General features: G+C 37.9%; 4 protein-coding genes and 1 pseudogene across 4 annotated transcripts; 2 read left to right on the forward strand and 3 right to left on the reverse strand.

Annotated features, from left to right (window-relative positions):
* The first annotated feature begins 1,402 nt into the window (after positions 1 to 1,402).
* Positions 1,403 to 3,681, forward strand: LOC117635136 (heat stress transcription factor B-3). Its single transcript, XM_034369478.1, has 2 exons — positions 1,403 to 1,972; positions 3,058 to 3,681. The coding sequence occupies exons 1-2, from the start codon at positions 1,733 to 1,735 to the stop codon at positions 3,550 to 3,552; spliced, it is 735 nt and encodes a 244-aa protein (XP_034225369.1). The 5' UTR covers positions 1,403 to 1,732; the 3' UTR covers positions 3,553 to 3,681.
* Positions 3,682 to 12,240: 8,559 nt separating this feature from the next.
* On the reverse strand, positions 12,241 to 14,934 carry LOC117635137. Its single transcript, XM_034369479.1, has 2 exons — positions 13,816 to 14,934; positions 12,241 to 12,601 (listed from the first exon to the last, which is right to left on the reverse strand). The coding sequence occupies exon 1, from the start codon at positions 14,906 to 14,908 to the stop codon at positions 13,844 to 13,846; it is 1,065 nt and encodes a 354-aa protein (XP_034225370.1). The 5' UTR covers positions 14,909 to 14,934; the 3' UTR covers positions 12,241 to 12,601; positions 13,816 to 13,843.
* Positions 14,935 to 39,135: 24,201 nt separating this feature from the next.
* Positions 39,136 to 42,921, forward strand: LOC117634896 (tryptophan--tRNA ligase, cytoplasmic-like). Its single transcript, XM_034369171.1, has 12 exons — positions 39,136 to 39,404; positions 39,514 to 39,633; positions 40,010 to 40,195; positions 40,638 to 40,689; positions 40,778 to 40,843; positions 41,042 to 41,128; positions 41,266 to 41,358; positions 41,514 to 41,594; positions 41,883 to 41,954; positions 42,188 to 42,256; positions 42,375 to 42,485; positions 42,673 to 42,921. The coding sequence occupies exons 1-12, from the start codon at positions 39,190 to 39,192 to the stop codon at positions 42,721 to 42,723; spliced, it is 1,203 nt and encodes a 400-aa protein (XP_034225062.1). The 5' UTR covers positions 39,136 to 39,189; the 3' UTR covers positions 42,724 to 42,921.
* Positions 42,922 to 47,909: 4,988 nt separating this feature from the next.
* Positions 47,910 to 72,089, reverse strand: part of LOC117635306 — a 57,839-nt pseudogene continuing 33,659 nt past the window's right edge.
* LOC117635591 lies at positions 55,201 to 55,875 on the reverse strand. Its single transcript, XM_034369915.1, has 2 exons — positions 55,556 to 55,875; positions 55,201 to 55,445 (listed from the first exon to the last, which is right to left on the reverse strand). Exons 1-2 carry the CDS (start codon positions 55,869 to 55,871, stop codon positions 55,426 to 55,428), a joined length of 336 nt encoding a protein of 111 aa, XP_034225806.1. The 5' UTR covers positions 55,872 to 55,875; the 3' UTR covers positions 55,201 to 55,425.

A 72,089-nucleotide genomic window follows, 5' to 3' on the forward strand; every position in this document is an offset into this window, starting at 1 on the left:
CTTTTATCTTTTTTCTTAAAAAAATAAATGAAAATAAAAACAAATTTGATTAAGGTCAAGTCAAGAAAGCCCAGCGCTCAACTAGAATCAGAACCTTCCTAATTGTCCAAATGCCCTGAATTTCTGCTCTTCATCTCAACCTCCCACCTTCCGTCTAACAGAGTGCGTGGATCATACTCTCACATCACCAATTCAACATCTTTGTTAATTTCTTGTAAACATACCTAATTAATTACATGGTTTTCTTCTTGAAAAACCATGATGATTTGATCATGCATGTAGTACATATACACAACGTCAATCTTAAATTTCAATCGAAAGATTTTTCTAAATACGACGCTCGATTTACATCAATGAATTCTAAAATTCAGTATCTTCCGAATTATTAATCATGTAAAGCAAGTTGAAATAAATAAAATCTGAATTATCTTAGAAAGTTATAATAGTGTATATTTGCTTTAATTAACGGGGTGCCTTCTTATTAGAGCAAAATGAGCCTACAAATTAGTGGGTACTTGATCAATTTTATAATGGCTACAGCGTGTACTACACGAGCTTAATTAGTGGGTAGGTTTGCATTTTTTTAATACTTAGAGAAATTGAGACATGGAAAAGCAGAAAGTCAAAAAAGTCACTCCCTTCGTAGAAAAACCCCCGAAAGCATTAGATGATTGCGGAAAAGAAAAAACTAATCAATCAAAACTAATGAGAGAAAAATTTAGGATAGAAGAATTGGCACGTTAGACAGAGACAGACAAAGCTTAAATAAAGAATGTAAGAAAGAAACTATGACCACACCAAAAAAAGACCTTAAACTTTCCTTGTTTGAAGAGTGAAGTGTTACAAAGACAAAACACTCCTCACGTGTATTCATCTTGACCGTCCATTAAAAGCAACTAAAGTCCTCACAAAAATGAAATATATATATCACGTTTCTTGATTATATTGTTGATCACATATTTCACAGTGATAAAATTTATTTTTATGGATTGGTTTGTATTTCTACCAAAGACATGGCACATAAAAATAGTAAAGAATTATTTTTATTTTTGTTCCTACGGATTTTTTTAATATGGAATATGTCAATTTGATGGTGCCACATGTGTGTGCAAGAAAGTGGTTTGCCTTTAATCGAATGGTCATATCAATACACCATTCTTTCCTCCCCATCTCCCAAAAAATATTGAAAAAAAAAAAGAAAAAAAAACCCAAATTATCCTAGCCATCCAAAATTGGCGATAAAAGTATAATCATAATTGAGATCGGGTGGTTGACATATTAAGATCCCAATTAATTAATAAATATGTCAAGTGCATATATTTTAGGCATAAATACTCTACATATACACAAGTCAAATATTTTAGCCATATGATAAAGGAATGTGATGTGCATGCCATGAATTTTTCAAAAAATATATAAGAAGAGGGGGTAGGCTTGGCAGATACGTTTTAACCATTTCTTTGTAGCTTGGTGGAGAGAAGAAGAGGGAAGGAAAAAAGCCCTTGCATTTCTCATGAACTGTGGAGTCGTGTTGGGTTTCTATTGTTGGGGTTGGGAGTTCTTAACCGCCCTTCTTCTCTTCTCCTCCCCTTCTCGTCCTTAATCTTCTTCCTAATTCTTCTTCTTAATCCTTCTTCTATCTTCTTCTAGTTCTTCCTCTTGTTCTAGCTCTCTCTCTCTCTCTCTCTCTCTCTTAGAAGTAGATTTGAGTACCAAGATTAGGTATTAATTAATGGAGGGTGTGTGTGACCAGAAGGGTTTGCTGGAATATGTGAGGAAGTCAAGCCCTCCACCTTTCTTGTTGAAGACCTACATGCTGGTGGAGGATCCCACCACCGACGACGTGATCTCGTGGAACGATGACGGGTCGGCGTTCGTGGTGTGGCAGCCCGCGGAGTTTGCCAGAGATCTCCTCCCAACACTCTTCAAGCATAGTAACTTCTCTAGCTTTGTCAGGCAGCTAAATACTTATGTATGTACAAATTTATTAACCATATATCCATATATTTTGCATGCTTTTGTAATCAATATCAAATTCTTGCACTTTGCCATATCAAATGCATTTTTTCTTGCCATATGTGTTCCATCATCATCATCATCATCATGTCCAAAAAAAAAAAAAGGAAATCAAGGACAATAAATAAAAATAAAAAAAAGTCTTCATTCCAAGTTGACCGAGTTTCTAAGATTTGATTTCGAGTTAATATGAAAAGGTCCACTGGTCTTGTCTAACCTAACTTAAAATATAATAGTTTTTCGGTGTTTTGATGGACCAACCAAAGTAAATTAAATATATATTTATATATATTTGTGTTGGGTTTGAACTTTAATTGGAGTAGGCTGAGCCACAAAGATTATAAATGAACTGTAGACTCATGAGTATGACAGCGGCCAATGTCCCATAAGAAAACCATAATGTCACACAACCTACTTACTGGCATAGAAGAATTTTTCTTTCATCATTTATTTGGTTGAAAAGTAGTTACGCTGCTGATAATTTCTTCATATATCTTATTCTATGTTCAAGATTTTTTTTATTTTTTATTTTATCAACTGTAGATGGAAGACTCGAATTTAAAGCCTCTTTATAGATTATGAAGAGAAACACCATTAGACCAATAACTAATTGAAATATGTCCAAGAATTTAGATTAGTGATTTCAGGCATAGGCTCGTTTAGTGCCTACCTAAGATTGGATTAGATTGGATAACTTAACGCAAGTCAAATAAAGAAATAAAATTGTCCTAGTTGGAGGTCGAAGCAGAGGCTTAATCATGAATAAAACTTATTATTTCATTCATTCCCCACAAAATGGTAGAATATCAATACCTTATAACGTATCCCTTCTAATCTTCTAAATGAAAAATCATATACCTCTACCATCATTTCCTCGTTCAACATATACTTTGAATCTAATGAGTCATCCAATCCTAGGCATCAAACGAGAAAATATAATTTTACCCTCCTTCACATATCTCTCTTCTAATATAACTTTTCTCTTGTATTTCATTTCTCTAATCTTTACTTGAATTTTAATAATTTTGCATATATGTCTAGGGATTTCGCAAAGTTTCAACAAGCAGGTGGGAGTTCTGCAACGACAAGTTCCGAAAGGGTGAAAAGGATCAGCTATGTGACATACGCAGAAGAAAAGCATGGGCCAGCAAGCAACAGCCAATCAACAACATTGCCCTAAACCAAGCTGCACAAGCAATGCCAAATCAAGACGAGTTTGATGAAGACCAGAGATCAAACTCCTCAACCTCCTCCTCATCCGATTACAGCTCTCTCGTGGACGAAAACAAACGGCTGAAGCAGGAGAATGGGGTTTTAAGCTCAGAGCTCACCAGCATGAAGAGGAAATGCAAGGAGCTTCTTGACTTGGTGGCCAAGTATGGAGACTCAGCTGAGAAAGAAGAGGAGGAGAATAGTGAGAGGGTGCCCAAGTTGTTTGGGGTGAGATTGGAAGTGGAGGGAGAGACGGAGAGGAAGAGGAAGAGAGCTGAAATTAGTGAGAGCGCAAGCATTTTACTATCTCAAGCATGCAAATAAATAATCTCTACAAATATACATACTTCAACAAGTGGTATTTATATGAGCTACTTAAAATCAAGTGGCTTAGCTAGAGGAATATTAAGATGTACTTTATTTTTATATATATATATATATATATGTTTATTATGCATGTAAATTATTATATATAATGCGCATTTGTCAGAAACAAAGTTGATGATATAACAAGTTTCTCCAATGGGACTGATATAACAAGTTTCGCCGAGCCGTCCAAATATGGCTCAATTAAATATATATCTTGTATTTTACTAAGGAGTTCATAAGATTTTATTGGTGTATTTTTCTGATTTATTAGTAATTTATTATGATTTTTGGAAGTTAAATTATTGAAAAATAGTAATAAATCAAAGGCATTGTGAAGACATTATAAAGGCACAATAGAGGCATTATAGAGACATTCTAGACACACTATAGAGATACTAGAAGCCATTACAGAGTCAGCCTAGCGTCACTATAAAGACAGTCTAGAGGCACTATAGAGACGCTATAGTTTCACTATAGATGCATTATAGAGGCACTAAGGAGACACGTGGCAATTAAAGAATACTAATAAAAATAAAATTTTAATGTCACGTGGCGATCAGTGGCAGACCCATAGAGGCGCAAGGAGGTGCAGGTGCATCTCCCCTCGCCATAAAATGCATTGGAGATGCAGGAATTTGCCACTTTATTTGTGCCCACCAAGTGTTAGATTAAAAGCCTCAAAGAGGCTATTTTGTTACTGCTATGTGAGACCCTAAACATTTACTTTAGATTTTTGAGCTCAATCTCATGATCATGTAGGAGAAAACAGTTCATCAATTGGACCTCCACAACCAAAGTTATAGATTTTAGAAGATTTTGAAAAAAATACACTTAAGTTGCAAACACAACCAGTGAAAGAAGAAGATGACTCGTGCTTGTAGTTAGAATCCTGTGCTTCTCAACTTGCATTGCTTTTTTAATATGGTCCACTATTAAGGTGTCATGTGTCAAATTTTAACTAGACCAACTTTAGAAATTCATTAAAAATTCATATGTGTTTCCAAAAATTCACCGAAAAATACCCCGAACTCATAATGTAATAACCCAAAACAAAATATCCTAAAATTAGTATTAATTTATTCTAGAAGAAAGACGATTTTGCCTTCACATTTCTTAATTGGAAAAAAGTTGACTTTTTGACCGAGAAGGAATTTGGCAATTCTGATTACGCCGTTGCATAGAGCACGACGAAACGAGTCCGTAGACACGGAGTGGACTCGAATCGGAGTTGTAACGAAGAAAATACGGTCAAAATACAGTGAAGAGCAAAACGGTAATTTGGGCAAAAGTCAGATTTTTATCCCTTTCCTCTCTCTCTCTCTCTCTCCTCAGTTTCTCTCTCTTCTCTCTCTCCTCCCTCCGGCGCGACCCGCGCCTCCCCCTTCCCCTTCCCGTCGCCACAGCCCACCCCGACCTACGGCGTTGATACCATCGGAACCGCCTCGGCCCCGCCGTCCCATCCCGACCGGTCTCCACCCTTGGGCTGCCCGGAGCTCGCCGGAAACAGGAGAAAACCGACCGGTTTTTACCCGATTGTCAGACCCCTCGTTCTCCCTCAATTCTCAACCAAATTGTTCGAGTAAGATATGGATTCTCACCTATTTTTCATGCTCTAGCTGATGGTTGGATAGGTTTTCATCGATTTTAGCCGTAGATCACTCGATTTTCGAATTGAAAATCGACCGAACTTCGGCCTCCGTGATCGGCCGTTTCCGGCCACTTTTTGGGGTATGTCCAAGAACAAAAGTGGCTCCAAATGGGGTGTTTTACCTAGGACAGGAGTTTGGAGCCTTGGTTTTGAGATTTTCCGGCGAGTCGTTATCACTTTGGACACCCAAGCTGCCGGCGCGTGTGGCGGCGCGTGGGTGAGGGTAGTGTAGTGACTATGTGTATTTTTGCGATCATCGTGTCATCACGAGCGCGTAGGATTTCGCGGATCTCGATTTGGATTCCGTTTGAGCCCCGAACGGATTTGCCATATTGTGCGATTCCCGGGTGCTGTATCGTGTAGGATTCGACGGATCGCGAATCGGAGTTCCGGATACTCCGAAATCGCGAACCCTAGGGCTAGGGTTTGGAATTTAAGCGATACCGCGATTGTGGCTAATCCGACCGTCCATTTCGGACCAAACTCGCAGGATATGGGTATTTCTCTGTGAGGAACCTCTAGAGAATCCCAGATCGGCCATCGGAGATCGTGGACCCCACGGGGTTCCGGATCGACCGGTCTGGCAGTTTATCGCTTAGTAAAGCTTCAGGTCTTTTAAGACTGTTCTAATTGTCTGAAATGCTACAGTGGGCATAAGATTGACTTTAAAATGAGTGCACGCATTTCTAAGAGCCGGGGGTCAGGGTTTTTAATTTAATACTTTTATTGAGCAGTTTTATTAATGTAATATTCATGGTTAATCAGGCACCAGGGGCCAGACTGAACCACAGGAGGGACGTTCAAGAGGGCCAACTAGCTCGGACCAGAAGTGAGTGGACTTTTTTTTCTAAATGATTTTTTATAAATAAATTGCATTATTTGATCTTGAATAAGTATTATTCCTTATGATTTTCTAGCATGTCTGTGAAGCTAAACATCGTACTTATACATTGCTTAGCTGAGTATGCCAAAGCGATATAAAAAGCAAAGTTCAAGAATGTTACCAGAGGAAATAGCAGTTTAATTTCAGATTTACTGAAATGCAGTTATTTAGCAGACTTTTCTAAGATATTGTATTTTAAACCACCATATACCCACTTGTGGTGATTGCCCTCAGATATACCGACGTCTACGGACGTCCAGTTTATTTACAGTTCTGTCAGTGCACTTGACATTGCCTCACGAGTTTCGGGGACGCTCGGACCGTGAGTGCCAGGATTTGCGGCTCGGCTGACTTGGTGTCCCGAGACCTGCCAGGATTTGCGGCTCGGATTGACTCTGTGTCACCGAGACCTACCAGGATTGCGGATCAGGCTGACTACGGTCCCCTGAATCCTGCCAGAGCGGCTCGAGTTGACTTTGTGTCGCCGAGACCTGCCAGCGGATCAGGCTGAATATAGTCCCATGAATCCTGCCAGTTTGCGGCTCGGATAGACTGGGTGTCGCCGAGACCTGTCAAGGGAATTGACGGATTTACAGGGGTACACTTAGGTGGTAGTTTTAAAGGAGTTTCAGTGCTATTATGCAATTATTGCTTTCAGTCATTTTATACCAGTTTTCTCGACATTCGTGCATGTTTTACATCTGCATAGATACATATAAAGATATATATGTTTATGTGAATGCTTTGTATTTGAATACAGTCGAACATTCGGATTTACATATCTATTCATTTTTACAACGGGGGTTATTATGTTTATAAACTGTTTTGAGAACGCTATTTTTGTCCACTCACACCTTCATATGTTTTGCGCCCCCAGGCAGTAGAAGTGCACAGGAATCCACCATCGGGCCTCTCCTAGCTCCCGCGCCACCCACGAAACGTAGGATTTTGTTGTAAAGTACTAAAATTCTTGTAAATTATTAGTAACTACTCTGATATCTGGTTGGAGTTGAGAATCGGAATTGTGGAACGTTTGGTTGACTTATTCTGGCAGTTGGTGTGAATATTATTGATTGTTTAACAGGTGAAAATTTTTGGGTTTGGACAAATTACAGAGGAGACTCTGCCGAATTTTCGGTAGGAGTCTAGGGAAGTTTGAAAACATAGTCGGTAACCGGAAGGGTAAAAAGGTCTTTTGTGCCCGACATCTGCCAGGTGTCGGACACGCACAGGGTCCGGCCCGAATTCCAAAGTGGAATTAGGATCGGGTCCTGTCACATAATCACATGTACTTTTATCTCGTGACCTCCAAATCACATGTACTTTGGGTTAGATTAATTGGTATTAATTTTGGTTAGATTAATGGATGATTTCATATGAATTTTGATAGACTAATTGTGTAATTGACATGCATTTTGTTCATATGTGATATGAATTTTGGTAAATAATTGTGTAACATGAATTTTGTGTATATTAATTGATATACAAAGTAGACTATAGTCGATTATTCTTAGATGTAAAACTCTTATTTATTTTTATTTATTTTAATTATGGATAACATTAGTATTGTTTAAATTGTAAGGCTATTTGGTTATTATATTATTTTTTATATCTTTTAGCCTTTTAACATTGCCATTTTTCTGAAAAATTCCTAGATCTACCACACGGGGCGATACCAAAGAATGACACCCATCTTACTGACAGTTCACCCTTCAATAGCTGCCACGTGTCATTCTCAATGCTTTAACTTTCACGTGTCTCTGTAGTTACTATATATTGCCTCTCGAGTGTCTCTATACTGCCTTTGCAATTAACACACATAAAAATAAACTTTAATGACACGTGGAATCACGGGAGAGTGAAACCCTTTTGAAGCACTAACGACACACTGTTCAGCTGCTTCCACGTGTCATTCTCTTCAATTTATTACAATTTTTCAATGCTTTAACTTCCTAAAATCATAATAAATTCATAACCTCTTGGTTATAGGGCATTAACTAGTGTTTTGGTTTGTTTAGAAAAAAATTCGAGTTTTTGTTGTAACTCTGAACTTTTATTAGTCTTTAAAAAAAAACTTTTATTAGTCAAAATAAGATTTTCGTAGCTTTAAAGCAAATATAATGCCACAAGGAGTTCATAGGAATTTTTGGTGTATTTGTTTGATTTTTAATGTATTTATTATGAATTTTAGAAGGTAAATTGTAGAAAAATAATATTATTGACACGTGGGGACACATGGGGCACTATAGGGGCACAATAGATGCACTATAGTGACACTCTAGATGCACTGTAGAGACATTATAGATTAAAGGGTTTTTAACTATAGATGTCCCTACCAACAAGGGAAATCCTAGCTGCACTCTGATCCCTTTTCTCCTTGGTGACAACCAACCGCGAGGAAGCTAAGGGGAAGGTGGCCACTGCCCTTCCTCCCATCGTCCCATTCCTCTCCTCATCTCCCTTCTTTTTCTCGTATATTTTCCTTTCCTCTTATCCCCTCTTCTCCTCCCCTTCCCCTCCCCAGATAGTCTAGATTTGTTTGGATCTAGGTATGTTTGTCTGTTTGTTTTGTTTGGTTGTTTTTGCAGTGTTTTAGGTGGATGGTGTTGTCTTTGTCTCGGCTGCGGCGACAGGAGTGACGCTGGATTGTGTCTCTCCTTGGGAGAGTTGTGATACCTGGTGGCTGATGTTTTGTCTATGTTTTAACGGTGGTGGCAGTAGCGACGCTGGTGGTAGTTGTTGGGATGTTGTGCTCTTCTTTACTCTACGCCGACCGAAGAACTATGCTTGGTCATAGGAGGTTTTCTTTGTCAGGTTCTGAGTTGAAGTGGAGTGCTTCTCATGGGTCTTTTTATTATTGTTTCTGTGTTCGTCCTCCGTGTTCTCTTCTGGTTTCTGCTATAGTATGACTTACAGTTTGTATGGGTGTTAAAAGACTATGATTTTACTCATAGAAGGCTTCTTTTGACAATTGGGTTGTTCTGCCGTCCTCTCCTGTGGGTTTATTAGTTGGGATTTCTACGGTTCTCTCATGTGGGTTTACTGTGTTGGTCTCTAGTTGCGGTTCTTGTCGGAGATCTTTGTGTTAGGTTTTTTTTTTGACTTGTTCTTTTATTGTAATGGTCCAAAGTGACCTGAATTGGACTCTCATGTTAGTCCATGACATGTGTGGTACTCTTTCCTCTCCTGGGATTTGTCCCATGAGGTTGTCCTAGGAAGGTTTTAACGGGGCCACTATATCATGTCGCTCTTTGTACGTCTGTGATTTTATGAATGAATTCTCCTTCTAAAAAAAAAAAGAAAAAAAAAACTATAGATGTCCCTGAATTTTGCCTTGAGTTGCAATTAGGTCCCCAAACTTTTTTTTTTTGAGGCAATTACATCCATTAAGTCGACAAATAGTTCCAATTGGGTCCTACCGTCCAACTCTGTCAATTTGCTCGTCAAAATGAGGGGGTAAAAGCGTCCTTTTGGGTTCTTCATCCATCATCGACCCCATATAACCCCACCTCCATCTTCAAAGCCTTCTTCACCTCCATCGACCCCAACAACTCTACCTCCATCTTCAGAGCCTTCTTCATCCATCATCGACCCCAACTCAAGTTCATCATCCTCTTCAAATACAACCAAGCCTTCTTCAGAAACTCCTAAGAGCAAGAGCAGTGTAGCACACTAACCCTGGTAATAGTCCCCCTAAGGCCAAAGTTGGACCTCCAGTGTGCAAAAGGAAGCCCAGGCAAACTCTGGGACCCACCAGCCTGGGCAAGCCCAAGGGCAATTCTGGACTGGGCTCTTGCCCGAAGTCATTGACGAAATCAAATTTTTTTACAGCCCCCAACGGGAAGACGCCATGTGGTGCTTTCCGGATGCTTTTACTACTTTCCATTTGTATCAAAAAACAAATGGCCTATTCAATTTAATGTAACTTTTTTTTCTTCTTGCATATTCAATTTTTTTCTTCTTGCATTTCCAATTTAATGTAACTTTATAATAAATAGTGACATGTGGCAACCGAAAATATTATCTTAAAAGCTTATCAAAATTAATGGTTTAAGTATAAAAAATATATAAAATAAAGTAAAGTGAATAGTGTTTGCCCTTGCCCTTGCCCTTTGGGGTGGAACCCAAAAATGTAAGGTTGCCACTATTCTTGTGAATAGTGTCAAACCTTGCCTTGCCCTTGCCTTTTGGGGTGGAGGTGCTCTAATCCCAACGCCACCATACAACCACCCTCGTGCCCACCCTCGATCCACCCCCAACCTCACCTGAGAGCCATCTAGATCATCTCTCTCTCTCTCTCTCTCTCTCTCTGTGCAAATTCTAAAATTGAAAAAGAAATTTTTTTTTGAACACTTTGCATCTTGGGAGGGTGGGATTGTGGGTAGGTTCTGGGTTCTGCGCGTTGGGAGATGGAGGGTGGGTTGTAGGTTGGGTTGGGATATGGGTTTTGAGAGGGTGGGATAAGGAGGAGGGGGAATGGGTTGCGGGAAAGAAGGGGAGATAGAGGGAGAGAGGAGAGAGAGAGAGAGAGAGAGAGAGAGAGAGAGAGAGAGAGAGATTTGGATTTGTATTTTTTGTTTTTAAGTTTATTTATTTATTTAATTTAATTATTATTTTTCACTCTTTTCAGTTTTTTCTTTTCAATTTTTAAAATTTAAAATATTTTAATTGAGATAGATGGTTTTAGCCCTCAAATTAATAGCCAAATTGACAGAATGACTCAATTGGAACGGATGAGAGAGTTGGATGACCCAATTGCCTCAAAAAAAAGTTCGGGGACCTAATTGCAACTCGAGTTAAAGTTCAGAGACCTTTATAATTAAAAACTAGGGGTGGGCCTGGTTCGGTTTGAACAGATTTTTGCCTCAAATTGGAACTGAATTCGGTACTATTTATTCAATTCGGTTTGGTTCGATTTTAACAAAAAAATTTACAAATCCATCTAGTTCGAGTTGAACCAATTTCGGTCCGATTCAATTTTGAAATGGATTATTATTATTATTTTTTCAAATTATTTTTTACACAAATTTTAACTGAAAATTAACAAATTATTCAATTTTTTACAAAAAGAAATATTAAGACTAGAAAAAAGAGATGTTTTGAAATTGAACTTGGGTAAATATTAGTTATGAGATTAAAAATATAGCATTGGATATAAATAAATATTAAAATGATATATTTTTTAATTTGGCTGGTTCAATTCGGCCTGATTCAGTTTGTTGGGGTATAGAACCGGAACAAGAACCAGTTAAAACCGGTTTGATTCAGTTTTTTGAATTGGGTTTGACTTTTTGGTCAACACAATTTTTTTCGATTTTTTCTGGTCTGGTTTGGTTCGATTGATCGGTTCTTCAATTCTGATGCCCAACGCTATTAAAAACCCTAGATTAAAAACATTAAAATTCGTAATTAATACATTAAAAATCCAAAAAATACACCGAAATATCTTACAAACTCGTTTGATGTTATCTTCATATGGAAGCAGTAAAATATGATCTCTAGTTGCCAAAAAAATAAAAGCAAAGTAATTTATCGAACCCAATTTCGTTGTACACGAACTTGAAGATCATTAACCTTCCTCACTCCCCCAATTAGTACCGTCCAATTTCTCACTAACTTGAGGCACTATAGAGAGTACAACGGCACAGGAGCAGAGCAAAGACAGAGACCCCTAGATCACTAGCAAGGAAAATCCTCGAAGGCTATAAGACCTGGAGGTGTAACGAATGGCTGCAATCCAATCTAGCCAAATAAGCCTAAAAGAAAGATCTCTGAAAACTGTAGAAGTCGATGCCCAAAAGTGATGAACATAAAGCCTTCAAAACATAATAAAATAAGCGTTCATAACATTTGTTTCATTATTTCATTTACCTATTCACTATTTCATTTTCTTCATTAATAAAAAATGCAGCAGCCAAACTGAAAATTAAACAAAATCATCAGCTAGTGCAGCCTTCTCTGCAAATGGTTTGTCTAAGTAGAAACCAGAAAACTGAAAACCAGCATAAATCACAGGCAGAGATTATAACCTAAAACTCAATATAAAAATAAAATAAAAATAAAAATCAAAGCCTAAATAACAAAAACTAATTATGCCGTGGATACAAAGCAAAAAGAAAACCGAGTACAGAAACTTACCTTAGGTACTCCCTTTCTCCTTAGATGATTCGTTTCCAAGCTACAATTAAATTGGTTTTCCCTAACTTACATTAACAATCCCGGGTTTCAGTACTCCCTTTCTTCAGAAACCACACATTTTTACATGAATCAAATGCTGAACTTTTACTGAATGTGGACTTTTTATTTAAACCAATACCATTACAGTCCTTATCAAGAAGGTGTACAGAACTGCCAATACAATAAAGCTCTAACTATCATACAACAAAAAACTAAACAGCTCTCTTAGAGTCGCCGGTCATGAGAGTTACTATCCAAACAAGTGTGATAGTGTACAAAACTGCACCAGTGATGACCTTGCAAGGAAAATGAGAAAAAGAACAGTAAGAAACTTGACAGCATTAGAGAACTTTATATTGCTCAAAGAAAGACTCTCCATGATTAATCTGTTGAAAGTCATTTAATACCTCTAGGTCTTTGTAATAGAAATTACTTGCTGCAGTTGTTTTTTTTTTTCTTTTTTATTTCTCCCAAGCTCATATGAGTGCAAAAGATTTCATTTTTATATGTCACTTTGTAAACCATTGACTGGATTTGGTAGAAACTGAGAAATTTAGGGCCCGTTTGATAACCATTTCAATTTTGGTTTTTAGTTTTCATTTTTTGTGCTAGAGTATAGAGGAGAATGAGAGTGAGAATGGGTGTAAGGATGAGAGAGAGAGAGAGGATGAGAAGGGAGGATTGGGAGGAGTAACAAAAGTGAAAACAAAAACTTGAAAGTGAAAACAATTTCAAATAGATTTCAGTTTTTAGCTTTTGTTTTCACTTTTGTTACTCCTCTCTCCCATCCTCCCCTCTCATCTTCCTTCTCAATCCCATCTTCACTCTCATTCTCACTTCCATTCTCCCTCTTTTTCCTCTATACTCTAGCACAAAAAATGAAAACTAAAAACTTAAATTGAAATGGTTATCAAACCGGCCCTTTGTAATCCAAGGCATTCACAATTTTCACTGAATAGCTAAGCACAGGAAAGAAGAAACAAAATTCCATCATAGTTTCTACAATAAAATGTTCAACATTATGATTGCACATTTAGAAACTATATCGAGTGGCAAGAAAATCTCTGATCTATTATAGTTAGGCCATTCATTATTTGGAACACAATTGGTATAAACATAGAATCAGCTTTAAGTTAACTGAAACTGAGATACAGCGAGATTATTTTGTTCTGTTTTTCTTATTTGTTTTTGTTTGTGTTTGTTCTTTGAGTCATGCCTTAAGTATCTAACTTACTAAAGAACAACTTAACTAACTCAGAAAACCCTTCAATCAAACTCTACTCAGAAAACTATGACGGTCACCGCTTAAGGCAAGCTATCAATCCATTTCACCATTATCAGTTCCATACTAGAACACCACATTTAGACGCTAAGGTTTTCAAGCATCACTTCACCCCTTTAATGTTTTCTCTAAGGATCATCCAACCCAATACACATATCATGCCTGCATATGAAACTCAAAACTCAAACAGCACGAATGAAATACAGTCAAGAAGCCTAGGGAGAATACCTGTAGCTATCAAGATTCAGTACAGGTCTCATGATGAACCAGTTGAACGAGCATACAGAATTCTGGGTCTCCTCCTCTTATATGTAAACGTATAACAAGCATAGAGGCATTTAGGTTTCCTTCTCTTATATGTTACCATAGAAGAAGCGTTGAGGTTTTTAGGAATTCTCCTCTTGTACGTTAATACATAGCGATCAAGAGTGCTCCTTTTCCTATACTTGAAATAAAAAGGATCAAGCTTTGCATTGCACCTTTGCTTCGTTGGCGTGGTAATACAAACACTTTCCCCTTGCTCTTGTTTACAGAAAGCTGGAGACTCCAAGTCATCACCATTAGAGCAGCTCCAATCTCCTTCCTTCAACGGCTCATCATCATCATCATCATCATCCCCACTCTCTTCTTCAATATCAAGCGCTCTTGGTTCCAGCTTCAAACACCCAATGTCCGTTGATGAATCACAAAAGCACACACTCATATTCGGCGAACACAACTTCTCAGCAGAGCCGTCCATGGCATCCAACTGCCCATCATCAACATCAACAGCAGCATCCTCATCCCTCCTGTTTGAGCCCTCTTCGCTACCAAAGGCATCATCAATTTCCCTGTCATCCACCATGGCCAAAACCCTAGATTTCCCTAATCCCAAACCAACTCTTCTCTTTCCAGTCCTTCGAGACTTGCTACTGCTCACAACCCTTTTCCACTTGACCAGCGACTCCGGAATCCAGCAATCGGCGCAGACGGAAAACTCCATGGCCGAACAAGAATCGGACAAGAGCGCAACGCTCCGGTACTCGGAATCGCAATGCCTGTGGACTTTCCGGTGACACTGGCGGCAAAAGAAAGATTCTTGGGACGACGAAGTGGAGTAGCAATAGGAGCAGAGCTCCGAGGACTCGACGCGAGAGAAGCATTTCTTGCAGAGAAGGACAATGCGCCACTCGCTGTACAGGACGTGAAGCTTGCTCTTGGCATTGGCGTTGGCAATGTCGACTCTCAGGTGGCACGAATGGCATTCCGAGAGATTGGGCAACTCTCTCGTTTTCTTCGCTGCTTGTGCTTGGGCTTCTTCATTGCTCTTCATTTGAATCATTGGCAGCGACGAAGTATTTGGGGGTTTTATTTATTTATTATTGTTAGGGCTCAATTCTGGAAAATAGGGCCCTATTTACTGTAGTTGCCGCGAAACGATGCCGTCAAAGTTGAATGAAATGAATAATAAAATGTGGAAGTCACTCCATGAAAAACAGTCTTTAAAAATTGGATAAACTATATAAAACCCCCAAAACTATAGGGTCATTTTTAAGTTCATACTCAATTTTAGAAATATTTGCGTGTACATACTCAAACTTTCGGAAACTCTACAATTTACTCCCTCCGTTAGCCAAGCCGTTAGTTAATTTGTTAAATGTTGATGTCGTATTTGTATGACCTATTTTTTAATGACATGGACTTCCATGTAGACAAAAAATAATTAAAAATTCTTTATTTTTTAAAAATTAAAAATCAAAGGGAAAAAAAAAAAATCTCTCCATCACTCTCCTCCCAACCCTCCCTTAACACGACTTAGCTAGCCAACCCAAGACCCCAAGCCACCCAAATCAGAACCCCAGCAGCCCAAACAACCACCCCAGCCAGCCAAACCACCAGCCACCACCTCATTCTCCTTCAGTCCTCTCCTTAGCCCCAACCAATACCAGAGCCCTAGCCAATAGATCTAAGGAGGGGATCTGTTCGTCGTCAGAGACGTATGGCAAATTCAGCATATGGGTTCTCGACAGGGCCGACACTGGGTGATTTAAGGCCCAGGGCCGAAGTTTAAGAATGTGCCCTTTATAAACAAATAAATAAATGTAATTACAAATTTTTTTTCAAATAATATATTTTATTAAAATTATAAGAGTTTACAACCGATAATATAGAACACTTTGGGCCTCATTAAAACCTAATGAGAACAAAACCTCAAACGAAGGAGAAAGAGTACTCAATTGAAAACATTACAATCAACAACACATTAACTTGCATGTCCCTATGCTTCACCTTCATATACACCTACAAAAATCAAAACAACAATGAAATTCTAATCACAAAAGATCATTTAAAATGTCTAGAAGCAAAATCATCAATTATGCTACCATATTTAATGTTTTCCAACATATCTCTTTCAATGCATAATATAGCTAGTCCATTATCTTGAGCCATGATGGTCCGCAAATAAGATTTTAATAATTTTCATTTAGAAAAACTTCTTTCAGCAGATGCCACAGTCACAGGTATAGTCAGTAATTTCCTATGAGCAACCATTACATTTGGAAACATATCCATACTATTTACAAATTCTAGAATTTTAATGGATGTCCATGGTTTATCTGTTTCAATTGCTTCACTTGGTAACATCACTTGCAACACCTGTAATTCTGACTCTAAATCTCTTGCATCAATATCAGTACCATTGTCATTTTTTAAAGCATTTTCAAGATTCACACAAGAGCTTCTCAATTCATTTTCATCCAAAGAAGTCAATTTTGCAGCATCAAATAAGAACCCAAAAATAGATTCAAAGATATGCAATTGTTCAAACCTACTTTTCAATTCACCAAGAGCAATATCCACTATGACAAGAAAGTAATCAGTTCTAAAGGATTCCTCAGATGATTGTTGTTCCCTCTCATTATTGAAAATCTCATCAAAATGTCTCTTTCTACAGGTTTGACGTTTTTTAAGAAATACAGGCTCAAATTCCATATCTAATGCATTTACTTTAGCATCAATCATGGCAAAAGTAAACCCATTTATCCTATAGTTTTCAAAAAATGAAACAAGTCCTTCTAATTGTCTTACAGCAACATCAAGACGCATGTCTTCAGATTGTAATTTTTTACTAAGTTAATCTTGTGCAAAATGTCAGACCAAATAACCAAGCTTAATATAAACTCGAAACTTGAAAGCTCTCCTGATGCTAAACTTTCAGCATCCCTACTCAATTTAGCATCTTCACTAATTTAAGCTAATTTAAATAAAACTTCTCTGATTTTAGAAGCTTGAGATTTTATTGCTTTAACACTTTCTATGTGACTTTCCCAGTGTGTAGTTGACAATGATTTCAAAGTTAAACCATCAATATAATCAAGTAACACATTCCACCTTTTTGTTGAATTAGAGAATACCGTATATATGCATTGACATGCTCCAAAAAAGGATTTTGCTTTGACACATGACTTGGCCATATCACAAAGTATTAAATTAAGACAATGAGAACCGCATGGCATGTAAAACGCTCTAGGATTTATATCAAGTAATCTTTTTTGTACACCCATATTTTTCCCTTTCATATTTGATCCATTATCATAGCCCTGCCCCCTTACATCATCAATATTTAGTTCAAGCTTTTTTATTACATCTTGCAATTCATTAAAAATTCCTAATCCAGTTGTATCTTGCACAATTAGAAACTCTAAAAAGTACTCTTCTATATTTATCGGAGTACATGAAACATCTACACACCTTAATATTAAAGTCATTTGTTCTTTGTGACTTGCATCAGGAGTACAATCAAGAATCACTGAAAAATACTTTGCCTCTTTGACTTTTTTAATAATTATTTGTTTAACATTTGATGCTAAAATATCTATCAACTCATTTTGAATTTTATGGCTAAGATAATGATAATGAATTTTCTTATCTTGAATGAGACGAAAATGATGTTGCATTACTGGATCAAACTCTGAGATCATTTCAAGTAGGCCTAAAAAGTTACCATTGCCATCTTCAAAAACTTTTTCATTTGTTCCACGGAATGCCAAATTATGTGTAGCAAGACATTTCACAACATCAATGATTCTTACCATAACATTTTTCCAGTGTAATGTATCTTTCTTGATTAGCTCTTGTAGTTCTTTATCAATTGTTTGACTTGTTTTCAATCTTATTTGCAACTCAACACAAGACCTCAAGTTAGTAATGTGTTCAATACTTTTTTCATGTTGTTTAAGCTTATCACCAAGATGTTTCCAGTCTCTAGATCCTTCACTTGCTAACTGACTTCTAGCATGCATTGTTTTAAACAGCTTACAACAGAAACAAAACACTTTATCCAACTCCTTTGAGTACACTAACCATTTTCTATCATGAGTCTCCCCATTTGGTAATGTTCGAAGATAAAAATGTGAAGAAAAATGTCTGCATTGTTCATCAATAGGGAATTTGTGATTATTTTCTCTTATAGGACCATTTTCTAAAAATAAATCCCTCATTTTTACATCAAGATTATCCCAGACTCTTGGATCATAAATGTTCAAATCAGTTTCATTTTCATTTTCATTTGTGTTCTCATTTTCATTATGTTCTTCATCTAAATTTGGTACTTCACAGTTCAAATTAGTTTCAATTTCTTTTTCATTTTCGTTCTCTTTTTCATTTATGTCATTTTCATTATGTTCTTTAGCTAAATTTAGTACCTCACTGTTTTTAAGGAAATATTTATTTAAAGATCCTCTTAGGTTTTGAACAATTTCTTCTTCCTTTTTCTTTTTTAGTCTTTTGAGATTTCTAGAAAGTTACTTTTTAGGAAACATTTTAAAAAAAATTATCATAAACACACAAGCAATCAAGAACAACAAAAGTAAAACTAATTAAATGAAGACAAAGAAAGAACAATAAAACCTATATTTTGGGTCCTGTATGCTGTGCTATGGTGTTGGTGCTCTCAATTTCGGAGAGAATAATCAGCTTCCAACTCAAAGTATAGCTTTGTTCCTTCCACACTTTGTTCCATAGAGAATTATAATTAAAAATCGATTTCAAGGCAAAGCTACAGACTGAGAGGTTTTGCTTCTTGGGAAAACAATAAGGATGTTGACTTCCTTTTCTTCTAGATCTGTTGGCATCCTTCTTTTTATTATTGTTTTAAAATACCAAGTAAAACTCTCGACGAATATCACATATGCCTTTTAACTTTTAATTTTTATTTTAATTTTTTGCATATGCATATATATATGGACTAAAAAAATTTTGTGTGCCCCACTCAATTGTGGGCCCAGGGTGATGGTCCTAGTTGCCCTGACTAAGGGTCGGCCTTGGTTCTTGACGACGTCACTTAGTTTTTCGAGGTCGACGACGACCCAAACACCTGGGTTTTTGAGGTCGATGACGACCCATCGCCCCTCCCGATTGCCCATTGCACCTCCCAATAGCCCCGAAATCTCTCAGCCCAACGCCAACCCTCTTATCCATGCAGCCCCGCCCAGCCCCATCCCCTTTCCCTCCTCCCTTGAAATCTCTCCGCCCTTCTCTCTCTCTCTCTCTCTCTCTCTTACATCTGGTTCGATCCAGCTATGCTAACACACCCATATCCCCACCACCAAGCCCTATACCCAGATCTACAAGTGGCTAGACTTCAGATTGTGAAACAAATGCAGCAACCTCCAAATTTATTATTATTTTTTTAAATGATCCAACCATTTGGACTAACATGGAGGAATCAAAATCACGCCCTTGAAAAAATCGACAGCCCATTTTCAAAACGTGACTAAGTTCTTGAAGCCTAAAGTGTAGGAGTTGGGGATTTGAGGGTTGGGGAGGAGAGAGAAAAGGGGGCGGGGTGGGGGGGGAGGGGGGAAGGTGATGGGGGTTGAGCTAGAACAAGATGGGTTGTATGGCTAGGATAGGTGGCCTGGGTAAGTTATTTGGGGATGTGACTGGAGCAGCTGGGTGGTAGTTTGGCTGGCTTGGGTGGTTGTTTTGGTTGCTGGGGTAGCTGGGTTCGCTAGGTCGAGGGCTTGGAGAAGAGAATTTTTAGTTCTTTTTTTAAATTAAAAAGTAAAGGATTTTTAATTATATATTTGAACACATGGAAGTCCACGTCAATTAAAAAATAGGTCCCACGAATGCTACATCAACATTTAACAAATTAATTAAAGGTTTGGTTAACGAATGGGGTAAATTGTAGGGTTTCCGGGAGTTTGAGTATGTACTGGTAAATGTCTCTAAAATTGGGTATGAACTTGAAAATGACCCTATAGTTTAGGGGGTTTTATGTAGTTTGTCCTTAAAAATTCATATAAAACTTTCAAATATAACCAAAATCTCACTTAAATAAATCTAAATGCCTTCAAAATTTAGAACTAAATAAACCTAAAAAGATCAACACCCACTGGAAAAGGGTCTTGACTTGCAAACCAGATGTCTCAGGTTTAAATCCCAATAATTATAGTTTATGTAGGGGTGGCATTTTAGACTGAAAAACCTCAAAAACCAACCGACATTATACCGCATTGGAATCGCAATAGCTAAAAACCAACCGAAAGTTGCTGTTTTAGAAACCGAACCACAATTGCGGTTGCGATTGTGGTATGTGATTTTGGTAACTCGCGGTTACCGCAATCCGCAAATATATATATATATATTTTAAATTGCATTTTAGTAGTTAGATGTTATGTTTTAATTTGGTTGAGTTTAATCCATTATTAATATGCTTTTATGTTGTTACTTTTGTGTTGTGTTGTGTTGTAGATAGAGTCTAGCCACTGTAACACACCTAATGCCTCTAATCCCCAAAACACAAACCTATACACCTGAAACACAACCTCCACTCTAACTCATAAAGAAGGGCTTCTTCTTATAATAAAATCCACTCACCACCACCTACACTTGAGTTCTCCTTTTGGTTTATAACTTTAATTAACTTTGAATTGGATTTTTCTTTAGGTTGTGAATGCTTGAGAAGTTTAGGTTGTGAATTTATATTTGTTGGTTAAAGTATGCTTGAACTCAAAATGCTTCAAAAGAAGTATCAAACCTAGGCTTAAAAGTGTGGAAGATTAAATTTTTATGACACAAAAAGACCATACTTAAAAATTTTAAATTGTCTAATTTAGGCCGAAAATATTCAAATCGGTTTAAACTGTTAATTCACGGTAACCGACTGATTTTTGCGCCGGTTTGCGATTTCAAAAATCACCTTACTGCAAATAGTCAGTCGGTTTGCGGTTCAGAGAAAAATTCGCGGTTATCGAACCGCAACCACCCCTAGTTTTATGTGTGTGTGAAAAATCTCTCTCCCCACCCCTTTAGTCTAGACTATCGCTTACAATAAACCTGTAGGTTATAGATGATTAACAGCTTAAGAAATCAGTCTCTTAGCCTCATCACATAATTTATTCTTGTTTTAAGTCCTTGAGGAACTTCTAGTTATTAAGTTGGAAATTTTCTTAGGAGCCAAACAGCTTAAGAAAAAAAAAAAATTAACTACCATCCTCCGTTTGGATAATGGAAAATAACTGGGAATTTAGCTAAAAGTCGGGAATTTAAGAGGAGAAATTGACAATTCTCTTATTTGGCAACTTAAGCACGGAATTTATTAAATGACGTGAAGAAAAAAATCGTGGAAATTGGGCATCAAATTCCCAAGTTTCATTTCCACAAAAATATGCGTCATTTTACAATTTCCATAGTAGCATTTACAAAATTCGACATGCATAAATCCAAACACAAAAATCTTCAATTGCCAGAAATTGAAATGATGGAAATCTAAATTCCATTATTTTAGAAATTCTATGTCATTTTTTATTTTAGATATAAAAACTCTTTTCTTCTATTCGAAAAATTAAATGTATTAATATGCGATGTGGCGGAATGTAGAACATTGGATAATTTTGAATGGCTAGGATAAAGAGATCAAATTCTTATTTGGTTCTTAATATGAGGGTATTTAAGTATATTTATGTGAGTCTTTAGCTATATTAAATTTGTTTTAAATAAAATTTGACATTTATGAAATTGTGGGGCAAATTTTTGCTATTTTTGATAAAAAAACTCATGAAAAACACCTATGTTACACTGGTACGGACAAAGGGTACGCCGATACGATACCATATGATTCACCAATACGGCACCGATAGAGCTATTAAAATAATATATTTATTAAATTTTATGAATTATCAAAGTTTGGGCTTCTGTGTTGGGCTTACTTATAATAACCCAATTTGGTTTTAGCGATGCTATAATGTAGGGTAAGTTGTGCGGGGTTACTTTATAGCCATCAGATCGATCCAATGTATAACATTAGTAAGTTACATCCGGGTCTCTTTTATCCAGTAGAAAAATCACAACCCGCGAGTGAGCTTCAGTTTCACCTTCTCCCTTCTCCTTCTTTATCTATCCTATCCCTATCTCTCTATTCGACAACCAACAACCTCACATCCAGCATCCTCTCTCTACCTCTTCTCCCACCACCCAACCCTTCTCTTTCTCTCTGTTGGAGCAGGACTTCTTTCAAGAAGAAATACCTCCACAGGTTCTTGACTGAAGTCCACATGCTTCCTTGGTTGAAAGAGAACTCCGGATTACGTTCCCGAGGTCGAACGGTGGAAATGGGGTGAGTACCTGCAAAAGTCACTCCGATGCTCAATTCAGTGTTTGTGCAGCGTACTCTTAGTGTTCAATTGAATTTCTCGTACCTTTGCTGGAGGTTTAGCCAGGTTTTTGTAGCGGTTCGAGTTCTTGTGTTTAGCCCCAGTTTCCTAGCTTTGAGCATCCCGTCCTCCACTTCATGGTAATGGGATCAGATGAGCGTGTCTCCCTCACTCCCCACTTTTCTAGTGGGAGGGAAGTTCGATCATCCCACGTCTTCTAGTTGTGGCATATGGGTTAAGCCATGATACGTGAGATTTGGTTCCTACAGTGCTCCCCATTTTTCCTCTCTACACGCTTCACGGGTGGAGAGGGAAAACATGATCTAAGTGGGACTTTGAAATAGGATTTCTTCGGATTGAGTGCATGTCGTCATGGTGGGCTCATGGCTGAACCCAAACAAACCATGCGTTTTCCTTCTTGGGCTTGCTGGTCAAACCCAGAAATATGATTCCTATTGGCCTGTCACCAACCCATGCCTCTTGGACTCTCCTTGATAGTCGATCCCAACCCCAGTTGAGGTATGCTTAGGTTTGAGCTTTTACTAATCTGGTGGGTCCCATGCCTCTTGGTTTCTCTTTGCTAGCCGATCCCAAGCTTTGAATTTTTACCAATCCGGTGGGTCCCATGCCTCTTGGTTTCTCTTTGCTCCAAGGTGTTCATGACTTTTTTTTTCTTCTTTCTTTCTTTCTTTGCGTTTGAGCCATCCATGCAGGCCCTAATACCTCTTAGCTGTCTATTCGGAGCCATGCATCTTTGGTCTCTCAATCGATCCAAGGTGTTCACCACCTTTTTTTTATTTTTTTTGTGCTTGAGCTATCCATGCGAGCCCCAGTACCCCTTAGCTGTCCATCCGGAGCCGTGCACCTTTGGTCTATCAACCGATCCAAGGTGTTCACAACTTTTTTTTTTTTTTTTTTTTTGTGTGTGGACCTTCTGGACTCCATATGCCTTCAGTTTCTCCTTTTCATTTTCACCGACTCCTAAGCGGTCCACGATCTATCCCTTGCATGAGGGAGTGAACAAGCCTAGCTCCGTAGGTGTACTTACTACCTTGCACCACTTAGTACTTACATTCATTGCTCTTCTTTGTCTTTTGTCGAAGTGCGTGTAGCTTTTTGTCAGAGAAGAGCATGCGTTGGGTAGAAATAATTTCGACTGGTCATATTAGACCAGGCTTTGTTGCCATAGCCTAAGGCAAATATATGAGCCAGCCACATTGAACCTTTTGAAAAACTTATTCCCGTGATTTCTGTGAATTATTTTCTCAATCTTCGCCCCTGCTATAAAAGGTGGGTCGATAGGGATACATCCATTCGTAAAACCGTTTATACTTTGCTTTTGTTCTTCATATATAAGCTGAAGGGAGAGAAAAGTGTTATGTGCGTTTGAGAACTCCGCCGAAAGGCTTTCGTTCTTGCCACCACCTAGTAAGTAATATTTTCATCTTTGTTATTTTCATGTTGAGCCACGAAATTTGGCCTAAGTCTGGTGGTGTCCCATCGAGCTACAAGATATTTAAGACTCGCACTAGAGGATGCATTCCTGACAACATGGGGATTGATCATCTTCCTTTAGGGTCGAATATGTACACTGGCGCTGGTATCTCTCGGGGTTCTTTAATTATCTTGCCGGCCCACTTAGAGCATGTTAGGTTTCCACTCCATCCCTTCTTTCATATGCTCTTATTCTTCTTGGGTCTGCACCCCATGCAACTAAACCCGACTTCTTACCTTCTCATATCTGGGATTCTAGTCGTTAGTTTGAAGTGGGATGTGTCTCTTAGTTTTAAGGATTTCATGTACCTCCACGACTTGACTTGGGTTAGGGGGAGAATCGCTATTTCTTTTTTACGTTTGGGCCTGGTGAAAAGGTATTTACTTGTAAGCCTACTTCTACCAAGTACTGGAAAAACCAACCTTTCTTAATCACTGGGGAGTGGGCGGCGCCCGAGATGTCTAAATGCCTATCCCGTAAACGTTTGGCCCAAAACCTGGTATACATATTTATGCCTTTGAAATATAGCTTATTGTATTTTTGAGGGTCTAACTAACCTCTTCTTTTGGCAGTACTTCCTAAGGACCGGTCAAGCATGGGATATCACATGCTTCGTCTACCCTGCGACTCTCATTCGTCTCTCCTCTGCTCATCGTATGACGACTTACCTCCCTTTCACTTTGGTTGATTCAAACCTGCGCGAGATAGACTTGTTCAAGGACATTTGTTCCATCGACGTTGAGCTTTGTTGTACCGAGGATTCAACGTCTCTTATCCAGGCCAGCTTTCAAGAAAGAGAGGCTAAGTTAGCTTAGCATAGCAGCTCTAAGGACTGCTCATTTGGGTCTGAGTTTGATCAGTCAGATATGTAAATACCACGCTCATTGTCGATCCTAGGCCACAGGGAAAGAAGAGCGGAAAAAGAGCCCGAGCCCTCCGGGTCTGCGAAGAAGTCCGGTCATGCTTCATATTTCATTTTGGGTTTGGGTTCACCCAATATATCTGCTTCGAGTACTCCATCCCGACCTCAGCAAGTTTCTCATGCCCCCACTCCTGCTATTTCACTGGGTGAGAACGACTTCACGGCCGTGACTGACGAACAGATGTGGGGTTACCAATCACAGTGCTTGAACGCGGTACGTTTGGGATTTGTGCTGGTGTCATCCAATTGCCATGTCTGATAATAGTTGCACGTGTAATGCCCACTTTTATTTCCTGCAGATGGTTGGTATTCGCAAAGCGCAAATAGCGATGTTTTAGGCTATGATCCGCGAGATATGGGAAAAGATGGCAACCTTCGAACTTAGCGGGAAGTGCATCAACGAATGTGAGACCGAGCTCGAACAGTAGCAGGGTGAACTGCGAAACCTGAGAAGCGGCCAAAGCACTGTATTGATGAAGGTTGACCGCCTCAAGCAGGAGCTAGTATGCCGCATGTAATAGGGATGAGGAGTATTAAGCCAACACTAAGCAGATCAGGATCGAGATGACTAGGCAATTCAGATACGATTGGGTTCAAGGTCAGCAGCTCCCTGAGCACCGGTTTGTGGCGGGCCCAGATGACTATGACGATGAGTTGGGAATTGACCCTGCTAGCTACGAACTTTATCAGGGTTTGCATCCCGACGCGCAGGATCTTGCCAGCAGCCTTCCATTGGCCAACCTTTTCTGGGTCGATTGGGATTGTTGTCCCTAGGGCTAATGTTGCATAGTCTTTTGCCAGTACTGGGCCCGTCCTTAGATTTACGGGCTTCACCTCACCTGCTGGATTCTCCACTTGTTCTGGGCCTACCTTGGAGACCATTCATGACCCACTTGATGACACGCCCTAAGTTGCTTTGTTTCGTTCACTGTTTATTGTATTTTCTTTTCGGCTTTGTTTTGATTTTGATGTACTCAACTATCTTGGACCCGTTCCCAGAACTCTTGACTCACTTTATCAGACTTTATGAGTTATCCACTTGATTTAAATTTTAACCGTAACGTAAGTACCTGAGGTTCAACGTAATGGTTTTTCAAACCTGGCCAAGGCAATTCAGATACTCTCGATATGCCTCAGCATATAAGCTTCCGTTACCTCGTACGGCCCTTCCCATGTTCATCCAAATTTTCCTGCATTTAGGTCCTTGGTATTCTCCATGACCTTTATGAGTACCCACTCACCTACTTTGAATTTTCTCAATCGTACTCATTTATTGAAGTAATGGGCTGCCTGGTTCTGGTAGTTTGCAAGTCGTAATTCTGTAGCTTCTTGCTGTTCTTCAAGCAAGTCAAGGCTGTGAGCTAGCTGCTGCTCATTATTATTGCTCCCTACCACCAATCTCCTGACTGTGGGTAGTCAAATTTCTATGGGAATGACAGCTTCAATTCCATGAGCCAAGGAAAAAGGGCTTTCGCCAGTTGGTTTTTGTTTGCTAGTGCGGTATGCCCATAACACGTTTGGCAGTTTTTCTGACCATTTGCCCTTGCGTTGTTCCAGCTTTCTCTTCAAGCAATCAAAAATCGTATGATTAGTTATCTCGGCTTGCCCGTTTCCTTGAGGGTAACTTCGGGATGAGAACTGCTAAATGATCCATTTTTCCTCACAGTAACTTCTGAATTTACGGTTATCGAACTGGGTTCATTGTCCGTCACGATACCCTCGGTATCCCAAAGCGACATATTATATTGCACCATACGAATCTCACCATATCTGTTTGGGTCACCATCTTGTAAGCATTGGCTTCCACCCACTTGGTGAAGTAGTCAGTGGCCAAAAGGACAAACTTCTTGCCCCCCACTGCAGTGGGTAATGGTCCCACGATGTCCATCCCCCAGCGGACGAATGGCCAAGGTCCTACAGCAGGGTTAAGAGGTGTATGCCTCTGACATTTGTCATATTTTCGTGAAAATTGTTCTGCGTCGCAGGCCATGTAAGGCCAAAAAAAATCCTTAGGTCAGCACTTTGTGGGCTAAGCTCATCCCGCCCGTGTGGTTCCCATATGTCCCCTGGTGTATTTCTTTTAGCACTTATTCGGCTTCATGTGGATCGAGGCATCTAAGATATGGCCCCGAAAAAGACTCACGAAAAGGCGTATCATCTATAATTGCATGCCTGGCGGCCTTTATTCATAATTTTCTTGCCTCAATCTGGTTATCGGGTTGGATTCCCTTCGTGAGATAGTTCATGATTGGAATCATCCACGTTTCTTCCTCGGAATCAATCTGCATAACTCCAGGATCGATTGGTATACTGGGATTCGATAAGAGTTCCACTAGGGCGACCCTCACGTCTTCGACCGACGTTGATGTGGCGTGGGCTAAGCGATCTGCCTGATCGTTCATTTCTCTCGGTATTCGCTCAAACTCTATTTTTTTGAACCTGCTAGCTAAATCCTTTACCAGCCGTTGATATGCCCCCATTCGTTCATCCTTAGTATCGTATTCCTTAATTGTCTGGCTGACTATGAGGCGAGGGTCGCTGTGGACAACTAAACGTCCTACCTTCAATGTTCTGCGTAATTGGAGTCCTAACATTAGGGCTTCGTATTCCGCCACGTTATTTGAAGTGGGGAAGTCTAATCGAACGGAATAACCCAAGTCCACTCCTTTGGGTGACGAGAGGACGATTCCCACTCCGCCTCCCGCTTGATTGGATGATCCGTCCATATACAGTTCCCATTGTACCTTGTCCAGATCTGGTGTCTTCTTGATTTCGTCATGGTTTTCCTGTTGTTTGTCATGTGGATAGCATTGTACTAGGAAATCGGCAATTACTTGGCCTTTCTGGGATGTTTGAGGTTGATATCTAATGTCGAATGCTCCGAGCTCGATGGCCCACTTTGTAACTCTTCTTGAATGGTCTGGCTTGGACATGATCGCCTGATTGGTTGGGTCTTCAATATGATAATCGTGTGTACCTCGAAGTATTGTTGAAGTTTCCGCTTGGCAGTCACTAAAGCTAACACGAGTTTCTCAGCCAGTGGATATCTTTTCTCAGCCTCAATTAAGCTCTTGCTCATATAAAATATGGGCTGCTAGATTAAATTTTCCTCCCTTAACAATATAGCACTAACAGCAATGTTAGTGATAGCCATGTAGAGGTATAAGAGTTCACCCTGCTTTGGAATAGTCAGGGTCAAGGGACTGGTGAGATACTTCTTTAGCTGCTCAAAGGCCTCTCTTTGTTTTGGCTTCCATATGTTTCTGTCCTTGTTTCATATTGCCTGGAAGAATGGCTTACAACGATCTGACGATCTTGAAATGAATCAACTAAGAGCCTCTATTCGCCCAGTCAGAACCTGCACATCCCTAGGTGTTCTTGGATCAGGCATATTCCGTAGCGCCTTCACCTTCAATGGGCTAGGCTGGATGCCTCACTTGTTCACTATTTCCCCTAAGAACTGCCCTGACGAAACACCGAACGTGCACTTTTTCGGGCTAAGCCGCATGCGGTATCTTCTCAGTATGTTGAAGACTTCTTCCAGGTGCCTGATATGTTGGGATTTTTCCTGGCTCTTCACGACCATGTCGTCGATGTAAACCTCCATCGTTTTGCCGATCTAGCTTTTGAACATCTTGTTCACTAATCTTTGATATGTCGACCCTGCGTTATTCAGCCTGAATGGCATCACTGTGTAACAATACAAGCCTCGCTCCGTATTTTCCTGGTCCTCAATTGCCATTGGGATTTGATTATATCCCGAATAAGCGTCTAGGAATGAGAGAAGTTTATAACCGGTGGTAGCATCTACCATTTGATCGATCTTTGTTATTGGATAACAATCTTTCGGACACGCCTTATTTAGGTTGAAGTCTACGGACACACGCCATCTCCCATCCCTTTTACTTACTACCACCACATTCGAAACCCAGGTTGGACACCATAATTTTCGAATGAATCATGCCTCGAGCAATCGGTCCACTTCATCGCTCATAATTTGGTTCCGCTAAGGTGCGAACCTCCTCTGCTTCTGCTGGTACGGGGGATGGTTTGGGTTAACGTTCAGCCGATGACACGCAATCTCTGGGTCAATCCCTGGCATGTCTGTATGTGACCATGCGAACACGTCCTTATTCTCTCTTAATAACTTCATTAGTTGTTCTATCTCATCTTCAGGTAAGAGGGAGCCCACCAACACTTTTCTATCAGGATAAAAAGGATCCAGAACTTCCTCCTTGAGTGGCTCAATCGTCGGAAGCTCTAAGTTATCCTCCTCCTCTTGCTCTAGTGGGTCCTCAGTTAATTGCTATAAATTCTCGCTCTGCTGCGAAGTCGCAGCCTTAAGGCTAGTTGCTATGCTGTAGCATCTTCTGGCCTCCACTTGATCCCCCCTGATATCTACTGTGGTTCTCCCATCTTCGGATAGGCACCTCATCACTTGGCAACGTGTCGATGCTTCACCATCCATTCGATGAATCTAATTCCTTCCCATTATAGTGTTATACGGGCTCGACGCATCCACAATTACGAAAGAAATGAATAGGGTCTTACCTGCGGCAATAACCAGCAGAGTCACGTCTCCAATCAATTGTGCTTTCGTCCTTTCGAACACGTAGATCGGTGTTGGGTTTGGTTGAATCTCTTTTTCATCCAACTTCATTCTTTTGAAGGTGCTCCAGAATAACACGTCTGCACTACTTCTCCCGTCAATCATTACTCTTTTCATTATCGAATTGGCAACACGGAGGGTCACCACTAATGCGTCGTTGTGAGGGAACTCAATTCCTTCCTTGTCTTTCTACGTGAACGAGATGACTCTAACATTTTCCAGGGCTTTGGCAGACTCCGGCGCAGATGTGATCCTGTTTATGCGTCTCACCTTTTTAGCTCGTCTTTTTTCGAACCGAGATTGGGCCTCTTTTCCTTCCACGGGATTCGGTCGACCATGGATGGTGTTGATCTCCAACAGTTCTTCATTTGTGATATTTTCAATCATTGTTTTTGACCCACCTTCTTCACTTGCTCATTCTCAGGTTCAGCACGGTACTGAGATAACATTCCCTTTCTCAGAATTGCCTCCACCTGATACGTGAGACTTCGGCACTCATCGGTAGTGTGCCCAAAGTTGTTATGATGGGTTCACATCTTGTTTCTGTCTCGCTTCTCTGGGGATTCGCAAATCGCAGGTGGTATTCGAAATATACCTTTGCCCTTATTCTCATGAAAAAGTTTGGCCAAACTCACCGTGAGTCTAGTGAAGGGTCGGCTTTGCTTAGATCCATTGTTGGAGTCTTGCCTCGAGGAGGATTGCTTCATCTCCACCTTTTGCGCCGATGGAGGCTTTGGGATTGAGTGGCGCGTTTTGACTGGGTGAGTTCCTCTTCTTCCAGTCTAATGATTCCATCCGCCCTAGCCATCACTTCCCTCATATCCACTGGTGGAGTATTCACTAAAGATTTGTGCATTTTTGTCCCGGGTATGACCCTCTCACGAAACGCCAATGAAGCAGTATGAGAATCACACTCCTCAAGAGTATACATTTCCTCCGTAAAACGCCTCAAATAGTTTTTAAGGCTTTCTCTGACACTTTGCTTCGTGCTGAATAGGATCGTGACGTCCTTTCTTCTCTTTTGATTGCAAATGTATTGAGATATGAACATTTCACAGAGTTGGGTGAAACCGCCAATAGACCTTGGTTTCAACTGTCTGAACCAAATCAGGGCTGATCCTGACAAACTTGAGGGGAACAACTTACACAGCAAGGCCTCGTCATCTCCTTCGAGCACCATTTGTTGTTGAAGTGATAGATATGTTCAATGGGATCAGTCGTGCCCTCGAACAGCTTAAATTTAGTTAGATGAACTTAACTGGCTTTTTGGTTTTCAGGATGTCCTCTGTGAATGGAGACTTACAAATTCCTTTCGCCGCCTCCAAAGCTAGTTCTGCGGGCGTTTGTGGCTTGTAACCTCTGACAATCTTCTTGATCTGATTGCACAAATCAATGTCCTTTGCCTTTTTCTCCATTTTCTGTAGGTCGAGATCTTTGTCACAGATGCTCGAGTGCGTGCTGTTGGAGGAGTCTCCCTCAGAGACCTCATGTCTCTGCTTCCTTTTGCCCTCTTTTGAACCCTCACGGCAAGCAATGTTCTGCGCCTTCTCCAGAGCTTTCTCTGCTACCTTTCTTGTTTCGCACAATTCTTTCATGATTTCCCTCAACTGGATAATAGCAAGACTTGGTTCCCCATCCTGGGGGTTAGACCTTGCGCTTCCAGGTCGAGGAGTGGACATACCATTCCCTGGGATGAAGGTGTTTGGAGTTCCTTGTGCAGGTTCAGTCATATTTATGATTAATTTTGTGAGATTCCCACAGACGGCGCTAATTGTTGGAGCATGATTTTTTTCAAGAAGAAATACCTCCACAGGTTCTTGACTGAAGTCCGCACACTTCCTTGGTTGAAAGAGAACTCCAGATTACGTTCCGGAGGTCGAACGGTGGAAATGGGGTGAGTACATGCAAAAGTCACTCCGACGCTCAAGTCTATGTTTGTGCAGCGTACTCTTAGTGTTCAATTGAATTTCTCGTACCTTTGAAGGAGGTTTAGCTAGGTTTTTATAGCGGTTTGAGTTCTTATGTTTAGCCCCACATTTCCTAGCTTTGCGCATCCCGTCCTCCACTTCATGGTAATGGGATCAGATGAGCGTGCCTCCCTCGCTCCGCACTTTTCTAGTGGGAGGAAAGTTCGATCATCCCACGTCTTCTAGTTGTGGCATATGGGTTAAGCCATGATACGTGGGATTTGGTCCCCACACTCTCTCTTCTCCCCTTCTCTCTTTGACATCCACGAAACTGAAGTTCCAGATCTAGGTTTTTCTTTCTTCTTTTAACTAGACTGACATAGCCAAAATTGAATTTGATCTAGGTTGGGTTTTAGGTGGGTGTGGGGTGGGATGTTCGTGGTGGAGGCATGGCTAGCAGGCTAGGGTAGTTAGAATCGAAGGGAGGTAGTGGGATGGGATGAATGAATTTCCTCCCCTTTTTTTTTTCTTCTAATATTTATTTTATTTTATTTTTTACAGATTTCAACTTTCAACCAAATTTTACAAAGAAATGATCATGTACCATTTTCGTCATGAACTTCCCACAAATTTTAGATTAATAATCATACTCACTTTCTCTATTTTGATTTGTCCCTCATAATTCTTTTTTTTTTTTTTAAATGAAATTTGAAAAACCATTCTTTTTGGGTTTGGGTTTTAGCCATATTTGTATTTTTTCTTTTGGTGGGACAAGATAATATTCCAAGAGATGCATATTGTGTAATAACCCAAAACAAAATATCCTAAAATTAGTATTAATTTATTCTAGAAGAAAGACGATTTTGCCCTCACATTATTAAATAGGGAAAAGTTGACTTTTTGACCGAGAAGGAATTTGGAAATTCCACCTACGTCGTTGCGTAGAGCACGACGAAACGAGTCTGTAGACACAGAGTGGACTCGAATCAGAGTTGTAACGAAGAAAATACGGTCAAAATACCGTGAAGGGCAAAATAGTAATTTGGATAAAAAGTCAGATTTTTATCCTTTTCTCCTCTCTCTCTCTCTCGCTCCTCAGTTCTCTCTCTCCTGCCGTCGCGTGCGACCCGCGCCAACCCCTCCCCTTCTGTTCAACACAGCCACCACCACAGGGCACGGCGACCTACGTTGGTACCGTCGGCTTCATCTCGCCGCCGCCGTCACGCCACGACCAGTCTCCGCCCACGAGACGACCGGAGCTCGCCGGCAACTGGAGGAGAACCGCCGGTTTTCACTCGATTTTCAAGCCTCTTGTTCTCCCTCAATTCTCAACCAAATCGTTTGAGTAAGGTATGGATTCTCACCTATTTTTCATGCTCTAGCTGATGGTTGGATAGGTTTTGATCGATTTTAGCTGTAGATCACTCGATTTTCGAAATTGAAAATCAACCGAACTTCGGCCTCCGTGATCGGCCATTTTCGGCCACGTTTTGGGGTATGTCCAAGAACAAAAGTGGCTCCAAATAGGGTGTTTAACCTAGGATAGGAGTTTGGAGTCTTGGTTTTGAGTTTTTCCGGCGAGCCGTTATTGCTTTGGACACCCAAACTGCCGGCGCCTGTGGCGGCGCGTGGGTGAAGGTAGTGTAGTGACTCTGTGTATTGTTGCGATCCTCGTGTTGTCACGAGCGCGTAGGATTTCGCGGATCTCAATTTGGAGTCCGTTTGAGCCCCGAACGGATTTTCCATATTGCGCGATTCCTGGGTGCTGTATCGTTGAGCCGTTGGATTGCACCCAAATTCAGATATGTCGTTCTACGTGATTTCAGGATCGTGTAGGATTCAACGGATGGCGAATCGGAGTCCCAGATACTCCGAAATCGCGAACCCTGGGCCTAGGGTTTGGATTTTAAGCGATAACGCGATTTTGGCTAATCCGACCGTCCAAGTCGGGCCAAACTCACAGGATATGAATTTTTCTCTGTGAGGAACCTCTAGGGAATCCCAAATCAGCCATCGGAGACCGTGGACCCCACAGGGTTCCGGATCGACCGGTTTGGCAGTTTATCGCTTAGTAAAGCTCCAGATCTTTTAAGGCCGTTTTCATTGTCTGAGATGCTAAAGTGGGCATAGGATGGACTTGAAAATGAGTGCACGCATTTCTAGGAGCCGGGGGTCAGGGTTTTTAATTTAATTCTTTTATTGAGCAAGTTTATTAATTTAATATTCATGGTTGATCAGGCACCAGAGGCCAGACTGAGCCAGAGGAGGGACCTTCAAGAGGTCCAGCTAGCTCGGACCAGCAGTGAGTGGACTTTTCTTTTCTAAGCAATTTTTATAAATAAATTTCATATTTGATCTTGAATAAGTTTTATTGAAGGTTTTCTGAGCATGCTTTGTGCAGTGATATTTTTATAATTATATGCTGCTTAGTTGCACATGCTAAAAAGTTATAGAAAACAGAGTTTGAGGCTTGTATCAGATAAGATAGCAGCATAATTTTAGATTACAGTTATTTATCAGACTTTCCTAAAGTAAATTATTTTAAAACCACCATGTACCCAGATATGGTTATTTACCCTTAGATATACCGACGTCTATGGACGTCCAATATATTTACAGTTCTGTCAGTGCACTTGGCATTGCCTCACGAGTTTCGGGGACGCTCGGACCGTTAGTGCCAGGATTCGCGGCTAGGCTGACTTGGTGTCCCGAGACCTGCCAGGATTTGCGGCTCGGCTGACTTTGTGTCCCCGAGACCTGCTAGGATTGCAGATCAGACTGACTACGGTCCCCTGAATCCTGCCAGAGAGGCTCGAGTCGACTTTGTGTCATCGAGACCTGCCAGCGGATCAGGCTGACTATAGTCCCCTATATCCTGCCAGTTTGCGGCTCGGATAGACTGTGTGTCGCCGAGACCTGCCAGGGGAATTGACGGATTTACAGGGTTCACCTAGGTGGTAGTTTTAAAAAGAGTTTCAGTGCTTTTATGTAATTATTGTTTTCAGTTACTTCATGTAAGTTTTCTCGATATTCGTGCATATTTTACAACTCCATAGTTACGTATATATATATATATATGTATAGATGAGTGCCTTGTATTTGAATACAATCGAACTTTAGCTTACTTAACTATTTATTTTAACAATGGGGGTTACTCTGATTATAACTTGTTTTAAGAACATTATTTTTGTCCACTCACACTTTCAACTTGTTTTTCGCCCCCAGGCAGTAGAAGTGCATAGGAATCCACCACAGGCCTTCTTCCAGCTTCCGCGCCACCCAAGAAAAGTAGGATTTTGTTGTAAAGTACTTAAAGTTTTTGTAAATTTGTAGAAAATGCTCTGATATCTAGTTATAGTGGGAAACCTGAACTATTGGTTGCGTTGTTAAATTATTATGGCAGTTGGTGTGAAAATATTTGCTTGTTTAACAAGTGGAAATTTTTGGGTTTGGACAAATTACAGGGGAGACTCTGCCGAATTTTCGGCAGGAGTCTAAGGAAAGTTTTAATCGTAGTGGTAACATGAAGGGTAAAAAGGTCATTTGTGCCCGACATTCGCCAGGTGTCGGACACGCACAGGATTCGGCTCGAATTCCAAAGTGGAATTGGGATCGGGTCCTGTCATATTGAGCCAATACAAGTTGATCTGGAAGATCTCTGAAAGCATAAGAAGTAAGAGTAGAAGCATCATGTGATTCAATTCGGGGTGAATGTACTAATAAGAGTGAGGTTGGCAGCACTAGCTTGGGGATGGGTGGTTGTGACGAGGTGAGGGGTGAAAGTATGGTTGTCTGGGGTAGGGGGTTGGGAGGGGGTGGGGTTGTGATTTAAAAGAAGAAAGAAAAAGGAATGAGGCGTGTTCACTGGCTTTTTTTAGAGAGAGAGAGAGAGAGAGAGAGAGAGAGAGAGAGTTGTAGGTTTTTTTTCTTTTAATTTTAAAAATTTTAAAATAATCTTTTAGCTTGTAATACAATTTTTAAATTTAAATTATGTTTAAAATATATTTTTTCATTTAAATCCACGTGACATTGCAAAATAATAGACATTTAGGATAAAAAGTAATATAATAATAAAATAAAATTTTGGTACAGAGGAGGGCAATATAATAATAATTTAGAGTAAAAAGAAATACAATAATAATCTATATATATAAAGCAAAAGGCAAAGAATGGCGAAACATTCAAAATACCAGAAAATGCTCATTGTTAATGCAAACATTAAGAATTGAAATTATTAATTAAATTAGGATAATATGGTAAATTCACACTTTTCAAATATAAAAAAATTAAAATTAAAACAAAAATCAGATAATGGATCTTATTTTTATGAAACACAACTACCCATTATCTTTTAAATTTTTTTTAAAAAAATGCTCTCCCAGGCTAGGAAGCGCGTACAGAGAAGGCTAATTTAGGATAAAAGGAAATATAATAACAATTTAGGGTAAAAACTAATATAATAATAATCTAGGGTAAATAATAATAGTATATGCTAAAAAGAAAAATATAATAATAATTTAGAGTAAAATGTAATATAATAATAATTTGGGGTAAATAACAATATAATAATAATTTAGGATTAATAATAATATAATAATAATTCAATGTCAAAAGCAATATAATAATAATTTAGAGTAAATAACAATATAATAATAATAATAATAAAATGTGGTGCAATCGTAGGACGCCACCTGTCGAAAACAATGACAACTCCTTTCTGGGACTGCCACATGTGATTAGCTATAATTTAATATTATTATTTTGGGATTTAATTTCTAAAATTCATAGTAAATAAATTAAAAATGTAAAAAATACACCAGAAAGTCCTATGAACTCCTTGTGGCATTCTCTATGCCCTCAAGCTTTGAAAATATAACTTCTACTTATAAAAATATAAATTGATAACAAAAACTCAACTTTGTTTCTAAACAATCTAAAACACTAGTTGATATTTCATAACATAACACTCAAGTTATTTGATCAAACGATTATCGTAAACTCCAATATGTTTAATCATGTTTTTTTGACCTCCATAATTAAGGCTGATGTCGTAAGGAGTTTGTAGTAATTTTCGATGTATTTTTATGATTTTTAATTTATTTATTACTCATTTTAGAATTTAAATACTAGAAAAATAATATTAAAGGGTATATATCAATCCTGGGTCACCACTTGTTAGGGGAAACACTGATGGCACCAACTTCAGCTGCTGCCATGTGTCGCTCAGTATGATTTAATATTATTTATCTTGAATTTAACTTTTAAAATTTATAAAAAATAATTAAAAATATAAAAAAATACATAAAAAATTCTTAGAAACTCCTTGTGACATTCTCTACACCTTGAAGCTCTAAAAGTAAAATTTTGAGTAATACAAATATAAATTGATAATAAAAACTCAACTTTATTTCTAAGCAATCTAAAACACTAGTTGATGTTTTATAACCTCCAGAGTTGATGTTTTATAATCCTTGATCCAATGATTACCATGAACTCAAATATGTGAAATCTTTATTTTAAACCTCCAGAGTTGAAGATAATGTCAAAAGGAGTTTGTAGCAATTTTTTTGTGTATTTTTTTATAATTACTAAATTGTAAAAATAAACTTGAAAAAAGTAATCAAAACAACATGTGGCACAATCATGGGATGCCACCTATTGGAAACACTGTTGGCACCATCTTCAGTTGCTGCAACGTGTCACCCTATACTATTTCATATTATTTTTCATTAATTTAACTTCTAAAATTCATAATAAATTAATTAAAAATCTAAAAAGTACATTAAAAATTTCTAATAACCCCTTCTGACATTCGATACACCCTCAATCTATAAAATTATCAATTTTAAATTATAAAAATATAAAATGATAACGATAACTCAAATTTGTTTCAAAACAATCTAAAATACTAGTTGACGTTCTATAACTTAACACTCATGTTCTTTGATCCAACAATTACCTTAAACGCAAATATGTGAACTCATGATTTTGGACCTCCATAATTGAGATGATGTCGTGAGGAGTTTGTATCAATTTTTGATGTATTTTTCTTATTTTTAATTATTTTTAAATAATTTATAAAGATAAACTTGAAAAAAGTAATCAAAATGACATGTGGCACAATCGGGGGACACCACCTATTGGAAACACTGACGGCGCCACCTTCAATGCTGCCACTTGTCGACCTATACCATTTAATAGTATTTTTCTTGGATTTAATTTCTAAAATTCATAATAAATTAATTAAAAATTCAAAAAATACACTGAAAATTCTTAGGAACTTCTTGTGACATTATCTACATCGTCAAGCTCTAAAAGTATAATTTTTATTTATAAAAATGTAAAGTGATAACAAAAATTCAGCTTTGTTTCTAAGCAATTGAAAACACTAGTTGATGTCCTATAACATAATACTCATGTTCTTTAATCCAACGATTACCTTAAACTAAAATATATGAAATCATGATTTTAGACCTCCATAATTGAGGATGATGTCTTGAGGAGTTTGTAGTAATTTTTGGTGTATTTTTCTTATTTTTAATTATTTTTTTTGAAGAATTTTTAAATAAAATTAGAAAAAGTAATCAAAATGACATGTGGAGCAATTGTGGTACGCCACCTATTGGAAATGCTAATGGCGCCACCTTCAGTTGCTGCCACATGTGTCTCCTATACTATTTAATATAATTTTCCTTAGATTTGACTTATAAAATTCATAATTAATTAATTAAAAATCCAAAAAATACATTGAAAATTCCTGAGAATTCCTTGTGACATTCTCGACACCTTCAAACTATAAAAGTAACATTTTCACTTATAAAAATGTGAAGTGATAATAAAAACTCAAATTTGTTTCTAAACAATATAAAACACTAGTTGATGTCTTGTAACTTCACACTTATGTTCTTTGATCCAACGACTACCTTGAACTCAAATATGTGAAATCATAATTTTGGACCTCCATAATCAAGGATGATGTCACGAGGAGTTTGTAGCAATTTTTGGTGTATTTTTATGATTTTTATTTTTTTTAAAGATAAACTTGAAAAAGTAATCAAAATGACATGTGGCGCAATCGTGTTATGCCACCTTTTGAAAACACTGACGGCACCACCTTTAGCTGCTGCCACGTGTTGCCCTATACTATTTAATATTATTTTTCTTGACTTTACTTCTAAAATTCATAATAAATTAATTAAAAATCCAAGAAATACACCGAAAATTCCTAGGAACTCTATGTGACATTCTCTGCACCCTCAAGTTCTAAAAGTATAATTTTCACTTATAATTAAAAATATGAAAAATATACCCCAAAAAAGCTATGTGCTCCTTATGACAATGTCTTTGATATTAGAGTTCTAAAAATCATAATTCAACATATTTGAATTCATGGTAATCATTGGATCAAAGAAACAAAAGTGTAATGTTATAAAACATTAAGTATGGTTTTGGTTTGTTTATAAACAAATTAATGTTATAAAACTTTAGTTTCTATTACTTTTTTGTTTACCTTAAAACATTCAAAAAATAAAAATAAAAATCAGAAGAAAAAAACTTGGCGCTATGCGAGAAGAACATCCATTCCGAAACCTTAACGATGTACCAATCTTCCGAAGCTACATGTTGTTCTCTTCAATTTATTATTAATTTTCTATGCTATAACTTCCAATATTCATAATAAATACATAGCAATCCATACAAACATTGAGTGAATTATTATTGAAGTATTATTCCCATTTTATTGGCCCGTTATATGAATTAACCGATGATTTATTAATTTAATAATATATTTAGAAATTAGTAAAGAAAGCATCTTTCAAAAAAAAAAAGAAAAAAAAAAGGGTAAAGAAAGCATCATTGTCGAAAGTGAAAGTGAAAGAAGAAGCATTATAGAAGCTACGATTTGGTTCTCATTCTTCTTATAGTGGGCTTTTCTTTTGTCAAAACAAAGCTACCTCGCGTATGATGTATCCTTGCAAAATAGGCCGCCGATTACAGAGACTGGGAGAGAGAGAGAGAGAGAGTGTGTGATGGAGAAGAGAGAGGGAGAAGGAGAAGGTGAAGAAGAACAGGTAGTGAATCCATGGACGGTGTCGGCTAAAGGTGGCGGGAAAATCGACTACGATAAACTCATTGACCAGTTCGGCTGTCAGAGGATCGACCAGTCGCTCGTCGACCGTATCCACCGCCTCACCTCACGTACTCCCCACGTGTTTCTCCGCCGCGGCGTCTTCTTCGCCCACAGGTCTCTCTCTCGTTGTCTTTTGTTTTCAATCATTATAAATTTGGCATTTATAAAATAAAAACAAAAAAAAACAGAAGTGGAGTTGATAGTGGACTGCATGCGAGTGCAGGGACTTGAATGAAATTCTTGATGCTCATGAGAGAGGAGAGAAGTTCTATTTGTACACAGGAAGAGGACCTTCCTCCGAGGCATTGCATTTGGGTCATCTTATCCCCTTCATGTTCACTAAGTAAGTCCTACCTTGCCTTCTGCTTATCTTTTTTGGCTAGGGTGATGATGAGACTGCTATGTACAAACTCATATGTATATGTGTATATATATATGCACAGATAGCTTCAGTTGAGGATCCCTCAAACAAGGACATTTTGTAGGGCCGACTCCGCATAGTGTTTCATTAATCCAAACCGTCTATTATGTAGATATTTATTCAAAGATCATCCTCTACAAAAAATCACTTGAATCCGGTTATCATTTGACCACTCATTACGTTATTGAAATTTAAATACTTTCCTTAAGCACCGTGTTTATTGATTTTGATTAGATGCCTTAATGATTTTCACTTTGCATGATTTGTGAAGAGTTATCACTGGAATGCTTTTTTGCAGATATTTGCAAGAGGCCTTCAGGGTTCCTCTTGTTATTCAACTTACTGATGATGAGAAATGCATGTGGAAAGATCTGACCGTGGAAGAGAGCCAGAGACTCGCCAGGGAGAATGCCAAGGACATTATTGCTTGTGGTTTTGACGTAACAAGAACCTTCATTTTCTCTGATTTTGATTATGTTGGTGGGTAAGTAACATATGTATGTTTAACTCATAATTTAATACTTCTGCATGTTGACATGTTGTTGAGTTTGTGTTTCAATTTTTTTTATCAATGGCCTAGAGTGTGCTATGCAAGTCTTTATTTACTTTTCTGCCCAAGTTGAAGGGGTTTGAGATTTTGGGATTCTATGCAAGCCTCGTTTTTTTTTTTTTCAATAGGAAAAGCTTGTTGGCTTTAAAATCCTTAGTTTCTTAATGAATTTATGTCAAAGGGCCTCGTGAATTTAAAGTTAATGTTGGATGTTTCACCAAGTGATCACCCTAGATGCAAACTGCTTGACAAGCTTCGATGGGGAACCTTCTGTTTTCAAACCTTGACAGGGGCGTGATTCTATCATTCATGAATACTGTGTGTAAGTGTGGGTTGTAACACTTGCTGACTGATTTTATGTTTAATTTCTATGCAGTGCTTTCTACAAGAACATGGTGAAGGTTGGAAAGTGTGTCACATATAATAAGGTGATTTACAATCTTTTCCCTACGGAGCATTATTTTTATAGATATTTTGTGTACGTACTTATTCGACTTTTTTTAATCGTCTATCCAGGCTGTTGGAATTTTTGGTTTCACCGGTGAAGATCATATTGGAAAAATTAGTTTTCCACCTGTGCAGGTATTTTCCTTGGCTATGCTGATTTTGATAGTGAATCGTGTAATTTTTGTTAGTCCAAGTCTATGCTCCATCAAGAATATTTTTCTTATGAAACCTCCAGTTCTGTTTCTTTGATGTGACTGTGTAACATAGCATATGGATGTGAAAGTATTCTGAAAACTTATTAAGGAGATCCAATGTGGTTATGTGTTAATGCAGGCAGTTCCATCATTTCCAAGTTCCTTTCCACATCTTTTCGGTGGCCAAGACAATCTTCATTGCTTAATTCCTTGCGCGATTGACCAGGTATAAATGATAGGAACAATTCTCAGAGCATGAAATGTTTTAGTAACTTTGTGTGCTCATTTGTTTTAGTGAATGCTGTTTTTCTTATTTTCTTTTATTTACTAATACCATGTTATATTTGTTTGCGATTTGTCCAGGATCCTTATTTTAGAATGACACGAGATGTCGCTCCACGGATTGGATACCAGAAACCTGCGTTGATTGAGTCTTCTTTCTTCCCTGCCATGCAGGTACTTTATGGTTTTGGCACAGAATACGTATGTGCTACTTAAAGTGGTTCCTAAGTTTTTAAAACAGGATAAGAAAGATACAATATTTAAATTAGCCAGCTGATGTGGTATGCATGTTATTGCTGATATATTTCCTGGAATATGGATACTTGCAGGGAGAGACCGCTAAAATGTCGGCCAGTGATCCAAATTCTGCCATTTATGTAACTGATTCTGCAAAGGAAATTAAGAACAAGGTTTGCGTTTGCTGTTACTGTGGGTTTATTTGTACAACCTTTCTATTTACTGAGACTTGCACAAGGAAATTAAGAACAAGGAAATTATCGATGTTCTCTTATTCTAGGGCCAAAGTCTTTAATTAATGCAAGGTTTCAAATTGTAACCTTTTAAACTCTCAGTGAAAAACATGCTTCTCTATTTCTTCAAATAGCTTTCTTCAAATTTTTCTACCTGAAATCACACAGTCCAAATGGTCCAAAAATTCTTCAGGATTAACAAAATAAAGAATTTGTGTGCATGTGCAGATAAACAGGTATGCATTTTCTGGTGGACAAGATTCAATAGAGAAACATAGAGAACTTGGAGCAAATCTCGAGGTATTTGAATTGTCTCACATCATAGAAATAGAAATTTGTCCTCCCCAATTGGTTTGAGAGTGTTATTTGTTGCTGGATATCATTATAGATTGTCCAAGCAAGAAAAACAATTCTGCTTATCTGTCTGCTGCACTTACATGCCAATTTGATTCAAGTCTTATAAGATTTGTCTGTCAGTACTTGGTGCCTTTTAACTTATTGAGGAATGATTTTATCTTCTGGACATTATTCAGGTAGATATACCATTCAAATATCTCAGTTTTTTCCTGGATGATGACGCTAAACTCGAAGAGATAAGGAAGGTGAGAGTGGTATCCTAATGAACTTTTTTTTTTTTTTAAACCAATAATTTTTATTTTTTTTTATATTAGTACAAATGATGCCTTCTTGTTTTGCTAATTCACTTCGGTATACTATTAGGAGTATGGTGCAGGACGCATGCTAACAGGTGAAGTTAAGCAACTACTTATTCAGGTTTTGACTGAACTAGTTGAAAGACATCGTAGGGCTAGAGCTGCTGTGACTGATGAGGTAAGCTTCTGGGGCTAAGGATTGATCGTTCTATAGATTGTTATTTGTCACTCTGCTGATTCTGGCCACCCATATAGATTTTGAAAGATGCTTGTTGGCACATGGCATTGAAAGCAAACATTTTGAATTATATGAAATCTCAGTTATGACTTGGAAGGATTGATGAATGTTTTTGCATATTTTTCAGATGGTGGATGCATTTATGGCGGTGAGGCCCCTACCCAATATGTTCAACTGAAGTTTGGTTTTGTATGATATGGTGCCCTAAAGTGATGGCTGTATTTTCACATCTATTGTAAGGTTAACTTAATGTAAGGGATGAAACAGTTGTCAGCGAAGTTATAATTGTTAATGTTACCATCTCCATCAACTCTCAACTGTAGCAGAATTTTCAATTGCAGAATCCATTCGAAAAACTGCAATTGATCATCTCCTAAATTACCAGTATAATTCTTTATATATATATATATATATATATAAAGGCAATGAATTTTGCATTTAAGGGTTTCAGTGATGAATGTTTGCATTTTGAGGTTTCATGATTGAATTATAGCATTTTAAGGTTTCAAAAATTATTTTTTCGCATTTTAGTGTTTCACTAATAAATTTTTGCATTTTGGGATTTCATGAATTAACAAGAACAACCACTTTCATAACTTAAGTGCAATAACAATAATATAAACGGAACACACAATATAAATGAAAACACACTATACAAATTTAAACAAGTGGCTCATTGCCCCTCTCCTTGCCATTTCCAAAAGTGGTTGATCAAATCATTCTTTAAAGTGTGATGCACCTGCAAGGATAAATGAATTTTTTGTATCTATTATGTAAGAAAATAGGTATGTTACCTTGTAATAGAATTTTTTTTCCACTTTTTATAAATTAAAAACATATTTAAAAAATAACATACCTATTTTTCATTGTTTCTATATTACATTGAATATAAACAAATGAATATCATAAAAACGTTTTTTTATTTTATTCTTTTTTATAGCCAGCATGACCCAAATGGTTAAACCCATAATCAAAACCTATAATAAAGCAATTAAATATGCAAATGAACCCCATTATGCTCACCACTTTAACCTCACCACCCCTCTCAAAAGTTAACACATGTCTATGGATTTAACTACAGTTAATTCTTTATTTTTTAGTACTCTATATTGCTTGATTATTTTTTATACTTTGGTGATTGCTCTGTATTATTTAGTTTTTTGAGTATCAAACCAAAAACAGCAATACAGAGTACTAAAAAAAAGGAAAAACAAAAAAGCAGCATAGATGTTTCCTATCTTTCACTTGAACAAATGGAGGAGCCTGCAATTGAAGAGCAGTGTAACTCTTGGAGCTGTTAAGTCTTCAATTCGGATAAAAGTATTTGGGTGTGGATAAAAGGAGTTGGGTTCAATTCGTATTGAAGCCTGTGAATTGAGATTCAGATTAAGCAAGAGACATAAAGCCAATAGGTAATTAATTTATAAAAGTGGGGGAAAAAAAGCAGCATAGATGTTAACAAATTGAAAAGGATAACAAATTTTATGGTGTTATTTGTATTAAAGCAGCATAGATGTTAACAACTTTTACCTCTCTGTGATCATGTTGAATTCGTATTAAAGCACGGGACAAAGTCAATGGGTAATTAATTTAGAAAAGTGGAAAGTTTGTTAGGTTAAAATAAGGGTAAATTAGGACAAATCTTATTAAGGTATTGTTTCTCTCTCATAATAATGTCATCAAATAAATAAAAAATAAAGAATTAACTATAGTTAAATTCATGGACATGTGCCAACTTTTGGGAGGGGTGGTGAGAATACACCTAAGGTTAAAGTGGTGAGCAAAAATAGCACCCCATTATAAATAGACAATGAATGATAATTGATTTAAAGATCAAAATTTTGGAGTGAATCACCACAATAAATTGGGGAACCAAAAGGTGGGCCCATACCCGAAAAACTACTTATTACAATCCTCAAATAGAACATCTACGAGAAAATTTGGGGGCTCTTCGAACCAAAAGATAGAACTCCCCATAAAAAGAGCAAAACGTGCAATGCCCATTTTAATTCCATTAGAATTGGTACAATGAATGAAGAATTATATTCAACTCGAAACCGAAAACAAATATAAATGAGCATTAAGATTCATATTACCTATACACTAATGGACGCAGTTGACCAAAAAAAAAAAAAAAAAATATATATATATATATATATATATATATATATATATATAAGGGGAAAAAAACGATGTTCTTTATATATGGTCCATTACCCTAATTCCCAATTACTGCTCTGAAGAGATTTTTGCATATATAAATATAAACAAGATCACCTCCCTAAGATATATGCATAATCCATTATCCATATTCTTCAAAATAGCTAGAGAGATAAAACCATGAAGAGCCTCCACGTCTGTTCCATGCTTCTGTTGGTTCTCTTCTTCAGTATTATTGGTAAATAATGCTTCTTCATGCTATATGTATATACATGGAAATGCTGCTTCTTTTTTTTGGTTGAAACATGGAAATGTTTGCTTGTCAGTGTCTCACAATATAAAATATTTACATTGCTAGACTATGAATCTAGATCATCGATTAACTAGATTAATTCTAGACAAAATGTGTGGTCGAGGTTCATATTAAACAAACTTGTTGCTGCTAAAGAGACATAATATTGTCAAAGAAGAAAATGTGTACAAGAATTAATCTCATTTTTCATAGAATTTTCTCAAATGAAATATTTCTTAGGAACCTTTTGCATTGTATAATACTGTTTTTGTTGCTTTAAAATATGACTCAACCATAAAATGTGTTGAATGAGTACTGCAGGAGATGAGGCTGTGGCGGAATATACAGGTCATGCTTGCGGGAGGGTAGAGAATATGCCCAATTGCGTTGAGAAAAATTGCGATGACTTGTGCTTGGAAAAATATGCCAGAAGTGTTGGAACAACAGCTCAAGGGTATTGCAAGGGGGATTTATGTATGTGTGTTTTCCCTTGTAAGAAGAAATTTGGTGCTCATCAAGTTACGAGGGATTAAGCTGGATTACGCCTAAAAGTTATGTATTCGATTTCCCTTCCTCTAATATCTTATATTGAAGAAAAGAGAAAAATAATATTTTGGAGCATTACTTAGCAGAATTTATCCCTCTTCATTGGCTCTATTATACAATAACCAAAAAAAAAAAAAAGGCATTGACACTTACCCCCTTTTGCTTTTTAATATTTTTGTAAGGGTTATTCATAGTAATGGTCCCTCAATTGTACTCAAAGTTACATTTTGGTCACTCAACTCAAATATTAGTTGTAGATGTCACTCAATTGGGTGTTGTGTTGCACCATTAGTCCATACCGTCAAGTCTGTGACTTTTTCTGTTTAAAATGATGACGTGACAAGCATCTCTTAGAATATTGATGGGCAAATGTGACTTTTCAATTAGGATTATTTGTAGCAATAATCCATCAACTATACTCGGAGTTACATTTTGGTCACTCAACTCTAAAAATAGTTATAGAGGTCAGTCAATTAGGTGTTGTGTTGCACCATTAGTCCTTACCGTTAGAGAGACTTGACGGTAGGGACTAATGGTGCAACACAACACCCAATTGAGTGACCTCTGCAACTAATATTTGAGTTGAGTGACCAAAATGTAACTCCAAGTATAGTTGAGGACCATTGCTACAAATAACCTTTTTTGCAATTACCATTAAAAGGGAGTGTAAGTGGGCAAAAGGGAAGAAAACTAGAAAGAAGTGTAAGTGGACAAAAGAGGAGTGGAAAAATTAGCACCCTAAAAAACAAAAAAAGTAGAGCATTAATTATGCATATATCCAAGATGGCCTATATCTGTTAAACCAAAAAAAAAAAACAAAAACAAAAAAACAAAAAAACAAAAAAATGATGGCCTGTATGAAAATGTGCAATCTTATAAGCTTCGTTATAATTTCTTAAAACGTAATTTGATAGACCGCATTTATTAATTTATGTAGAATTCAATTGTTACATGAATTTAAAGGGCCACAATAAAATACGCCCTTACAATTTTAAAACTCTAGACAATAACCTACCATTGTTTAAGTAAAATCTAATTTTAAATTTGGGATAAAATGTGTAGGTTGATTTATTTACAAATTATGTCACTAGATCTTTATTTGGTTGCTAACCATTTTCCAATCACCTAATTAAGGCAAATGAATAATACCTCACTGCACATTTATGTTTCCACTCCCATTTATGTCATTTGTAATTCATAGAAAAAGTTATATATAACATTACAATTAAGCTACAATTGTTCACCGCGAGCTTTCATATCATGAAAACAATGACATATTTTATACAAACTTATTAGTTTCCTTTTGTTTTTGTTTTTGTTTTTTTTTAATAATGCAATTTTATACAAACTTGATCGATATTAATATCGCAGACTTGATAGATAATTAATATTGCAGCCCTACAAATTTATGGAAAGACAATCCTTATTTAAGGCCCAATTTGTTTTTCATCCGATGACCCAATTGATTTATCATATACTAAATAGCATGTAGGAATTGAAGTTACACTCACATGTTTCTTCCCTTCTTTTTTTTGGCCCCTTCTCCAAAATGACATTGTTTTGGCCAGGATTTAAAAAACAAAAGGAGCACTCAGCAGCTGCGCTGCGCACGCAACAAAAGAAAGGAAGCCAGCAAGTTTGCTTAAGCTTTTTTTCAAACACTTGGAGTGCAGCAGCAGCCAGAACAGAGGAGCAACTTTCCAAAACCTCCAAAGTTTTTTCCGGCATAGAGAAGTGCAGCTGTACCTCCTTAATCCTCTATAAGTCCACCACTGGCCACCACCACCAAGCACCACCTCAATAACTTTATTTTTCCTTCTTAATAGTGAGGGCCTTTAAATGAGGCATAATCTCATAACCGTTAGATTAAACTAATTAATTTGATTCAACGGCTAACTAATTTGATCCAACAGTTAAAGAATAGGACCTCATTTAGGGCCAGATAAGGCCCTCACTATAGAATTCTTACCCGAAAGAGACTTGCAATCGACTTCTGGTGGCTAGCCCAAAGGAAGTTATTGTGTATATTTTAACTAGGAACCTTACAAATAAATTAGGAATTCTTGTGCAAATTCTAGATGAAGAAATAACGTCACAACTTGTAAAATAATGTGAACATGTACATCTTATATATAAAATTTCCATGGCTATAAATTCAAACCATAAACGGAAAGTTTCACGGCAAACTACGTAACTACATTAGTTTTTTTTTTTTTTTTTTTTTGGGTAGGCAAATACGTATATGAGATGTACATATTGCTTGTGTGCATATATTGTATGTACGTATTGGATTGGCAATGCTCTTTGCTCAATCTCACCTAACAAATTGGGAAACTACTATAAATGTATGTATATATTTCCTATTCTTAAACTATACTATGTCTGGATCTTGTAATTAGATGAGGAAGAAGCCATTTGGAACCTTGAATATAGCCAAAGCTGAGGAAAGATTTGGCTTCTGCATCGCTTAGCTTTTTGGTGTAGCGCGTTTGCCCAATTATGTTTGACCTTTGACCCGAATTCTGAAACTCTCCATAGAACATATTTGTAAGTGTATGCATTTTGTGATTTTCTTTTGGTTTTCCTTGACAATTTTGTAATAAGACAATTATTGTATTTTTCTCAAGCTCTAGTTTAGATTAAGAACTACATCTCTAGGTGTTCTTATCTGGCTACATTATGATGGACAATAATGCGTGTGACAAAGGTTAGTTTTGCATTGCATTACATTACATTTGCTAAATTCCTGAAGATTATGACTAGTCAACTTTCCTCTATATGACTAGTCATCTTTCCTCCGTATGACTAGTCATCTTTCCTCTATATGACTAGTCAACCTTTGCGTTAGTAAGGTTTTCCAGCTCATTGTTTCCAGCTGGATCCCACCCACTTTTTTGTCCTATTTTGCGAAATTCTCTGCTGCCTTACACGATTCTAACCTAGGAATTTTTGTGCAAAAAACTGAGGTATTCCTCCTTTGGCGGCCGTCACTTTGGTGGCAAAAATTTGTATTCTTGACATTTGACTAGTCATCTTATGATGTTCATGTATTTCTGGGTTTGTGTTCTTGCGGTTGACTAGTCATCATTTTCTGCTGTTTGGAGTTTACTTGACGATGATGTCTTCACACACTTTGACCATAGTTGTTGCTAGCACAGGAGATGCCTAGATTGACGGGTCCTTCTGAGTGCCTAGGTTGTCACTAGTAATTCTCTAGGCTTGCAGGTACATCTTGGTATGCTCTGTGTATGTTATTGTTTGGTATAATTCATATATGACAGTTGACTAGTCATAAGAGTATTTGGTCAAGGTCTAGAGTGTGTGAAGTTTGTTGTGTTCTTGGTTGAATATCTTTTAAATTTACCCCTCGTCACCTAAGTACCAATTTTCAATTGGTATCAGAGCACCAGCTCTTAACATAAATAGAGAGATCCTTTGGGTGCTAATTGGTATTAGGTGTGCAAACATAAAAATGGATCAAATTGCTCCTTGCATTCATGATGAGCTTGCCTTGTTTGTTAAGAAATATAGAAGGGTTGTCAAAGATAAAACCAAAGTCACTAGGAATTGTCAGAATCTTCCTAGTTCGTCTACATGTGTGTCTCAAGACAATGTTTTTAAGGAGATGAATGTTTTGGACTCTTATGGCTTTAGGGAGGACAAAAGTTTGAAAGGTCTTGTAAAGTGCTATCTATGTGGTGGTGCTGGTCACATTGATGTGGAATGTGCAAATAACCACAAGATAAAGTTTAATGGGAGAGAAGAGTCAATTAGTGCACAATGGAGTGATAATGGTAGTGATGATTCCAATAACTATATCACTTCATCTTATGAAGAGGCAAATAATTTTGCCCTTGTTGGTTCTGTTCATAACTCTAGCCTTGCTAGAGTTCATGTAGTTAAGGAAGAATCTGTGTCTAGAGATGATATGCAAGATGACCAGTCATATAGAGAACAAGATGACCAGTCATACAAGGAACAAGATGACCAGTCATACAGGGAACTATGTGAAAAGTATGATATGCTTTTCAATGAAACCTGTAATTTCAAAGAACATAATCTCATGATGGAAGAAAAGGTCAAGGAACTTGATGAATTGAATGAAACTCTCAAAATGGCCAAAAAGAAGTTGAGTGATAGCTTGTATGAGAATGAAGTTGACATGTATGAATTGTATCATAAAGTTAGCACTCTTGAAAAGGAAAATTCTGATTTGATTAAGAAGTTGAATGTACTTGAAAATGACAAATCCTTGTTTCTTCATAGACTGATTTTATTTGAGTTTGAAAAGTCATTAGTTGAGCATGAAAATGTAGTCGTGCATGATAAGTTTGTGGTTTAAAATTCTGATTTGCAATGCATGTTATTTGAGAAAGACATTGAGGTTCAAAACTTGTTTGAGATGGTAAAATCACTTGAAAACAACATGGTTAAACAATCTGAATCTTTTGATGCTTTACAATTTGAAAATATAAGATTGGAACATGAACTTGAGTTGGAAAAAGAAAAGATTCAAGGTTTAACCATTGGTGTTGGAAAGATTGATAAAATGCTCAATTTTGGAAAATTGTTTGGTGATAAAAGAGGTTTAGGATATATAGACGAGTCTTCTACACCTTAGGAAGGGGGGAGATGCGATTCATCAACAAAGGTATAAGGAACTTTTAAGCCACTCTTCTAATTGGCTATTTTCGATCGGATCTTGCCAGGAGTTAGTGTATTGATGCCGAGAATACGCTCTTTGATAGAATAAGCTCTTGTCTCAATATACGCTGTTTTAGCATTCTCCGAGCAGGAGAACATGAAGCTTGTTTGCTCTTTTGATTGAGTTCACGAAGGCTTTATTGAAAAGACTTTCTGATTTTAAATAGAAAGAAAGTCCAGACCAGCGGCTGGCGCCTCCTCACTTTCTAGGAAGACCAAAACGGAGGTCTCTCCCAAAGCTGAGGTATCCACAGTTCTATCGGCATTCCTCCACACGGAAGAAGGAAGACAACTGAAGAGAATGAAAGGGCAGCGGAAGATGAAGCGATAGGAGATTCTTCATCACCAGATGAATGGAGTGCTTCGGGGGCACTTCTTCCCAAGTCGGAAGACGATTGAGTCAGACCGGGCTCACTTTTCTAGTTAGTTCTAGACAAAGACTTCAGTGAAGGAACGGAGCTTTGTTGAAGCTATTACTCAGACTCTTTTTCGTACTATTGGCAGTGGAAGAAAGATCTTAGAATAAGTATCCGATTCAAAGTCTTCGTTGCATATGGGTACCTCAGGCTACGGGTCCGGTCTCGTGTGGTACCAATCTATAGGTCCAAAAGGGGGGAGGAGACCTCCGAAGGAGCGGTGGCATACTTTGCTATTACATCCTCCGATGCGGCTACAGAAAGAAATTCAAGGGCAACATCCGATGCGATGAAGCAGTGGCAGCTAAAAGTCAAAGCAATGGGCTGACTTCCTAGAGAACTTTGCTGACTCACCTGCTGACGATTGAAGCTGGGCTTCTAACTACTATAACTATAGGTGGACTCTTCTCCCAACTCCTTTAGCACCATCCGTCGATTGAAGGTAGTCAAACAAAAAATCGGCCCCAGCTCCCTCTGTGACTTTGGAAGTAGGACAAAACCACACATTAGCATTCGAAAGAAGAGGAAGCGTACTTTCGTATACGGCTGCACGCACGAACCTATCTCTTTCTTTTTTAAAATGCATTTCTTCGTCATGGTAGAACCCTAGTCTGGGGAACTTCGCTAACCGGAGGAAAACAAAATAGACTCTTGCTTAAACTTAAACAAGGGAATAGCATGGATCTGCTCCTCTTGACTACAAAGCAGCTGTCGCTCTTGCATGGGCGGATAGCGTTGGGAAGGAAGAAACCGTAATCCGCACCTTGAACAAAAGGGGAACGATGAAGTTAGCCTAGCTTCGGTCTCTCTTCCCTTTCGTCTGCTATTCCTACGCCTTCCTGCCTTTACTTTTATGCTTGCCTGGAAGGAATGGGCAGACAGCAAGAAAGAAGGATTGATAATCAAAGAATAGAAGAAAGGCGCATCTCTAGCCAAAGACCGACATTCCAGCTCTTCCCTGCTCACTCTTATCGGTGCTTCCTTCTGATATAGATATTTCTATTATAGGATGAATTTCATTACGCTTTCACCCTCAGCCCTTAACGGGGAACTTCATCAGTTGCCTTGAAGCAGCGTCAAAGTTAAGTGGTAAGAATCTTTCTTTCCTATCTGTTAGCAGTTTAGGACGAAAATACCGATAAAACGCGAAAATGCAAAATTTCCATGTCCGTTTCCGAGTGAAAGATGACTTTAGACGAAAAAGACGGGAAAATCAAACAAATGACCCGGGGAGCGAAGGAAAGAAGAGAAGTAAGGAAAGCATTAAGTAAGTAGAGCGTGAAGGTAGGGCATGAAGGAAGCATGAAGCTTGCGGACCGAACTCTCACTCGAGAAGGGGAATTCAGTTAGCCCTTTTCCTTGGGAATGAACTGGATTTAGTTGCTTGTACTGGGGATTGGCTTAGCAGGAAGATTGGATATGATTCTACTCGAGCGAACCCTGCAATGATTATAAGAGCCCAAGTGAGTCTTCCTTATTTTACTGGAAGTGCTTTAATTTAAGGTGAACTATAAGATAAAGAGTTAAAGAAGAAAACGAATTCTATATTCACAGCTCCCACGATCTCATTCGTTTAAGAACTGAAAAAGCAGGACGAGAATTAGAAGGAAGAAAGATTTAGTAGGTCATAGAGTTTTAAGGAGCTTGGAATGCCAACATGTGCTTCACACTCAAAGAAGTAAAGATGGAGGGTGGGTGGGAAAGGAACAAGCTTCAAAGACGCAAACATTAGAACATTCATAGCTTGGGATTTCCTTGTCGTTGTTCGCCTATCTATCTCTAGAATAGCATGATATCGGTCCTAGTCCCATCTATCCGTAAGAGGACTAGCGCTATGCCTTCCGTCAAACAGCCCATTTTCCTCTATGATCTGGGTCTCAAATCAAGAAAGTGAAGTAGTAGCTCTCTCCCCTAGTGGCAAACCTTATGAACCTCTTTTCCTTACTGATTATAGTAATCTTCTTCCTTTTTTCTAGGGCAGATAGGGGATCGCCATCTGACGTACACAGCCATCAACGTCCGCCTTCTTGTACTGATGCGATTCTAGGGGCCTTAGAATTCTCCTTGTTCTAGGCCTTTCGAAATACGTCCTACCTCCGACGGAATGGCTACCGCCTGGAAGGGAAGCTAGCCGGCTAGCCGCGGAACATAGCGTTCTAGAGTCACTTATGAACCCAGAACAGCGAGGTTCCGAGGTCCGTAAGCTACTCCGCTTGAACTCGACATCGGTGATTTCGAACGTTACCTACGACAATTGAAGAGCAAGGGTATTTTGGCAATGGAAAAATCAGAGAGAAAGAGAGAGAGATGTAAAACTCCTTTCTCCTATTATTTCATTTCATCATTTGAGACAATCTTTGTCAAAGATGTGTCAACTCAAGAAGCTCCAAAATTTGTTCATGATCTCAACTTAGGTTTCGATTCCATGAATGTTATTTCTAAAGGAAAGTTGTCTCCTCAACAATCCAAATTTGTGCCTACCTCCCACCATTGTGGTGTGAAAGGACACATTCGACCTAGGTGTCGTATCCTTAAAATTGAGTATCAAGTTTCCAACAAAAGTAAGTTTAAGACTCATGTGTCATCTTTTAAGGGGTATACAGCTGTAAAGTCTGTGGTTGTACAAGGGATAAACACTATTCACTTACAACATTTGGTTTCCAACAACCAAAAAAGTTCATTCCTGCATGCCATCATTGTGGCACATTAGGACACATTAGACCGAAGTGGCTTAGGAATTTTGAGCAAAACCTGTTTGTTGGTTTCAAGAAAGTAAATGATGACTCACTTCAAACTCAAGTGAATGATCATCTTTATAAAGTTGTCAAAATTCCTAAGGTGATCTCTTTGCCTCATAAAGTTTCAAACGTAAAGCAAGTTTGGATCAAGAAGGAAGACCATGTTACTTCGAGTATAGTTGAGGGACCATTGCTACAAATAACCTTTTTCGTAATTACCATTAAAAAGGAGTGTAAGTGGGCAAAAGGGAAGAAAACTAGAAGGGAGTGTAAGTAAACAAAAGAGGAGTGGAAAAATTAGCACCCTAAAAAACAAAAAAAGTAGACCATTAACTATGCATATATCCAAGATGGTCTATATCTGTTAAACAAAAAATAAATAAAAAATAAAAAATGATGTCCTGTATGAAAATGTGCAATCTTATAAGCTTCGTTATAATTTCTTAAAACGTAATTTGATAGACCGCATTTATTATTGTATGTAGAATTCAATTGTTACATTAATTTAAAGGGCCATAATTAAATACGCCCTTACAATTTTAAAACTCTAGACAATAACCTTCCATTGTTTAAGTAAAATCTAATTTTAAATTTGGGATAAAATGTGTAGGTTGATTTATTTACAAATTATGCCACTAGATCTTTATTTGGTTGCTAACCATTTTTCAATCACCTAATTAAGGCAAATGAATAATACCTCACTGCACATTTATGTTTCCACTCCCATTTATATCATTTGTAATTCATAGAAAAAAAAATATATAACATTATAATTAAGCTACAATTGTTCACCGCGAGCTTTCATATCATGAAAACAATGACATATTTTATACAAACTTATTGGTTTTTTTTTTTTTAACAATGCAATTTTATACAAACTTGATCAATATTAATATTGCAGACTTGATAGATAATTAATATTGCAGCCCTACAAATTTATGGAAGGACAATCCTTATCTAAGGCCCAATTTGTTTTTCATCCGATGACCCAATTGATTTATCATATACTACATAGCATGTAGGAATTGCAGTTACACTCGCATGTTTCTTCCCTTTTTTTTTTGGGCCCTTGTCCAAAATGACATTGTTTTGGCCAGGACTTAAAAAACAAAAGGAGCGCTCAACAACTGCGCTGCGCATGCAGCAAAAGAAAGGAAGCCAGCAAGTTTGCTTAAGCTTTTTTTCAAACATTGGGAGTGCAGCAGCAGCCAGAGCAGAGGAACAACTTTCCAAAACCTCCCAAGTTTTTTCCTGCATAGAGAAGTGCAGCTGTACCTCCTTAATCCTTTATAAGTCCGCCACTGACCACCACCACCAAGCACCACCTCAATAACTATATCTGAACCACTGCCCTCATAACTTATTCTTTATTTTTCCTTCTTAATAATATGTTATTTATTTAATTTCTAGCAATAATAATAATATTATAACTCATGCACATACACACGACCCCTTTTTTTTTTTTTTTTTTTTTGGTGTAGATTGAGAAGATATGGTTCCCCAACTTTGATATTTTCCATTATCTTATATAAGCCCTTCATGTACGTAGACTACTGGGACTGGTTCAACCTTGACTTGAGGACTTGGACTGTAGGGTCAATTCCTTGACCAATTCGGTCTTTTATATAGCGTCTTAAGTTTCAGTCCAGGCAATAAAGTCCTTGAAAATTATTCCAATAAAATGAATGGCTGATATTAGAGCTTCTTAACGAATGGTTTAATAAAAATTCTCATTGGAGAAGAACATAAATTTTTTAGAATGGATAGACGGTTGAGATTGGACAATCGTGTCAATAATATCGGTATATATAGGAGAGACATCTTATAATTCACTTTGATTTGAGGAAAGTCATACATCTTTGTCCCCTTCCCTCCATTCTCTAATACATAATTGCACATGGTTGTGCACTTCAAATTTATATAACTCTCATATCTTGAAAGAAAGCTAATTAGATTATTCTTTATTTGATAATCAAGCATAATAATATATTCTTGTAGCTAGCTAGAATATTCGTCTTCTTATCTTATGGTGGAGTGGTGATACCTGCAAAAAAAATAAGATTAACCAAGAGTAATCAGATCAGCTATAAGATTAATCAATTCATGTTAAAGATTACTGAGGTCATAGAGAGAGAGAGAGAGAGATGAACTCACTGCCACACTTGAAGTTGCGAGGGACGCTTCTTCCACAGCCTTCAATCTGCTTAATCGTACGTTGGAGAGGGATCAAATTGGCCAGTTTGGGGGTGACATAAGGGCACACACACTCGACATGAGTCACCTTGACAATTTGGCAGCAGTATGCAGAGGGGCTGCGCCCGATTATATTATTGATCACTGCGCTCTTGCATGCACTCACAAGAAGGTCCTTCTCCTGCTTGCATTGGCTGGGCGTGGTGTCCCCTTCTGCCATGGGAACCACCACCAAGAACAAGCATACAACCACACCCAATGAGCCTGCAGCCTTCATGATTTCTTTTTTTTTTTTTTTTTTTTTTTCTTTTTCTTTTTTTTTTTTTTGCTTTTTGTGTAGCAAAACTTCCCCATTTTATAGATTGTGAAGAGGGTTAAATTTGGGATGAAACCTAACTGTTACCCTACCAACTTTGATATTTTCCACAAACACAGCCCCTGGACTGTGTGAGGTAGGTACTAGGAAGTTTTGAAGTCAACCAGTCAATGGGAACTTCATTTTGAGGTCAACAAGTGTATATTAATTGAGCGAGAGAGAGACAGCTTGTCTAACTGTTTGGGTAAATATCACAAAATGAACTTGACTAAAAACGTCGGTAAACTCTTTATGGAACAGTATCTCCGAGAAGAAAAAGAAAAAGGAACTGCACAGACATGAAGAAAGAAAACTAGTAATGTGAAACTAGAAAAGCAAGGAGGACAAATTTGACGCGTTCAGATCAGACCCAAACAGAGAAAAGGCAACAAAGAGGAGAGACAAAATTGAAGTGTAATGGGCTCCAAAAATTGAAGGTTTTTAATATCCTTGCATGGACATGGTCCTTCTAGGAAGCTACTTGAGAGAGGAGTCATTCTATAGTGAGGGCCTTCAAATGAGGCACAATCTCATAACTGTTAGATTAAACTAATTAATTTGATCCAACGGCTAACTAATTTGATCCAACAGTTAAAGGATAGGACCTCATTTAAGGCCAGATAAGGCCCTCACTATAGAATTCTTACCCAAAAGAGACTTGCAATCGACCTCTAGTGGCTAGCCCAAAGGAAGTTATTGTGTATATTTTAACTAGGAACCTTACAAATAAATTAGGAATTCTTGTGCAAATTCTAGATGAAGAAATAACGTCACAACATGTAAAATAATGTGAACATGTACATCTTATATATAAAATTTCCATGGCTATAAATTCAAACCATAAACAGAAAGTTTCACGGCAAACTACGTCACTACATTAGTTTTTTTTTTTTTTTGGGGTAGGCAAATACGTATATGAGATGTACATATTGCTTGTGTGCATATATTGTATGTATGTATTGGATTGGCAATGCTCTTTGCTCAATCTCACCTAACAAATTGGGAAACTACTATAAATGTTTGTATATATTCCCTATTCTTAAACTATACTATGTCTGGATCTTGTATTTAGATGAGGAAGAAGCCATTTGGAACCCTGAATATAGCCAAGGCTGAGGATTCTGCATCGCTTAGCTTTTTGGTGTAGTGTGTTTGCCCAATTATGTTTGACCTTTGACCCGAATTCTGAAACTCTCCATAGAACGTATTTGTAAGTGTATGCATTTTGTGATTTTCTTTTGGTTTCCCTTGACAATTTTGTAATAAGACAATTATTGTATTTTCTCAAGCTCTAGTTTAGATTGAGAATTACATCTCTAGGTGTTCTTATTTGGCTACATTATGATGGACAATAATGCGTGTGACAAAGATTAGTTTTGCATTGCATTACATTACATTTGCTAAATTCCTGAACACTATGACTAGTCATCTTTCCTCCATATGACTAGTCATCTTTCCTCCGTATGACTAGTCATCTTTCCTCTATATGACTAGTCATCTTTCCTCTATATGACTAGTCAACCTTTGCGTTAGTAAGGTTTTCCAGCTCATTGTTTCCAGCTGGATCCCACCCACTTTTTTGTCCTATTTTGCGAAATTCTTTGCTGCCTTACACGATTCTAACATAGGAATTTTTGTGCCAAAAACTGAGGTATTCCTCATTTGGCGGCCGTCACTTTGGTGGCAAAAATTTGTATTCTTGACAGTTGACTAGTCATCTTATGATGTTCATGTATTTCTGGGTTTGTGTTCTTGCGGTTGACTAGTCATCATTTTCTGCTGTTTGGAGTTTACTTGACGATGATGTCTTCACACACTTTGACCATAGTTGTTGCTAGCACAGGAGATGCCTAGATTGACGGGTCCTTCTGAGTGCCTAGGTTGTCACTAGTAATTCTCTAGGCTTGCAGGTCCATCTTGGTATGCTCTGTGTATGTTATTATTTCGTATAATTCATATCTGACAGTTGACTAGTCATAAGAGTATTTGGTCAAGGTCTAGAGTGTGTGAAGTTTGTTGCGTTCTTGGTTGAATATCTTTTAAATTTACCCCTCGTCACCTAAGTACCATTTTCAATTGGTATCAGAGCACCAGCTCTTAACATAAATAGAGAGATCCTTTGGGTGCTAGTTGGTATTAGGTGTGCAAACATAAAAATGGATCAAATTGCTCCCTGCATTCATGATGAGCTTGCCTTGTTTGTTAAGAATTATAGAAGGGTTGTCAAAGATAAAACCAAAGTCACTAGGAATTGTCAGAATCTTCCTAGTTCGTCTAAATGTGTGTCTCAAGACAATGTTTTTAAGGAGATGAATGTTTTGGACTCTTATGGCTTTAGGGAGGACAAAAGTTTGAAAGGTCTTGTAAAGTGCTATCTATGTGGTGGTGCTGGTCACATTGATGTGGAATGTGCAAATAACCACAAGATAAAGTTTAATGGGAGAGAAGAGTCAATTAGTGCACAATGGAGTGATAATGGTAGTGATGATTCCAATAACTATATCACTTCATCTTATGAAGAGGCAAATAATTTTGCCCTTGTTGGTTCTGTTCATAACTCTAGCCTTGCTAGAGTTCATGTAGTTAAGGAAGAATCTGTGTCTAGAGATGATATGCAAGATGACCAGTCATATAGAGAACAAGATGACCAGTCATACAAGGAACAAGATGACCAGTCATACAGGGAACTATGTGAAAAGTATGATATGCTTTTCAATGAAACCTGTAATTTCAAAGAACATAATCTCATGATGGAAGAAAAGGTCAAGGAACTTGATGAACTGAATGAAACTCTCAAAATGGCCAAAAAGAAGTTGAGTGATAGCTTGTATGAGAATGAAGTTGACATGTATGAATTGTATCATAAAGTTAGCACTCTTGAAAAAGAAAATTCTGATTTGATTAAGAAGTTGAATGTACTTGAAAATGACAAATCCTTGTTTCTTCATAGACTGATTTTATTTGAGTTTGAAAAGTCATTAGTTGAGCATGAAAATGTAGTCGTGCATGATAAGTTTGTGGTTGAAAATTCTGATTTGCAATGCATGTTATTTGAGAAAGACATTGAGGTTCAAAACTTGTTTGAGATGATAAAATCACTTGAAAACAACATGGTTAAACAATCTGAATCTTTTGATGCTTTACAATTTGAAAATATAAGATTGGAACATGAACTTAAGTTGGAAAAAGAAAAGATTCAAGGTTTAACCATTGGTGCTGGAAAGATTGATAAAATGCTCAATTTTGGAAAATTGTTTGGTGATAAAAGAGGTTTAGGATATATGAATGAGTCTTCTACACCTTCATCATTTGAGACAATCTTTGTCAAAGATGTGTCAACTCAAGAAGCTCCAAAATTTGTTCATGGTCTCAACTTGGGTTTTGATTCCATGAATATTGTTTCTAAGGGAAAGCTGTCTCTTCCACAATCCAAATTTGTGCCTACCTGCCACCATTGTGGTGTGAAAGGACACATTCGACCTAGGTGTCATATCCTTAGGATTGAGTCTCAAGTTTCCAAAGAAAGTGAGTTTAAGACTCATGTGTCATCTTTTAAGGGGTATGCGACTGTAAAGTCTGTGGTTTGTACAAGAGATAAACATTCTTCACTTGCAAAATTTGGTTTCCTACAACCAAAAAGGTTCATTCCTATATGCCATCATTGTGGCACATTAGGACACATTAGACCAAAGTGTTTTGATTTTAGGAATTTTGAGCAAAAGCCTTTTGTTCATTTCAAGAAAGTAAATGATGACTCACTTCAAACTCAAGTGAATGATCTTCTTTATAAAGTTGTCAAAATTCCTAAGGTGATCTCTTTGCCTCATAAAGTCTCAAAAGTGAAGCAAGTTTGGATCAAGAAGGAAGACCATGTTCTTCCTCATGTTGGTGACTAGTTTTTTTATTTTATGTATCTAGACCATTCTCTTATTTGTGTGTGCTTCATGGAGTCTAGATACATTGTCATGCATTTGCACCTTGTTCTTTTGTTTTATTATTTTTAAATGTGGTCATTGCATGCATATCTTTCAATCATCTCTCTCACAGTGCTTTGAATCTTGGGTGATCAACAAAATTTCATGTTCTTTTGAACTTGTTCACATTTATCTTGTTGGTCTTGTCCAAACATTTTCCCTTGGTGGCAAGGAATACATCCTATCCATTGTAGATGACTTCTTTGGGTTTATTTAGGTCTCACTCTTGCTTGAAAAATCAAAAACCTTTCAAAGGTTTAAATCTGTCTACCATCTTTTACAAAAAGTTAAGATGACTAGTCATCTGCCTCTTGTTAGAATTAGAACAGATCATGGTTCTGAGTTTGAGAATTCTCAGTTTCTGAAATTTTGTGAAGAGATGGGAATTAAGCATTTCTGCACCTATTACACCTCAACAAAATGGTGTTGTGAGAGAAAGAATAGTTCTTGTTGAGATGGCTCGGGTGATGCTCAATAGCAAAAATCTTGCTAAACATTTTTGGGCTGAAGCTGTAAGTACAGCTTGTTATATCTCAAACAGGGTATTTTTGAGGTCTGGTACCAAACAAACTCCCTATGAGATTTGGAAAGGAAAGAAGCCTAATGTGTCATATTTTAGAGTCTTTGGTAGCACATGCTATATTCTGAGAGATAGGGAGCATCTTGCTAAGTTTGATTCTAAGTGTGATAAGGGAATATTTCTAGGGTATTCCACTTCAAGCCAAGCCTATAGAGTGTACAACTGTAGGACCAGAACCATCATTGAGTCCATAAATGTCAATATTTATGATTTTGCTGGATCTACTGAGATGGCATTAGATGAGGATGGTCTTTTTCCTCCTCCTCTTGAGCAAGAATCTCCAGGTCTGGATCTTGTGGTTGACCTGTCAACTTTTGGAAATTCTGTCCCGGTTGACCTATCAACTCCTTCAACCTCTAGTTCCACCTCATCTAGGGATGGCAAAGGGTCGGATAGGGGCCGGGTATGACAATACCATCACCATTCCCGTTCTCCAACCCTGCCCCCGTCCCCGAACCCATTCCCGTTTAATAGGTTTTGGGGAATCCCCATCCCCTTTCCCGTCGAGGGACTATTCCCCATACCTGCCCCGAATCCCCGATTTTTTTTGCATAAAAAGTATTTATAATACATTTTAACATTAAGTTTCATATTAAATTATCATTCAACGCATCCAAATTAACTATAAAGTTCAACTCAACTATTCAAAATCACATCAATATGAAATTCCAAAGAAGATTAGGAAAAATTAGGAGAGGGATGTTAACTTAGGATTAAACAAAAATGTTATAATTATATATTTATTTATTTAAATATAAACATTTATATTTTCGGGTCGGGTTTGGGGATGGAGACGCTAATACCATCCCCTCCCCATACTTGTAGGGGATTTTTCAAGTTTGGGGATCCCCTTACCCGATACCCGTTTGGCCCCGAAATCTCCCCCCGTTAGGGTCGAGGACTCGCCCCCTGCGGGGATTTTTGCCATTCCTACTCATCTGTCCAGGTTGCCAGCTCCCATGCTGATTATAGTCCTCTCACTCAAACTGAGAGTGTCATTATTGGTCCTCTTAATCAAGGAGTGAGAACTAGGAAACAAATAGCTCAAGAAATTAGCTATGTGTGTTATGTCTCAAATGAAGAGCCTAAAAATGTGACAGGAGTCTTGCATCATGGTGAATGGTTTCTTGTAATGCAGGAGGAATTAAATCAATTTGTTAGAAATGATGTTTGGTACCTTGTTCCTAGACCAGTCAACACTAATGTTATAGGTACTAAGTGAATTTTCAAAAATAAAACTGATGAACAAGGTAATGTGGTAAGAAACAAGGCTAGATTGGTTGCTCAAGGATACACTCAAATGGAGGGCATTGACTTTGATGAAACTTTTGCCCCTATTGCAAGGTTAGAATCAGTTAGATTATTTCTTGCTATTGCTTGTCACTTGAAATTCAAACTTAATCAAATGGATGTCAAAACTGCCTTTTTGAATGGTATCCAAATGATGTGTTTCGGTTAAATAAAAGCACTCTATGGTTTGAAACAAGCTCCTAGAGCATGGTATGAGAGGTTATCCTCTCATCTTCTAGGAAATGACCATGTTAGAGGGTCGGTTGACAAAATCTTGTTTGTAAAAAGGTTCAAAAGAGATGTCTTGATTGCTCAAGTGTATGTTGATGATATTGTGGTTGGTTCTACCTCTGACTTGCATGTTCAAGAGTTTATTCATGTCATGATTAGTGAATTTGAAATGAGTCTTGTAGGTGAGCTTCACTATTTCTTAGGTCTTCAAATCAAACAAAGCCATGATGGGATCTTTGTATCTCAATCAAAATATGCAAAAAATCTTGTGAAAAAATTTGGTTTGGAGGCTGCAAAATCTGCAAGAACTCCAATGAGCACTAGTGCTAAAATTCATAGGGACTTACATGGAAAAAGTGTGGATCAAACTCTGTATAGAAGCATGATAGGAAGTCTTCTCTAATTGACTACTAGTAGACCAGATATTTCTTATAGTGTTAGAGTATGTGCTAGGTTTCAAAATGACCTAAAAGAGTCTCACTTGTTTGCTGTTAAGAGAATCATAAATTATGTGAGTGGGACTGTGTTGAGTTTGGGTTGTGGTATACCTATGACACTTGTGTCAATCTTGTTGGATATAGTGATGCCGATTGGGCAGGTTGTAGTGATAATAGGAAAAGCATTTCCGGGGGGGTCTTTTATGTAGGCAACAACCTAGTTGCTTGACATAGCAAAAAACAGAACTCTGTCTCCTTATCCACTGCTGAGGCAGAGTATGTTGCTGCTGGGAGTTGTTGCATTCAACTCCTTTGGATGAGACAAATGTTGGAAGACTATGGTCTTGCTCAATCATGCTTTCTAATATATTGTGACAACATGATTGCCATAGATATTTCTAAAAATCATGTTCAACACTCTAGGACTAAGCATATAGACATTAGGCACCATTTTATTAGAGATCTTGTGGAAGACAAAATTTTATATTTGGAATTTGTTCCCTCTGAGAAATAGCTAGCAGATATACTCACCAAGGCCTTGGACTTTCAAAAACATGTCACATTTAGGCAGTCCATTGGCCTTTGCTCAATTGATTGATTAGCTTGTCTGTTCCTTCTCTTCAGCACATTCTAAAATAGTTTACTAGTTATCTTGCATGTAGTTGACTAGTCAAGTCCAATTGTAAATTTTTTTAAAAAAATATTTTTAAGTTGATATGCCACTGTTTCACATCTCTCATCTCTGATGGTGTGAAGGTTGAATATTTTTGTGCTTTGTCTGACTTGTGCATAATCCCCTTTCTTGTTTAAGAGCTATTAGATAAGACTTAAATAGTGCAATCTTATCCTCTTGGTGAGCCAACTGTCTATGCTTCATTTTGGACTGTCATTGTTATTGTCTCTTAGCTTATCTCACTCTCTTAGCCAATCTATTCAATACTGTTTCAAAAAAAAAAAAAAAAAAAGGGAAGTGTGACCAATGTAGTCACGGCTCTAGGAAGGTATAAGGTGATATGATTGAAGCATCTAGAGCAAAGAGTCTTAAAATTGGGCCATTCAAGCATTTATGTTTGGGATGTGCAAGTGATACAAGATAAATCCTCAAATATTTTGTCAAAAGAGAGTGATGATACTTGAACTTTGAGCCTATACTCTAATCATGTCATAAAATTTCATTGTATACATGTCTCTCCAAGAGAGATAAGATATCATCTCTCGTGTCTCTTGGCTCTGACCCTCCCCATTCCCGAATATGCCTTGTCTCTGAGCATGAAATGCACTTCATATTCTCTCTCTCAGAGTTGTTTGTCAATGTAAACTGCATATGAATTTATTCTTTACCTTCTTCTTTTCTCTTTTATTTCTTTTCATTCATGTGCTTGTAAACTTGGTTTAGACAATGCTTGCTAAAACATCCTTGATCACTTGATATGTTTGTTAGTTCTTCCTTGTGAATTAGTTCATCTCTTACTCTTCCTCAGAGTCAATACTTAAATTGCTGCTTGTTTTTGAAATTGCTTTGGTTGACAAGTCATCATATGCTCACGCTAATTGTGGTTGACTAGTCATCAGTTTTTGCCTGTTTTGCTAGGGTAAACAGCCGAAAACCCCCTTGGACTATATCGACTATCGAAATGTCCTCCTTGGATTATTTTTTCAGCTAATTTAGCCTTCGAATTAAAAGAAATCGCCAATTTCACCCCTGCCGTTAGTTTTTCCCCAATTCCATCCAAATGCCCGTCAAAAACACCACGTGAAAGCATGTGAGGCGTCTGATGAGGGTAATATTGCCATTCTATACCCTTAGTCCCCAGCCCCCTTTGATTGAATCGTTCCAAGGTCAATTCCCAAATCCATTCCCAAATCAGAGTTAGGGTTTCGAAAAAAGGTGAGAGTGAAAAAGAGAAAGCGACTGAAAGATTCCAAAAAGGGTGAGAAAGACAGACTGCGACTGAGAGATTCAATTTTAGGAGATATTTTGTGACTTGAAGATTCCAAACGAAGGTGTGACGGTAAAGGCAGAATGAAAATCAGAGATGGTGGGGAAGCTCCCATATACAATAAGTAGCGTACTTTAGTTTCTTTGTTTGATGCAATTGTTTGGGTTTTACTGTCGGATTTCATTACTGGACTTGATGAAAAAGCATAATAAAAGGAAGAAAGTGGTCCTTATGGTTGTTGTTTGTTGACCGAGACTTAGGGTTGGGTTGTGAATGTGGTCCCTATGCATGTTGTTTGTTTATTGTTTGTCAGGTTCTTTGTCTGCGTTTGTATTGTATAGTATTGTATAGAGTAAATGTATATTGTACTGTATAGGGTAGATAGTAAATTAATGAGAAAATTTATTGTTGTGCAGCTAATCCTGACATGTTCACACTTGAAGTACACCATGGGGGCTACTTTGTTGATGGTTTATATATGGGAGGTATTGTACAATGGGTTAATGGGCAAGATGCATATGAGGTTTCAATGCTCGAGTTATTTGAACTAGTTAAACACCTTGGTTATGATGAGCAGAACATTCAATACTATTACAAGCACAGGACAAATGGCTGGGTTGAAATTAGGACAGATAAGGATTATTTTGGAGCATTGAAGTTGGTGAAACCGAGGCAGCTGTTTGTGTTATACATAACTGACAATCCAGCACCTAGGCCTCTAAATGTTCAATCCCCAGTATTCTCTGCACAAGGTGAAAATGCTGAACATTATGAAGACGAACACACTGCTCCTGGATATGATGGTGATGAAGAAAGTGGGCAACATGAGTTCGTGGATGTTGAGATAGATGAAGAATTTGGTGAGGTAGAGGAAGAAGTTGAGGTAGAAAGTGATGAAGCTGAGCAAGGTGGGGAAGATGAGGAAGAAGATGGTGATTTCATAGATAGTGAGTTTGAGAAAAGTGATGAAGAAGACAACATGAATTTTCATAGGTATGTTGTGACTGAAGAGCAAGATGATGGGCATAAAGAACCAGGTAAGGGTGACACTGATGGTTATAATACATCAGACTTAGAGAGTTTGCATGAAGATAGTGGAGATGAAGATGGGAAGAAGAGAGGTTTGAGGCAGCCAAAGTTCAAGCAGTACAATAAACAACATGACCTTTTAGATCCAAAATTCCACTTGGATTTGGAGTTTCCTAATATGCAGGAATGTAGAGAGGCCATAAAGTACTATGCATGTAAGTGTGCTAGAAGAATAAGGTTTGTCAAGAATGACCCTAGTAGGGTGAGGCTGGTATGTGATGGTAATAAAAAGGGTGATAAGGCAAAAAGGCCTACTAGGGGTGAAAAAGCAAAGAGGCTTGCTAAGGGTGATAAGGCAAAGCGTCATAGTAAGAGTGATAAGAGTCAGAGGCATGGTAAGGGTGAAGAAGGTCAAGAGGGTGAAGATGAATATGAAGATAAAGGGTAAAGGTTATTATATGCTGCACATGTTGGGAAATGGCCCACTGTTAGAGTGAAGACATACCATCCAATTCATACATGTGGCAGATCTAAAAGAACTAGGTTTGCCACTTCACAATGGTTGGCTAAAAGGTTTGATGAGGATCTCAGAACCAATCCTAACATGTCAGTTGCTAAGTTCAAGAAATTGGTGAGGAAACATTGTAGCATAGATGTTACTAAGGACCAGTGCTACAAGGCAAAGAATTTGGCACAGGAAAGGATTCAAGGAAGCATTGAAGAACAATTTTCAAAGCTGTGGGATTATTGTGAGGAGCTTAAGAGGCAAAACCCAAGAAGCACAGTTTTAGTGAAGACATCATTGAGGGGAGATTATCCAGGCTTTATATATGTTTTGATCAAATGAGGATGGGGTTCATTGAAGGATGCAGAACCATGGTTGGTTTTGATGGGGCTTTCATCAAAGGACAGCATCTAGGACAACTTTTAAGTGCTGTTGGGATTGATGCCAACAATGGCATGTTCCCAATAGCTTTTGCTGTTGTGGAGACAGAGAGCAGAGACACTTGGACATGGTTTTTTGAGATTTTCTTCAATGATGTTGGGGTAAGAGGCACTGGAAATGGGTGGGTTTTTATCACTGACAAAGAAAAGGGATTGGGGCAAGCAATTGAGGCTTTAAAGCCAGATGCTAAACATAGGCATTGTGTAAGGCATCTGCACAATAATTTCAAACTTGCTGGCCATGGTAGTTTGGCACTTAAATAGAGGCTATGGGCTGCTGCTAGAAGTACAACACTCCCTTGGTGGAAAGCTGAGATGGACAATATTATGGAAATATTTGCCCCCGCTCATGCATGGCTTCAGAATAAGCCTGCAATTCATTGGAGCAGGTTACATTTTACTACTGGGGCCAAGTGTGATATACTGCTGAACAATTTATGTGAATGCTTCAATTCAGCAATTTTGGAGGCAAGAGATAAACCAATAATCACGATGGTGGAAAGGATCAGAACCTATTTGATGTTGAGAGTTGCAAGACAAAATGAGGTGAAATGGACTCAAAGAGTTGGGCCAAGGATATTTTAGATTATTGAGAAGAATTTGAAAGAGAGTGGCTCATGCATTGCACAGAATGCAAGTGGAAATAGGTTTCAAGTCACTCATATGCTTGGTGGCCAATATGCAGTTGATCTAAATACTCACTCATGCTCTTGTAGAAAATGAGATCTTTGTGGCATCCCATGTTGCCATGACATGGCTGCTATATCAAGGCAACAGAGGAGCCTAATGACTTATGTAAATAAGGTGTATAAGAGAGAAGTTTATGATAGGGCTTATAGCCATTACATTTCACCAATGCCAAGCCAACAATTATGGAGGAAATCAGGGCATAGGCCAATTACACCCCCACTGTATCACAAATAGAGTGGTAGGCCAAAGAAGGCAAGGACTAGACCTGTTGATGAGATCCCAAAGGGTGCTACTGAGCTTAGGAGATATGGAATTGTAATCCATTGCTCAGTCTGTGGAGCAGAAGGCCATAATGCCACTAATTGTGGAAGGGCAGATGGCAATATGAGAAGAGGCAGAGGGAGAGGGAGAGGAAGAGGAAGAGGAACCAGCTCAGTCCATCCATCTGAAGAGGAACAGGTAAATGATGTGAAATTGTGATTAATTGTGATTCATTTCAATTGTTTTAATTGTGATTAATTTCATTTTTAGGCAATTAGAGGAGGGTTGACAAGGACTGCAGCCACTGCAAGCCAAATAGCTCCAACCAATGTTGCTACCCAATCAAGTGGAAACAATGCTGCTATACAATCACAAGCATGTCCAAGCAATGTCACTCAAAACACTTCCAGGCCACAAGGGAAAAGGTTCAAATCCCCTGCAAAAAGGACAAGGCCATGGAGGTAAAATACATTCATGAATTAGGATGGATTTTGGAATGTATATTTTTAATACATGGGCTAGTAGATGTGTGTATTTTGAACAGATGGCTCCTTTTGGATGGATTTTGGATGATTAAGCAAGGTTGGAATGTATATTTTGTAGTAGAAGTTCCCCCATTGTATTTTGAACTGATCGCTATTTTGGATGGAATTTGGATGTATTTAGGTTGGGTTGGAATGTATATTTTGAACAGATGACTCTTTTGAATGAATTCTGTTTCTGTTGTAATTTTTGATTAATGTCTTTCCCTTGCTTTTGTTGTACTATGTTTGCAGTTTATGAGTATTTTGCCTTGGCTTGTGCTATGCATGCAAGTATCCAATTTAAACAAGCTTAAAAGACAATTCTATGAAGTTGTGATTTAGTCCAAACTTCAAACTTCATCCAGAAATTTTGCAATCTACATTTAACCTCAAAATGTACATTGTACTAAATTCAAATGCCACTGCATTGGTTAAGCCAAAACAAGGCACAAAAAGGCCACTACATTCAACCAAAGCAACTAACTACATTGAACCAAATCAAAACCTAACCTACTTTAACCAAATGAAAAGCTCAGTAATAAAACAAACAACAACATAATCACAACCAAACAATTCAGTAGCAGCCTTCAAAATTTTCTCTCTGTCTCTTAGCTCTTGCACAATCTTCTTGTCTTTAGCTCTTTTCTCTTCTAATGAGTTGATTCGTCTCAACAATCGACATATGACATGTTTGGCCTGCTCAGATATTTGTGGGTCCTTCCAAGCCTTCCAACCACAGCCACCACCATACTTCTCTCTACAACACACAAATAACCTCCTCCCTGCATTTTCATCAGACCAGCAAACAATCGTTTCAGCCTCAAATCCACACCGGCAGATATGCACCATATCATCCTCCGAAATAAAAGTGGTCGAACTTCATTCGATAGAAGTTGCATGTTTGTTCCTATGCATCTTATCTTCAACTGCAATTTCTTCTCTTCTTCGTGAAATTGATGAACATCAGCGACGTGAGAAGGTTGGAACGCTTGCAAATAGGGTTGGGTTCTGTCATCAAAAGTGGGTTTTGTGAAGAAGGGATGGTTTCTTCGAATCTCCATGTCTGAAACGAAGGCTTCGTTCGAATAAAAGGGGGCTGAGGGCTGAGGGTATAGAATCGCAATATTACCCTCATGAGATGCCTCATGTGCCTTTCACATGGTGTTTTTGACGGGCATTTGGATGGAATTGAGGAAAAACTAGCGGCAGGGGTGAAATTGGCGATTTCTTTTAACTCGAAGGCTAAATTGGCTGAAAAAATAATCCAGGGGGGCAGTTTCAATAGTCCATGGGGGTTTTCGTATGTTTACCCTGTTTTGCTATTACTTTGGTTGACTAGTCACCATATGCTCACGCTGATTGTGGTTGCTTTGGAGATTATGATGCTTCTGATAGCACTGATGATTCTGCTGGCTCTCTAGTTTTCTAACTAGATTTCTATCATAGGCAGTGTCCTAGATAGGAGGAGTATTTTTGGACAATTTGGGTGGTATATTTTTGTTATCATATTGTATGGATCTTTTTGCTTGGGTAATCTGTGCAACTTGGTAGGGGGAGTTGTCTTATACTTTTTAAACAAATGTTGTTTGCTTTGTCATCAAACTGTGTTATGTGCTTATTGTTCAAATTCGATTATGTGCCTTGTGTTTAATCCACGTGTGGTTGCTGTTTCTACATATTTGACTTTTTGCACTTTCCTTATCAACAAGGGGGAGAACACTCTTAACCCCATACTGTTCAATTTATGTGATAATATGCTTGTTTTGTGCCTGAGAGATTGGTTGTTTTTGCAGGTACTTAAATGCTCATCATCTCTATGGGATTGGTTATGGGTTGAGTGTATTTAGAGAGTGTGTTGTCACGGAAAGCCAAAAAGGGGGAGATTGTAAGTGTATGCATCTTGTGATTTTCTTTTGGCTTCCCTTGACAATTTTGTAATAGGACAATTATTGTATTCTCTCAAGCTCTAGTTTAGATTAAGAATTACATCTCTAAGTGTTCCTATCTGGGTACATTATGATGGACAATAATACGTTTGACAAAGGTAAGTTTTGCATTGCATTACATTACATTTGCTAAATTCCTGAGGATTATGACTAGTCATCTTTCCTTCATATGACTAGTCATCTTTTCTCTATATGACTAGTCATCTTTCTTCCATATGACTATTCAACTTTTGCGTTATTAATGTTTTCCAGCTCACTGTTTCCAGCTGGATCCTAGCCACTTTTTTGTCCTATTTTGCGAAATTCTCTGCTGCCTTGTACGATTCTAACCTAGGAATTTTTGTGCCAAAAACTGAGGCATTCCTCATTTGGCGGCCATTACTTTGGTAGGCAAGAATTGGAAAGTTTCTTTGAAACTTTCTCTCTCTTCCTCAATAGTAACCTTCATATTTTTCATCTTTGAGTTTTCCAAATTTTTTCTTTTTGAAAACTGCATTTGAAATATGAAAACCTCATCTTGCTAGATCAAACACTCTCTCATATATATATATATATATATATCTAGGTCAGATTCAAGATTGATTTCTTCAAAAGTATGGTTTCTTGAAGAAATTGGTCATTTTCCTTTGAATCCAAATTTCATTTTTGGTTGAGTTGGAGCTAGCCAACTGGTGTCATAGGATGAAAGAGCTGAAGAAGGAGCTGCCATTGCCATGAAGAACTAAGTTGCTGGTATTGCTAAGCTGGATAAAAAGATTGCACAAAGGAGGTATAGTTCATCTTCCTAAATAAACCTAGGAATTCTTGAGCTTGCTAGTGTTTCTTTGTAGGAATCTTTTTGCTTAGTGGATTGCCTAGTCGGTTGATGACCCCCAGTTTTTTCCAATGGTGGGTTTCTGGGTGAACAATTTCTGGCTTGCATCTCTGCAATTTTCTGAGTTTGTATTCTTGACAGTTGACTAGTCATCGCATGATGTTCATGTCTGGGTTTGTGTTCTTGTGGTTGACTAGTCATCATTTTCTGTTGTTTGGAGTTTACTTGACGATGGTGTCTTCACACACTTTCACCATAGTTGTTGCTAGCACAAGGGATGCCTAGATTGACGGGTCCTTCTGAGTGCCTAGGTTGTCACTAGTAATTCTCTAGGCTTGCAGGTACATCTTGGTATGTTTTGTGTATGTTATTGTTTGTGGTAATTCATATCTGACAGTTGACTAGTCATAATAGTATTTGGTCAAGGTCTAGAGTGTGTGAAGTTTGTTGTGTTTTGGTTGAATATCATTTAAATTTACCCCTCATCACCTGTGTACCAATTTCAATATTGCTGCAAAAATTACCACATATATATGTAAATAATTTAAATATAAAAAAATGGATCCAAGAATAGGAAAACATTTTAGAAAAATAATGAAAATTGCTTACTTACTTGGAACGTTCAGGGTGGCCAAAGTCGTTCCATCGTTCAGCATGAATGACGTTGGCCATGTTAGTGTAGGCAAACACCCCCCCAAGCCTTGCCCAAGTATGTACCCCCACTACTACATTTTACTCTTTGCGCGACGAATAAGAAAACGTCGCGCAAAGTCTCATTTTGTCGCACTAACTTCAGCGCGACAAAAAATTCGTCGCGCGTATTCCGTCGCGTGAAGATCGTGAAGAAAGCCTTTGCGCGACGAGGTACAACAATTCGTCACGCAAAACTGTGCGACGGGTAAACCATCGTTACACCAACGGTATGGAGACAAAACAACTGTTCGTCGCATAAAATTTGCGCGACGATCAATTATTCGGCGCACATATCTTTGCGCGACGACTGGAATCGCGCGACGAAAAAAAATTCGTCGCGCAAAACGTGTTCCGGAGACGTAGATGTTCGCCGCAGAACCATTCGCGCGATGAGAAAGCTTTCGTCGCTCATATATTTGCGCGACGAAAACCTCTGTCGTCGCGCCAGAGAAGATGCGCGACGAAACGATTCGTCGCGCAAAACGTGTTTGCGAGACGTATGTATTCGTCGCGCAAGAATTAAAAGTAATAAAAAAGTTGATTTTTTTATTTTTTTTGTTACATGCGGGTTTGCGCGACGAAATATTTGCCGTCGCGCAAACATAATATTACAATTTTTTTTTAATATTTTTAATATTTTTTATTTTAAATATTTTTTATTTTAAATAAAATTGGTTTTTTTTTATTGATTAAACAATGAAATTGCAATAAAAATAAATTAGAATAAAATTTTGTTATAAAATAAAATAAATGTTTATGATGAAAATAAATGTTTATGATGAAAAT

The sequence above is a fragment of the Prunus dulcis genome, chromosome 7 (assembly GCF_902201215.1).
Source record: "Prunus dulcis chromosome 7, ALMONDv2, whole genome shotgun sequence".
Classification (NCBI taxonomy): Eukaryota; Viridiplantae; Streptophyta; class Magnoliopsida; order Rosales; family Rosaceae; genus Prunus; species Prunus dulcis.

Bases quoted from the DNA above. Each gene is read 5' to 3' on its own strand.
- LOC117635136 (XM_034369478.1), top strand. From the start codon at position 1,733: ATGGAGGGTGTGTGTGACCAGAAGGGTTTGCTGGAATATGTGAGGAAG. The intron at 1,973-3,057 runs GTATGTACAAAT...ATATATGTCTAG, and splicing joins TCAGGCAGCTAAATACTTAT to GGATTTCGCAAAGTTTCAAC.
- LOC117635137 (XM_034369479.1), bottom strand. From the start codon at position 14,908: ATGATTCAAATGAAGAGCAATGAAGAAGCCCAAGCACAAGCAGCGAAG.
- LOC117634896 (XM_034369171.1), top strand. From the start codon at position 39,190: ATGGAGAAGAGAGAGGGAGAAGGAGAAGGTGAAGAAGAACAGGTAGTG. The intron at 41,595-41,882 runs GTTTGCGTTTGC...GTGCATGTGCAG, and splicing joins CAAAGGAAATTAAGAACAAG to ATAAACAGGTATGCATTTTC. The intron at 42,486-42,672 runs GTAAGCTTCTGG...CATATTTTTCAG, and splicing joins GAGCTGCTGTGACTGATGAG to ATGGTGGATGCATTTATGGC.
- LOC117635591 (XM_034369915.1), bottom strand. From the start codon at position 55,871: ATGAAGGCTGCAGGCTCATTGGGTGTGGTTGTATGCTTGTTCTTGGTG. The intron at 55,446-55,555 runs GTGAGTTCATCT...TTTTTTTTGCAG, and splicing joins TCGCAACTTCAAGTGTGGCA to GTATCACCACTCCACCATAA.